The following is a 72,089-nucleotide window of genomic DNA, read 5'->3' as shown; positions in this document are numbered from 1 at the left end:
TAAAAGGCACTTCCGGTAGTCAAAATTACAACACCATGAATCAGACATGGCTTCAAGTATACTGTATATTTAAGCATGGCAGGCAAAACTGCAAAATGTACTAAGAGGTTATGATTAAAGAGCAGCTACTCAAAGAGGCCCATACGTCAGCGAAACTTGGTAGATATTCTAATCCGTTAATGCAGAATCGAGTTACACTGGAGAAATAGTTCCAGTTTTGGCCACCAGGTGCAAAGGGCGGACTGTGAATGTAAGGAAGACGTAATGGATTAGGAACGGGACTTGCTCAGAAAAGGTCAAAAATGAGAAAGGCATAATGTTTATTTTATTATTAACTATCACTTACATAATTAGTGCCATATGAGCACCGGAGACGTCGACGAGATGCTGCACCCGTAAAACGAGCTTATCAAAAGTTGCTCGCAGCAGTTTCGGTGGAGTCTGAGTGTTCGAAGAACGTTGTTTTATACAGATGTGGGTGAACGACATAAAGTGTTGGCCCATCTTTCATGAAAGCAGAGGTTTTCGAACAGCTGCGTTCTTACAAAACAGGTATCACATGCATGCAAGGAGGCATCGAAAATGCGCAGACGTCACCATACATCTGGCAGAGCCTTTGAGTGTATTATCTTCTGAGAAGAACGTATCGAGAATAAAGGTTAGTCTACATCACACAGCTGACGTACGGCGCCGGCAATGGCTCTTCATGCACAACACGCAGTTTAACAGTACCTCGAATTCGGGAGTTCTGTGCATTCACTGCACTCTGTAGCGTAAAATGGGCTTCGCCACTCCGTGGAGTACTGCCGGGCTACATGTCAGCAACTTCGATCCGTGCCAGAAACCGAAGAGGAAAGTCAGAACCCTGCAGCGAATCATGAGGTTCCAGTTGCTGAATCGTCTGGAACTTGTACGTCTACAATGTGAAATAGACCGATAGACTTTCTGTAATGTTGACCGCGGGATGGACAATTCTCGTGACACTGCAAGAGTACAAACACTACCCGAGTTCAATTGCTGCATGATCTCTTGAAACCTTGTCAACACCTTTTCCTTCAAGATTAGTCTTGTTTGCGAACTTATTTAATATCAATATGCGTTTCTCCCTTTTGGGGCATCACCAGATAGTGCAAATGTAGCTGGATATAAGATCCATTCGTCGTAAAGCAATGACAAATGGCACTTTATATCCAGCTACATTTAAAGTATGTGATGATGCCCGAAAAGGGTAACATGCGCCATTGCCATTAAATAATTACGCAACCAAGCCTATTTATATCCTCAAATACACTGCCGTTTGTGAAAAGTGCAACACCGAGAATGAATTAAACGAATAGCCCCACACTTCGTGGAAGTGACGACGGGTGTGAAAGCAATACGTGATACGTTTAAGAGATGGGGGTACACGTAGGCCGAGCAGAGGCTTCTCGTGTCGGTCCCACAGGATCGCTGTTGTGCCCAGTTTAGTCGGTGCAGAGCTGTCACACAAGGTGGAAACAATACAGTGAGTATGCCTCGTCGACGTCAGAGGGAGCCAAATCGGCATTATCGGCATGTGAGCGACCTCGAACGGGGCAGATTGATCGGTCTCCGGGAAAAGGGGATGTCATACCGTGACAGGGCATGCTGCTACGACAGTGATGCGTATGTGGAAGCAGTGGATAGAGAAAGGTCGTACGCAGCGACGAGCGGGAACTGGACCACGGAACATTACCACCGCGGGGGATGACCGTCATCTTGTCCGCATGGCCATTACGGACCATACACCGTCATCTAGAGTGTTGGGTAGTCGCAGGAGCACTGCAACAGGTGTGAACTTGTCTGCATCGACGGTTCGGCGCCGTCTGCTGCAAGTTGGACTGGTTGCACGCATGCCATTACGTCGGCTTCCATTGTCCAGAAACCACAAGTTCCTGAGATTGCAATGGGCACGTGAATAATGTCACTGGCATACTGAGTGGCAACATGTAATCTTTTCGGATGAGTTCCGCTTCATCGTGTCCTCCAGTGATGGCCGCATACGGGTCCGGCGGTACCGTGGTGAGCACAACCAGGAGGGCAGCATTGTGGAACGGCATAGTGGACAAACACCAAGTGTGATGGTTTGGGGCGACATTGGTTACAACAACTGATCTCGTCTCGTACGTACTGCGGGCACTTTGAACAGCAACCGGTACCTAACGGAGGTTATGCAGCCTGAGGTACTCCTCCTGCGTCAGGCATCTCCACAGGCCAAATTTCAACAGGACAATGCCCGGCCTCGTATTGCGAGGAATTTGCAGGCCGTCTTCGAAGAGCGACGGGTACCATTTGTTCCCAGGTCTGCACGTTCGCCAGACATATCGCCCATAGAACATGTCTGGGATATGGTTGGTCGGCACCTGGTGCGTCACGGTCCTCCATTACTCGGTCACGGATTTGTGGGCTCGGATACAAATTGCGTGGAGGGAAATCCCTCAGGAACGTATTCAGAACCTAGTTGATTCAATGCCACAGAGTGTAGCAGCTCTAATTGCAGCGCATGGGGGCCACACGACATACTGAATAGTAGGGCTCAAAGGACATGTTCAGATTTGAAAAGGTAATCACTTGTTACTTGTCATGTACCTAACCTTTGGTATTAAAATAATTGCATTCATGGGTTTCTTTCTTGGTGTTGCGATTTCCACAAACTGAAGTGCATTTAGAAACTATTTGCTGTAGCACCCTGCCACAGTGGAATGGAGTCATTTTTACTCGTCAATAACTTCCACCGAGATAGGACGTCTTCCGGTTCCAAAAACCACACCAAGCTCACCTGTGTGTTCGGATTTCGTTATCCTACGCGTACAGGAATCTACGCTTGATAAGGGGCTGCATGCACCAAAAGAACTGACAACACAGTTAGCATTTGGCACTCGAAAAGGAACTACGATTGGATGCCGGCTGGCCCCCAGCACTCGACTCGGAGGAACTTCAATGTCCATCGAAGTATAAATTATTTATGCATGGAAAGATTACCTAGCCAATTTGTCATGTAGACACTTCATTCTAAGGTTTTATTTTGTTAGATGATTATATTCAGCCTCGTGTGAGGAGGATAAACGCCTACCAGCAAGTAGACTATCGACACTGCGGCTTATCGAAGAGCGATATTGCTAATCGCATTTGTCGGGAAGACACGAATATGAAATAGACAGGTACAGAAGGATCATAATTCCAGGCACGACTTAATAGGTCCCCTACGTCTAGCGCTCAACAGAACCGGTAAATTCTTCACTTGAGTCGGAAAAGGTGGTTAAATGGTTCAAATGGCTCTAAGCACTATGGGACTTAACATCTGAGGTCATCAGAACCCTAGACTTAGAACTACTTAAACCCGACTAACCTAAGGACATCCCACACATTCATGCCAAAGGCAGAATTCGAACCTGCAACCATAGCAGCAGCGCGGTTCCGGACTGAAGGGCCTAGAACCGCTCGGCCATAGCGGCCGGAAAAGGTGTTTATTTGCACAAAGTATGTGGAGAGTGTGATGTGATCTGCACGACAATAGTTACCACAGCGACCATTGCTAGCGGCTTTTCCTATTTGCAAGGTAGCAGAGAGAGGCGCACCAATAACACCTCTCGACCCATGAGTGCTCCTAGCAACCGTTAGGTGACATGTTAAGCCGTAATACAATACCCCATATTATAGATATTGGCAACGTTACCCCTAAACAAGATATCACAAGACCGCTTATTATTTCTGCTGTCTTGATATTCCCTGATAAGGAGCGTGTTCGACTGCTTCGCATGTTAACACGATCCTCAGATCCCTCACTTAGTGAAAACGTCTCGCTATGGGTTGCCGGTTGATGAACGCTGATATAGATTATCCGCATCTGTGTGATCTAAGTTCATTTCATTTCGCTGCTCCTGTCTGTTAGAGTCGTTGTTACCGTATTTCGAAGTTCTATGGACTAAATTTCGCTTATTTTAATCGTCCCAAGTCACCTACAAATTTAATCAAGTAAATTTTTGTCAGTGCTTTATGCATACACACAATAAGTAATACGGGGTGGCACAAATTGCAGGACACATTCCTCACACATAGACGAAGAAATTATGTTACATGAACATGGGTCTGGAAACGCTTTGTTTCGATATTACAGCACATTTTCTCAAACGAATTTCAACGAGATGGGATTGTAATATGGGCAAGCACCAGTCCTCACACAACTGTTGAAACAACTCATAAACAACGATCGTCGGCCAACGTTTGGGCCGGCATTGTTGGTGGTTGTTTGGTAGGACCTCACTTCCACCCAGGCTGTATGACCTACCTGATGTGTTAGCAGAAGTGCCTTCAGCTATGCGACAAAACATGTACTTCAGGCACGATGGAGCAGATCTTCTTTTTACTGCTATAGTCCGTCTCTTCTAAATAACAGATTCGGTGAAAGGTGTATTGGTAAGGAAGCACCAGTTGTCTGGCCTCCACGGTCTCCGGACATAAACAACGACTTTTATTTATGGGGACATTTGAAAGCTCTTGTATATGTAATCCCAGTACAAGACGTTCAGTCTCCGTGCCCGTATTGTGGACGGCCGCGAGCCGATACGCAGTACTCCAGGCAAACATCAGCGCATCCGAGATACACAACGACGGCGAGTTGATGCCTGTAACAATGCCCACGGCGGGTGTATAGAATATCTTCTGTGAGAAATAGTTTCTTGTGGTACGTTGGTGCGTTCTCTTCGTGTGTGTTTCCGGTTATTAATGAGTTTGAGAAAATGAACTGTAACATGGAAACGAAATGTTTCCAGACCAATATTCGTATAACGTAATTACTTAGTCTGTTTGTGAGGATTGTATCCTGCAGTTTCTGCTGTATATTTTTGTTACATCCTGTATATTGTTATCTGGTACTTTTACTGATGTTTCAGTTTTATTGGCCAGCAGTGTACCTGTCGTAACCACGGGAGGGAGCTGTAGGATGATTCCCCTGTTCGGAAGAAAAGCGACGTATCACAGTTCGTGCAGACGTCTGCGCTGGCGCGTAATTGCCGCGAGCGCTGTCATCCGCCGCGCTGGAAGCCTCTTGTTTGTGTTTGCATCTGTGTGTTTGTGTTTGCGCAGCGCAGGAGCCCCGCGTCCGGCCTGGACACGGTCCGGGCCGTCGCCATGTTTCCTGGCGCCGAGCCCCCCCGTCGCCGCGCCGCTCCAGCCGGGGCGGACGTCCGCCGCGGTCACAGCTGGCGGCTAGCGCGCGACACTCTTACCACCCCGCAGGGCAAAGGCTTTCCGCAGCAGCCAGAGCAAGACTGGACGTAGAAGTCTAAAGTTAATACTATGTCCAACATCTCATTCGCGGAAGATCTCAATGAAATCAGCTCTCACAAATATCTCAGTACAAGCTAATAACTTGCCGGCCGGGATGGCCGAGCGGTTCTAGGCGCTACACTCTGGAACTGCGCTGCTGCTACGATCGCAGGTTCGAATCCTGCCTCTGGCATGGATGTGTGTGATGTCCTTAGGTTAGTTAGGTTACAGTAGTTCTAAGTTCTAGGGGACTGATGACCTCAGAAGTTAAGTCCCATAGTGCTCAGAGCCATCTGAACCCGGCTAATAACTTACCTCCGTATCTTGTATAAGGGATTATCTAGCACTGAGTGGATATCTTGAATAATAACTGCGTGACTCCTCTTGTAAATAACCAATTTGACGACAGGTTTCGTAGCCTAGAAGCCACATCATCAGGTTAAATACGGTGGTGATGATGATGGTAAAGTCCCATACTCCTTGACAGAGCGTAGGGGGACGGTGCGGGATACCCGAACTGCAGTACTGGGCAAGGTCCTAGCGGAGTTGGTTTGCCATTGCCCTCCTCCGACCGTAATGGGTATGAATGATGATGATGAAGACAACAACACCCAATCATCTCGAGGCAGGTGAAATATCATGACAATGTTACAACATGGACGGGACCGAAAATTCCTTGCCTATGGATAAAGGACTCAATTAGTGGAAGATACGGAAAGAAGGAAGTATGCGTCCACGGTTCTCCAAACGTGGCATAAATCAAAACTGACGATCCCCTGGAAGAACGGTGGACCCACACTTCCCGCTACGTCTCACTAATTCCGTCATTTACTCATGGACAAGAAATGTTCGGTGCCGTCGATGTTGCAACTTCAGTGTCAAAAAAATGGTTCAAATGGCTCTGAGCACTATGGGACTCAACTGCTGAGGTCATAAGTCCCCTAGAACTTAGAACTACTTAAACCTAACTAACCTAAGGACAACACACACATCCATGCCCGAGGCAGGATTCGAACCTGCGACCGTAGCGGTCGCGCGGTTCCAGACTGTAGCGCCAGAACCGCTCGGCCACCAGCGGCCGGCTTCAGTGTCACAAGCACCAAATTTACTCTCACTAAGTATTTTCTAGGCTAAGAAACCTTCTGGGCTACGAAAGCAGTCATTAAATAAGTTATTTACAAGAGCAGCCAAACGGTTATTATTGAAGACGTGTAATATAATTTGGGAGCTGTCCTATTACTCCTATCAGACAAAACAATATCTAAAAGTCACTCCACGGACCACTCCTTGTAATGAAACGAATTGTCCACAGCGCCCAAATAATCATCCATCGTTGTTCCAGTTCCAAATATTCTTGATGTACTGAAACGGGTTCCAGAAATTTTCAGTTGAGTGTCATTTACCTAATTTAAGAGGATAGCTTCTTCTCTGATACGTAGCAAGCTGGACTAGGGCAAAACTGTATGTCTCCAAATTGAATGTTATGAAATCAAACGTATAATGGTCCAATCTCATCAAAAGTTCCCACTTTGTTTATTTGGGTGATGACTGAGTCTAGGAGTTTACCTTTGGAAGTCGTAAACAGAGTTCTCTCTATTGAAAAGGGTAAACAATGATGTCCAGTTATGACTGTATGAGGCCAGCATAGTGTGCCCGATTATTATTAAGGCTATAGCACAACTGTACTTTCCAGTACACGTTCCCTCAACCTCCATCTATAACTTCTGTTTCATGTCATCAATAAGGTGATGTTCAAAATATCTTGGATGAAGTATAATCTCATGCTCCAAGGGGATGTGCTGAAACATTTTTCAGGAGTGTGTAAAACGTTTTTGCTCTGTATTTCTGTTAGCTGGACTCAAGGGTTTATTACACTGCGTTACATATATTTCCGAAATGCATCACCGCACTCAGGACTTTAACAAACAACACAGAAAATCGTAGATTACATTTTTCTTTCCTTTTTCTAAGAACTTGTTAAAGCCTTGTCGACAGTTTTGCGCGTCCTCTTTTCAAATGACCTCGGCCTTACCATACATCTCCTTCAATCCTTCTCCCTTACAGTAATAAAATTAATTTAGACTTATTGAGATGCTCGGGAAAACTGCCGGGTGTGCAACGTAAATGACACAAATGAAAATCCGGCATATTTTAAGAAGAATGTAACAATTCCTAATCCACAAAAGGCAGTTCATTTTAAGCGGGAATACTACTAGACGATCAGTTTAATGAGTCATGGTTGCAAAATACTGGCGCCACTTCTTTACACAAGAATAAAAAAAAATGACTAGAAGTCGACGACATGGAAGATCAGTTTGGGTCCTGGGGAATTATACAAACATACTAGTCCATATTAAACCTAAAACATATCCTGGAAACAAAAATGCTAAAGAGAGGCGAACCTACCTTCATAACATTTCAACATTAAGAGAAAGCTTTCTACAAAATTGATTGGACTACGTCCTTTGAAACGGTGAAGATAGGAGAGGTAAAGTATATGGAGCGACGGGATTTTCAGAAGTTGTACTGCAACTAGACTGCAGGAAATAAAGTGAAAGCAGGGACTGAGAAAAGCTTTTAGCCTACTCCAGATATCGTTCAATCTGTGCGTTGAGCAGGCTGTGGAGGAATTCAACGCGATATTTGAGTTCAAATGGTTCAAATGGCTCTGAGCACTATGGGACTTAACATCTATGGTCATCAGTCCCCTAGAACTTAGAACTACTTAAACCTAACTAACCTAAGGACATCACACAACACCCAGTCAGCACGAGGCAGAGAAAATCCCTGATCCCGCCGGGAATCGAACCCGGGAACCCGATATTTGAGAAGTGATTTATAGTTCACAGAGAAGAAAGGAATCACTGACGTTTGCTGACTACATTTTATTTCTGTCAGAGCGGCAAAGAAGTTGTAAGACTTGCTAAATGGCATGGATACTGTAAAAAGGTAATAAGACGAACATCGTTAAAAGTACAACAACAAAAATGTAAAGTAATCGATTTAAATCAAACGATGCTGATGTAATTAGATGAGACGTTAAAATTCGTAGATGAGTTTCAAAATCTCGACAGGAAAACAACTAAAGATGACTGAAACAGAGACGTAACGACCTGGAGAATACGAAGAAAAAATTACGAAAAATAGAAATTGGTTAGCACGTAACTAAATTTCAATGTTAAGTAGTCATTTCTGGAGTTTAGCCTTGTGTGGAAGTGAAATTTGGATGATGAGAACTTCATTCCACAAGAGAATAGAAGCTTTTGAAAATTGGTGCTACAGAAGAATAATGAAGATTAGATGGATGGATCAAAAACGTAAGGAGGAGATACTGAACAAAAGAGAGGAAAATATTAATTCGTGTCACAACTTGACTAAAAGAAGGTATCGGACGACAGGACACATCCTGAGACACCGAATAAATTTTGTATGAACACCACGCATTCATATAACTGATCCGCCTCGATGGACAATGTATCCACAACTTTCAGTGCAGAAAAGCCTAGTCTTCATTAGTTATTACACATGAGCAGAATGGGGCAAAATCACAGCCAGGGTGAATATGGGAGTGCCTTATCCCAGAGAAAAGAAAAAGACTACGAGGTGACTGGTTGTTGTTGTTACGTTCGATTCGCAATGAGAATCTAAAATTAACGATCACGGAGAACATTGACAAGGATTGCAGACAGATTAGATTAGATTAGATTAGATTAATCCTAGTTCCATGGATCATGAATACGATATTTCGTAATGATGTGGAACGAGTCAAATTTTCCAATACATGAGATAATTAAGTTATTTTAACAACATACTTAAGTTAATATAACAACTTTTTATTTTTTGTGTTTTTTATTTTTTTATTTTTTATTTTTTAAATATTTTTTGTTTTTTTTTTCCTTAATTTATATCTAAAAATTCCTCTATGGAGTAGAAGGAGTTGTCATTCAGAAATTCTTTTAATTTCTTCTTAAATACTTGTTGGTTATCTGTCAGACTTTTGATACTATTTGGTAAGTGACCGAAGACTTTAGTGCCAGTATGATTCACCCCTTTCTGTGCCAAAGTTAGATTTAATCTTGAATAGTGAAGATCATCCTTTCTCCTAGTATTGTAGTTATGCACACTGCTATTACTTTTGAATTGGGTTTGGTTGTTAATAACAAATTTCATAAGAGAGTATATATACTGAGAAGCTACTGTGAATATCCCTAGATCCTTAAATAAATGTCTGCAGGATGATCTTGGGTGGACTCCAGTTATTATTCTGATTACACGCTTTTGTGCAATAAATACTTTATTCCTCAGTGATGAATTACCCCAAAATATGATGTCATATGAAAGCAATGAGTGGAAATAGGCGTAGTAAGCTAATTTACTGAGATGTTTATCACCAAAATTTGTAATGACCCTTATTGAATAAGTAGCTGAACTCAAACGTTTCAGCAGATCATTAATGTGTTTCTTCCAATTTAATCTCTCATCAATGGACACACCTAAAAATTTGGAATATTCTACCTTAGCTATATGCTTCTGATTAAGGTCTATATTTATTTATGGCGTCATACCATTCACTGTACGGAACTGTATGTACTGTGTCTTATCAAAATTCAGTGAGAGTCCATTTACAAGGAATGAATATAGAATTGCAAGTCATTAATATATATTAAGAACAACAAAGGACCCAAGACTGACCCTTGTGGAACCCCATTCTTGATAGGAATGTACTGATCTTTGCATGTTATGAGAACTACATACTTCAACTGTCTGCACTCTTCCAGTTAGGGACGAATTAAACCATTTGTGCACTATCCCACTCATGCCACAATACTTGAGCTTGTCTAGCAGAATTTCATGATTTACACAATCAAGACAGAGCCTGGTAACGTATCGAGATAGTCCGCGCATTTGCGATGCCCCTTGTGTGTGGAGGGCATAGTGGTAAACGCCACTGCTAATAAGGAGGAGATTCCTGCTTCCATTCCGCGACCCTCGTCGTCGCTGATTCTGCATAAAGTCCCGATGCAGCTGATCCCATTATTTTCTTCGCTTTCCTTTGCTTTCTCCCCCCCCCCTCCCCCCCTCCCCCCCTCCCCCCCTCCCACCAACGACCTTCAATTGACACACAGTAATCTTTAATTTCGTTATGTAATGAAGAATGAAGGGAAAGATTGTAGAGAGAGACCAAGGCATACAATAAGAAAGATCAAATGTGTGCGAGATGAAGCAGATATTGAGATATGAAGAGGTTCATTCTGGGTAGACTAGAGGGTAGAGCTTCATGAAATCAGTCTTCGGAAAGGAGACCGAAACAACAACAGGCTCTGCCAGTCGTCTCGTAGTCTCTTTCTTTTCTCTTGGATCAGGCATTCCCATATTTTCCCTGGCTATGACCTTGCCCCATTCTCCTCACGTGTAAATACTAATAAGGGCTACGCTTTTCTGTTTTTTCGGGTTGATCTTTTTTTAACCCCATCATACTTCATACTTCATTCTAATCTTCCATTTTACTTGTAATTGTGAGAACTGTTTGTGTGACATTGTGCCCCCTGCGTTGTGCTGTGCTGCTGTTGGCAGGGTAACATCTGATTTCATCTCATTTTTGCTGCGCTGGAGGAGCTCCCATTGGCTACATGGCAACCGAAGTGACTGAGGGAATAAATTACTGGTTCATGCAGAGTGCGAAAATGCATTCCAAAATATTTTAATTTAATAATGAGGTTATTTTGTAATCTTTTTTAGAAGTTTATACGCTTTGGAACTCTGCTTGGCAAAGTTTTCATTCATAGATCGCAGTTTTAATGTGTAGGATTCTCATAATTATAAGACCACATACATCTTTTGTAATCCTACCATGTTAAGACGAGTGTATGTTATACTAAATTTTATGATTCTCGTATGTGGGTATCACTATAAAGCAGATATAATGAATGTCTGTCAAATTTTTCTGACCTCCCCGTCAACTAATTGCCATCATCTGAAAAGTTATTTTCATTAGCAGGCAACTAATTATTTATTCGTTTTCTATAATTCTAGGTTCGTAATGTAAAGAAACTGTTCCATTTCAGAAGTATGATTTTTGTGTTAGAATTTGCGTGAAAACACATTGTACAGAACTTCAATTATTGTCACGCCAGTGTTGTGTTGTGTTGTGGTCTTCAGTCCGAACACTGGTTAGGTGTAGCTCTCCTAGCTAGTCTGTCTCCTGAAAGCCTCATCATTACTGCATTACTAATGCAGATTTGAAGAAGCTTACTACATTTATTCCTTGATCTCCGTCTATATTTTTTACCACTAAGCTTCCCTCCATTACCAAACTGAGAATCCTTGATGTATTCTGTCAGCCGATACATTTTCTCACTCTAGTTCCGTCACAAATTTTTTGTTTCCTCAATTCGATCCAGTTATTCGATCTGCCCACCTTACCTTCAGCATTCTTCTACAGCATCAGATTTCAAAAGTGAGTACTCTCTTCTTATCTGAACTGTTCACCGTTTACGCCTCAATTTCACAACTCTCTAAATACCTCCAGAAAAGCCTTTGCAACACATAATTCGTATTTCTTCAGACATGCTTTTCTTACGGTAGCCAGTCTGCATTTTACATCCTCTGCATTTCAGCCATCAGTTATTTTGCTGCCCTAAATTTAACTCATTTACTACTTCTAGTGTCATTCCTAGTCAAAATATATTCTATTGCCCTTGCTTTATTTTTGTTGGTGTTAATATTATAATCTTTTCCTTCCATTTTCAGTAACTTGCCAGCAACCATTAAAAGCTTGGTTTCAGATGAAACACTGCTTAAACAGAGTTGGAAAGTATTTTCAATAGGTAACTCTTTTTACTCTATAGATCAATATCTGGAAAGGGACTGTTACACCAGCTTAAAAAAAGTCTGTTTTATTTCAGTTTTGACAGCACTTGGTCATAACAGCCAAGATTAGGAATTTTCTGTGTGGTACATTTATTAAACGTGTATAGCTATGTTTCATTCTGACAGTACATTAACTCTGTAAATGTTAGCAGTTCCAGTTTAGCGTAATGTATTCACTTATTTTGTCAGTCTCCTCACAAATGATCAGGATTGTGAGTATTGTATACAAATGATTTATGTTTTTTATGCTATACTTTATGACCCACGAGGATCATCTCATTTCCGGGTCCATGGAACGAAAACTAAAACTAATATAATCCAATCTAGAAACTGACCATTCCGATCAACTGCTCTTCCAAGTCGCTGTCCCTGACAGAACTAGCATCTCATCGGCAAACAACCAACTTTTAGTTTCTTCTCCTAGTATTTAAATTCTCTCTCCCAAATTCTCCTTTACTCTTTTGCTGCTTGCTCAGTATACATATTGATTAATATCGGCGAAAAGCTACACCCCTGTCTCAATCCCTTCTCAATCACATCTTCCCTTTCATATTCTTCAATAGCTGTAGCATTGTATCTGTGCAAGTTGTAAATAACCTTCCGGCCCCTGCATTTTATCACTGGAACCTTCAGAATTTCGTATTCCCGCCAACAATGGCAAGCTTTCTCTAAATCTACAAATTCTACAAATGTAGATTCAGCTTCCATTAATCTAAGATAAGTCGTAAGTTCAATATTGCCTCGCTTTAGTATTCGTTACTTTCTTGACAAAGTCACTATTTTCAGTATCGATAGTGTCCAACCAAAGACTGGTTGGTTAGTTTACTTTGCGATAATGTCAAGCTCAGGCTAGTTTTCACTATTTTTTATTTGGAAATATATTTTCGACTGTGAGCTAATGTGAAGGAATTTGTGATAAATGTCAAGGGTGTCGATAAATTAGAAAATTAATGGTACCGTATGTTTAACGGGGTTGCGCAGTCATGAAGTTCAGTTTCATTAATGAGATTGTTTTGATTAATACTGGTTCTAAGCTGCTACTCAGCTAATATTGTGGGTATTAGCAATGCTATCTGAGTTCTTCTAAATCTATATTTTCCAATTATGTAAACCATAGGCTTATTTTTTCTACCTCTCGATCGGTGTTCTTTATTTCAGAATTACCAATTCCGGGCAACGTCTTCACATGAGAGTAATGTTTCGTAATAGAGTTATTAGCTCACTCAGTCTTAGATGGTAAACTGACAATTCCATTGCGACAGGGTGCTATGAAACTAAGATGACATTGACCGAAATCGGTAATTTCCAAATAAAAAAAAAAAAAAAACAGAGATAGACAGACAGAAAAATAAACCTAATTTGTAATTTTGTATAAACTGAAGCCATGGATAATAAGAACCACCTAGGCTTTTTTTTCTTTGAGGTCATTGGTCTTCTAACTGGTTTGATGCGGCCCACCACGAATTCCTCTCCTGTGCCAATCTCTTCATGTCAGACTAGCGCTTGCAACCTACGTCCTCAATTATTTGCTGGATGTATTCATATCTCTGTCTTCCTCTACAGTTTTTGTCCCCTGCAGCTCCCTCTGGTACCATGGAAGTGATTCCCTGATGCCTTAACAGATGCCCTATCATCCTGTCCCTTTTCCTTCACAGTGTTTTCCAAATGTTTCTTTCCTCTCCGATTCTGCGCAGGACGACCTCTTCCCTTACCTTGTCAGTCCAACTAATTTTCAACATTCGACTGTAGCACAACATCTCAAATGTTTCGATTGTCTTCGGTTCCAGTTTTCCCACAGTCCATGTTTCACTACCATGCAATGCTGTGCTCCAGACGTACATTCTCAGAAGTTTCTTCCTCAAATTAAAGCCTTGGTTTGATACTGGTAGACTTGTATTTTCATGGAATGTCCTTTTTGCCAGTCCTGATGTTAAGTTCTTCGCTGTTCTCATTCGTGCTACTTCTCATTACTTTCGTCTTTCTGCGATTTACTCTCAATTCGTATTGTGTACTCATTCCATTCAGCAGATCATGTAATTGTTTTTGACTTTCAGTCAGGATAGCAACGTCATCAGCGAATCGTATCATTGATATCCTTTCACCTTGAATTTTAATTCCACTCCTGAAGCTTCCTCTTATATTCAGTATTGCTTCTTCGATCTAAAACTACATCCGGGTCTACAGCCTTTTTAATCCGAATATTTCGTTCTTCGTCGTCCACTCTTATTATTCCCTCTTGCTGTTCTGCATATTGTAACTACCCGCCTCTCCCTATAGCTTACCCCATTTTCCTCAGAACTTTGAATGTCTTGCACCATTTTACATTGTCGAATGCTTTTTCCAGGTCGACAAATCCTATCAATGTGTGTTGATTTTTCTTTAGTCCTGCTTCCATTATCAACCGCAAATTCAGAATTGCCTCTCGTGTGCCTTTACCTTTTCTAAAGCGTAACTGATCGTCGTTTAACATATCCTCAATTTTATTTTCCATTCTTTTGTATATTATCCTTGTTAGCTACTAGGATGCATGAGCTGTAGGCTGTAAGCTGATTGTGCCATAATTCTCGCACTTGTCAGCGCTTGCAGTCTTCGGAATTGTGTGGATGATATTTTTCCGAAAGTCAGATGAAGTGTCGCCAATTCATACATCCTACACACCAACATGAAGAGTCGTTTTGTTGCCACTTCCCCCAATGATTTTAGAAATTCTGATGGATTATCAACCCCTAACGCCTTATTTGATCTCAAGTCCTCCAAAGCTCTCTTAAAGTCTGATTTAATTCTGGATCTCCTACCTCTTCTAAATCGACTCCTGTTTCAGACAAATCTTCCCCTTCATCGAGTCCTTTAATATACTCTCTCCACCTATCCGCCCTGTCCTCTGCATTTAATAGTGGAATTACCGTGCAGTCTTTATGCTACAACCCTTGCTTTTTATGTCACTGAAGGTTGTTTTGCCTTTGCTATATGCTGAGTCAGTCCTTCCGACAATATTTATTTTCCGATTTCGTAACATTATTTGTCTTAACCTCCCTGCACTTCCTATTTATGTCATCACCCGGTCTTTTCCAAGTATACCGCCTCCTCTTGTGAGTTTTCAACGAGTGTTCGCAATTACTAGCTGAAATTTATTACAGAACTCAGTCTTTCCGCTCCCTCATTCCTTGTCACAAGCCCATATTCTCCTCTAACCTTGTCTTCTGCTCTTCCCCTACAATTATTATTCCAGTCCCCCTTGACTATTAGATTTTCATCTCATTTTATATACTGTATTACCCTCTCAATATCCTCATGTATTTTCCTTTCCTCTTCATCTTCAGCTTCATTAAGGTACACAAATATGCCATGAGCGGTATCGCTCAGCAAGTATTATCAGGTGACTGAAAACTACACAAATTTTGCTAAAAGCTATGTTACCTTTCACGTGCTATACAGCTCACACTGCCAAGAGTCTTCGTAACAAATTTTCACATAAATGTAGGGATACCATGACCCATTGAGCCTAATCGTCTGCATAACGTTTACGGGAGAGTCTGGAACAAGAGGCACACACGAACTCCACTAATGGCCTGGCAGAAGTACAGCGAGCAATGCGTGCACGTAACATGGCATACTGTGCTCACCAGGCTGTCCAGTCAGATCCGACCGAAGGTACAGGTTGACACGTACATATTCTGCTTGGAACGTGTCGATGCGGTATACGGACTATACTGTATTCCTTATGAATGAAAATGGTGCACTCAGTTACAGAAATGACATTCGAGTGTAATAGATAGCATAAAGTTAATCAAAAAATGAAGAAAATGAATTCAAACAGCACGAATACTTACGTACAATTATAAAGGAATAAGATTCCAGTAAAACGAAATTCGGTCTCAGGTAGAACAGTAAATTACTAATTAGCAAAAAACGGTTCTCATAGGTGGATGTAAAAAAAAATAGCATTACATATGTAAGACATCTGAATTACCTGATCTGAGCGAAACATAATTTAGTAAAATGAGATGGTTTTTATTAACACTAAAATGAATCAGTTGTGGTGCACAAGATTTTCAAAATTGTCCTCTCACAAAACTGGTGGCTGTATCAAACACAGCGTACGAATATTTACAGCAGTGGAATAGCTTTAAGGACTGCCCAATTACACGTTCGTGTCACACGTAGTTACGGACTTGTCAGCCACACTGAACAGAGCTTTTGTCCATGTTTATGTATAAACTAAAATTAACCACATAGTAACTTCGAAATACGACTTAATAATTTGCTCTATGGAGCCGGGTCCATGTTGCAGTGTACCCCCTCAGCCCCTGGGTAGGACTGCCTCTGGGTACGAGATAAGGAAATGCTACGTTGTATACTGGAACAGCGATGTTGTGAAAGACGGGGGCGCATTTGTTCTCACCTATCTTTGTAAACACCGTTAGGCACGCTACGAGAAGTTCCGCTCGCTCTCTGTTAGCATACAAACTCAACTTTTGCTGCTAAAGGAGTGTCCTAGCGGTAGACATTTACACCTGTAACTCGGCCGATACGTACCGTTCGTTTAATTTGTTCCTCAAAACATGCTCTACAGCTTCTAAAAGTTTGACACTATCATAATGTAAAAAAAGGAAAAAAAAGTCTTCCAAGTTAGAGACAAAGTAAGAACAAGAAATGGAAAAAAAATCTTACAAGTTAGATACAAAATAAGAACAGGAAGTGGATGTATAAGTGGATGATCCCGTTTTGTAGTGTTCAGTACCTCTCCGGAATGGATGTACTATGTTCTCAAGAGTTGATAACACCCCCATTAACACGAAACAGTCTTACTTTCCCGTAGTGTCACAGTCCTCTTCCCCAAGAATATGCCATTGTCCAGCAGTCATTGTCTACTATTAGCTTCCATCGCTTTCTGGATGTTGTGCCTACCATGTGCTCTCACATCCAAGGTGAGTAAGGGCCTTCCATTCTGCATGTGGTGTAATCAATTTGCCTTAGGAAGTATACGTAGACTGAAACTGACTGTATATGCAAACATTAATATTGAAGGAAATGTTCAAACTGTTGTGACAAATTAGCTTAGTGTGGACAGAATTTTTGGTATCTTTGAACAATTCAGTCAAGAAGTACAAAAAATTCTTAAAGAACAAAAAAATTATAAGGCATGTTTTTGTTGAAATGTGGAAATATGCAAGTGACACAGTCAAGACCTCCTTACACATGGCTCTAACAAAACTTTGGGTAACAGAACGATTCCCCGAACATTGGACCACAGCTATCATCCAACCACTACACAAAAATGGAGATCAGAGCAACCCAGACAACTACAGAGGTATCTCTCTCCTGCACTGCACATACAAAATTCTGTCCAAGATCCTATATGAAAGAATCAAGGAGCAATTAGAACAGGAATTAGGGGAATATCAGGGTGGTTTCAGACCATGGCATACTACAAGAAACAGAACAAATCTCTGGCAATAACATTTGTAGATTTTAAGAAGGCATATGACTGTCTCCACACACCTTCAGTACTAAAAATTTTAAGAAATCTAGGACTCCATCCAAAACTAATTAAAATAATACAACTCACTCTAACCAACACCAAATTAAAAGTGAAGTTTAGAGGAGGAATTTCGGAACCATTCCTCACAAAAACAGGCTTAAGACAAGGTGACGCCTATCACCATTACTGTTCAACTGTGCACTGGAATACATAATGAGAGAATGGTACAAGGACAATCCAAAGATGATAAGAATTGGAAGTGCAAAAGATGATATTAGCTTGGACTGCTTGGGATTCGCTGACGATCTTGCTCTCCTAGCCAACACCGTTCAAGAAGCCAGGCAACAATTGAAATCACTACAAGAAATAGAAGAGAAAGCAGGCCTTAGAATATCATTTGAAAAAACGGAGATTATGCTAACTGATCCACCACTTGCAAACAGAATTACAATAGGAGAACAGGAAATCAAAATTGTTGATAAATTTAAATATTTAGGCGAAATAATAACATACAATCTAAATGAGAAGCCATCATGGCAGAATAGAATAAAAAAACTGAACTACGCAAATTACATTACCAAAACTAGATACAACAAAAAAGCCTATCTATAGATGCTAAATTAAAACACTATAAAACTGTTACACAACCAGAAATAACGTATGCAGCTGAAACTATCTTCAAAACAACTAATTTAGCAGTAATAGACAGAATACTAAAAATAGAAAGAAAAATAATTCGGACATGTGTAAATAAACAGTATAAAATAAATGGACATTGGAGAATAGCATCAAATGAAACAGTATATAAGAAAATAGAATCAGTCATGAGCACGATCAGGAAGAAACGCATCTCATTCTTTGGACATCTGATGAGAACTCCAGAAAACAGAATTAGTAAAAAAATAATACAAGAATTGTGGAATAGCAAGAGCGACATTAAATGGATCACAGAAATTAAGGAAGATATAAAAGAACTCCAAATTACAGTAGATGACCTAAAAATGCACCTAAAAATAAGACAGAGAAAATCAGAATACTGCAAGACTCGCAGACCAGACTACAAATGAAAATCAATAAAAGGAGTACAGGAAGAGTGGTCTCAGAGGAAGAAAGGAAGAAAATATCTGTAAGAATGAAGAAATATTGGGCAGACAGAAGAGCAAAACACCTTTCATATAAGATTAGACTTTAATAATTATACTACCTAAATATCATATTAAGTTATTGTTGAGCCAAATTGTATCCCGGTGTAACAACTTGTTTATAACTTTGTATTTTTGACTAGAGTGGTCCAATGAAGGCCATAAAATAAATAATACTAATGCACATCTAGTGCATACAGCTACTTGCTGAAGCTGGCATCAAAGTCATAGCGCTGTCGATATTTCTACCCCAGGAATAAAATTAGTGATGGCACTTTTTGGATGGGACGTGTGGCCCTAACAAACCACTCGGTTGTCCGTATACTATATTTATTTCTATTATTCCGCATTCAGTTTGCATTTTAAATTTTACTAGGAGCAAATAGAGAAGATGTGCCAATATTTTGGAGAAAATTACCAAATGGCATCATTATTTTGACTCTAATGCAGTTTTTCTTTGTCGTAGTTATGCATACCATTGTCACCTATGAATTAATGAATGTTAACTAACGTCTTTGAAAGTCATTGATGTTAGTTGATGGTGATATAATTATCTTGGCACATTTAGTTTCCGGGATTCCTGTCACATACATTTTCTCTTCAAATCCAGATTGGTCAGAGCTGAAAACATATTCCTTACTGAACAATGGGATAAGTTTGTTTATCTTATCTACAAATTTTCAGGTGGATTCCGCAGTTTACTTTGCATCGTCGAGTTAATGCTTTGCTTGAAATTTCCTTACTTTCCGTCTTCACATTCCGTAAAACTGTTTGAAGTTATGAAGCCATATACTCCCTCCATTGAAATCTCTGTAATCTATGGTGCGCGCAATTTGATGTGCATATCGTAGTAGGTCACTACCATGCACATCCTATAAATTGTATCAAGCCTCAGTGAAACATGGAAAAATCAGTTTTTGTAACAAGTCCGCATTGTCCTCCCTTCAATATCGGTAATTTCTCTTATGCGCTACACGATCTTATCGCTGCTGACTTATTCGAAACCGGTTCATAATGTTTTTCTTACTATGCTGCGGATGATCTCCCATGGACGTAATTATGTTTAGTACCGGCTCCTTGGACAACGGTTATCCTTTACTAATCTTCACTGGAGATGGCATATGTGGATGGCCCGGATGATTAACTACGTGGCTCTAAAACTGTTCAAATATCACTTTCACTTCTTAAGAACGTATCGTCGTCGTTTTACTCCTCTTGTACACTGTCCGCTCAGTCGAGCTTATACGACACCACACATTCCACTGACTCATCCTGCAGAAACGCAAATATCTCTTCTGGCCTTCTTTCTCACTCTGCGAAATTCCTTGGGTTCCTTTGTGACGAAATGTCAACGCCGGACAATGTTATTGAAAATACAATGCAATGTATGTATTTTTTTTTATCGTTCCCATTGGTCTCCTTTGTATCAACACCACCATCACTGTAATACTGTTGGGGGTTATTTGTCGACTACGCAGTTCAACTACGCTCCGTTGCCTCAGGCTGCGCTCACCATTGGATACTCCAGTCCTGCCCCTGTTGCTATTTTTCTTTCCTATCCTTTTTTTTTTTTTTTTTTTTTTTGAGTCATCATTCTTCTGACTGGTTTGATGCGGCCCGCCACGAATTCCTCTCCTGTGCCAACCTTTTCATCTCACAGTAGCAATTGCACAACCTACGCCCCCCATCATTTTCTGGATGTTTTCCAAACTCTGTTTTCCTCTACAGTTTTTCCGTGTACAGCTCCCTCTAAGACCATGGAAGCCATTGCATGGTGTCTCAACAGATGTGCTATCAACCTGTCCCTTTTCCCCATGTTCCTTTACTCTCCGATTCTGCGCAGAACCTCTTCATTCCTTACCTTATCAGCTCAACTAATTTTCAACATTCGTCTGTAGTACCACATCTCAAATGCTCCGATTCCCTTCTGTTCCGGTTTTCCCACAGTCCGTGTTTCACTACCATACAATGTTGTGCTCTGGAAATTTCTTCCTCAAATTAAGGCCTATGTTTGATACTAGTAGACTTCTATTGACCAGGAATGCCTTTTTTGCCAGTGCTAGTCCGCTTTTAATGTCCTCCTTGCTCCGACCATCATTCGTCAATTTCCTGTCTCGGCAGTAGAATTCCTTAACTTCATCTACTTTGTGACCACCAATCCTGATGTTATGTTTCTCGCTGTTCTCGTCTCTACTATACTTATTAGATAGTTCATTCCATTCAGCAGATCATCTAGTATTTCTTCACTTTCACTCCATTCAGCAGATCATGTAGTACTTCTTCACTTTCACTCAGGATAGCAATGTCATCAGCGAATCGTTTCATTGACATCATTTCACCTTGAATTTGAACCCTACTCCTGAACCTTTCTTTTATTTCCATCACTGCTTCTTCGATGTACAGATAGAATACCAAGCGTTAATGATTACATCTCTATCTCACACCCTTTTGAAACCGAAGCACTTCTTTCTTGGTCGTCCACTCTTATTATTCCCTCTTGCCTCTTGTGCATATTGTATATTACCCATCTCTCCCTATAGCTTAGCCCCATTTTCCTCAGAATTTCGAGTACCTCACACAATTTTACATTGTCGAACGCTTTTTCCAGGTCGGAAGGTCCTATGAATGTTTCTTGATTTTTCTTTGGTGTTGCTTCCTTTATCAACCACAACCTCAGAATTGAATCTCTGGTGCCTTTGCCTTTCCTGAGCCCAAACAGATTTTCATCTAACATATCTTCAGTTTTCGTTTTTATTCTTCTGTGTATCACTGTTGTCTGCAACTTGGAATCATGAGCTGTTAAGCTGATTGTGCGATAATTCTCGCTCCTGCAGTCTTCGGAGTTGTTAGGATCATATTTTTCCGAAAGTCAGATCGTATGTCGCCAGACTCAGACATTCCACACACCAATTTGAATAGTCGTCTTGTGGGCCACTTCCCCCTAATGAGTTTAGAAATTCTGATGAAATGTTACCTTTCCCTTCTGCCTCATTTGATCTTCAGTCCTCCAAAGCTCTTTTAAATTCTGATTCTAATACTTGATCCCCCATCTCTTCTAAATCGACTCCAATTTCTTCTTTTATCACATCAGAGAAATCTTCCCTCTTATCGAAGCCTTCACTGTACTCTTTCCACTTATCCGCTCTGCGTTTGACAGTGGAATTCCTATGGCACTCTTAATGTTACCACCCTTGTTTTTAATTTCACCGAAGGTTGTTTGGACTTTCTATCTGCTGAGATAGTCCTTTCGGCAATCGTTTCTTTCTCGATTTTTTCACATTTTTCATGCAGTCATTTCGCCTTAGTTCCCCTCCACTTTCTGTTTATTTCATTCCTCAGTGATTTGTATTTCCGTATTCCTGAATCCCCCTGGACGTTTTGGCACCTCCTTCTTTCATTGATCAACTGAAATATTTCTTCTGTTACCCACTCTTTCTTCCCAGTTACCTTCCTTGCACATATGTTTTTCTTTCCAACTGCTGTGATTTTAGAGACGTCAATTCAACTGTACTGCTACTGAGCTATTCCTTATTGCTGTATATATTGCTGGGTACGCCTTACAATCCGATATCTGGTTTCGGAATCTATAGGAAAAGAAATCCACTACTGTACAGCTACATTATTGATGGTAAACAGCTGGAGATAGGGTCTGCCGTAAAAACTTTTGACGTAACTATCCAGAGCGATCTTAGATGGAAAGACCAGATTCATCGGAAGAATCTTACCGAAATGTAACTCATCCACGATGGAAGTGGCTAACAAGGGCTTGTTCGTCCGATTCTTGAGTGTTGTTCATCTATCTTGGATCACCAACAGATAGGACTGATAGAGGAGACAGAGAAGATCCAACGAAGAGGGGCGCGTTTCGTCACGGGATCGCCTAGTTGACGAGAGAGTGTTACGGAGATGCTAAACAAACTCCACTGGCTGACGTTCCAAGAGAGGCGTTGTGAATAACGAAGAGATTTACTATTGACATTTAGGGACAGCACTTTTCAGGAGTCGGACAACATATTACCTTCCCTCCCCCCCCCCCCCCCCCCACACACACACACACACATAAATCTCGCGTATTGACCATTAGAAGAAAAATCGAGAAATTAGATCCAATACAGAGGGTTACCGAAAAAAATTCTTCCCACTCGGCATTCGAGAGTGGAACAGGACTGGAGGGATGAGATAATGGTAACGAAAATACCCTTCGCCATACACCGTTAGGTGACTTGTGAAGTATGATGTAGATGTAGAAGTCTGATCGTGAGGTAATCTAACTGAAATCTTCTAGTAAAACCCGGCCTTTTCTAAGTATACCTGCTCCTCTTGTGGTTCTTGAACTGTGTTAGCAATTACCAGCTGAAATTTATTACAGAACTCCATTAGTCTTTTTCCTCTCTCACTCCTTGTTCCAAGTCCATATTGTCCTGTAACCATTTCTCCTGCTCCTCGTCCTACAATTGCAGTCGAGTCCCCCGCGACTATTACATTCTCCCCTCCCTTTACGTACTGTATTACCCCTTCAGTATCTTCATATACTTTCTCTATCTCTTCATTTTCAGCTTGCCACGCCGCCATGTATAACTGAACTGTCGTTTCCTGTCGATTCTGATAAGAACAACCCTATCACTGAACTGCTCACAATAACACACTCTCGGTCCTGTCTTCCTATTCATAACGAGTCCTAATCCCGTTATACCATTTTCAGCTGCTGTTGATATTACCCTATACCTATCCGACCATACATCCTTGGCTACTTTCCATTTCACTTCATTGAGTGCTACTACATCGAGACTGAGTCTCTGCATTTTCCTTTTCAGATTTTCTAGCTTGCCTACGACGTTCGAGCTCCGACTCGTACAACATCCTTTCACTGATTATTTTGTCTTTTTCTCATGGTCACCTCCCCCACGGCAGTCCCCTCTTGGAGATCCGAAGGAGGGACTATTCGGGAATCTTTTGCCAATGGAGAGATCATCATGACACTTTTTCAACTACAGGCCACATGTCCTGTGGATACACGTTATGTGTTTCCCATTGACTTTTGCCTCCTCATGCCTTTGATCATTGCTGATCTCTCCGCCGTTAGAGGCAGTTTCCCACTCCAAGGACAAGATAGTACCCTATATCTCGGTCAGATGCTCCACTTCGTTTGACAAGGCCGTTGGTGTAATGGGGTGACTTCTCATTCCGGAAGTCTTCGACCGCCAACGCTGATTATTAATCAAAATTTAAGCAGTGGCGGGTTTAGAACCCGCGACCGAGGACGTTTTCATTACTAATCAAAGACGCTAAAACCCTACCCTCTTTTTCTGCGTATCAGGTGGGTTTATTTGTCATCACGTATTACAAAACTTTGAAGACCACGGGTGGCACTAGCATCCAAAGTTGTGGTTTCATGCTACACAATATGAGGGGCGTCAAATGCTGTAAACATCATCGGCTCTTTACGACCTCATACTCAAGGGGTTCCTTATGATAGATGACTTGCTTATCATATGCTGCGTTGAAGAAAAGGTTGTAATATTCTAATCGATTTATGTGAGTCATTCTCTCAATGTAATTTAATAACGTACATTCAAATGTTGGAAGCGATAGAGCTTTATTTCTCTGCAAGGAAATCCTTATGACGAACGGCTGTAACAATGTAAGACTATGTAGCGGACAGTATCACAAAGACAGAAACTACTGGTTGATTAAGTCGTCCGTTGAGATATGAGATGTTATTAGATACGATAGTGTCTGCCTAAGACATGGTTCGAAGTTCGATTATCACCATGTCAGGAGGAAATGATTTTATATCATCTCGTGCCTTCAGATGTAAATATGCGGCGATCGTATCGATTCACATTTCTACACTAATACACACTGCACAGTAATTTGGTGGGGAGTATTTAGTTTCACTAAAGACTCTATGCTGTTGCAGGATCATTCGTTGTAGCTTTCACGTGGAAGAATTAGTGTACAATGGAACAACTTCAATGTGAGAATAACGTAGAATGGGTAACGATTCATGTAAGAGATTTCACTTCTTACGCTAAGTATAGGGAGCTATATAACGCATTGTTAAACAGGCTAATTACGTAGCACATAATATATGCCAAAATTTTTGGAAGTAAAATGAAAGTGAGAGGGAGTGACAGAAATCGGGATATCCACTTGCTGAGAACGAAAGTACAGCATGAATGCGACATGACATTTCTTCTAGTCAGGAAGCAAATGTTACATCTATGAATGGAAGGTGGAAGCATATTTGACGCTGGTAACAGTACCCTTTTTAAACGAATGTTGCCTAAAGATATGAAATAATGGAATAGAACTTAAAAATCTGGCCTGAGTGCATCGTACCAAGCTGAAATGCGCATTTATTATAATCCGAAGAAAGACACGTGAAAGGGGTGCTACGACAGAATATTTAAAATTAAGCTAACAGTACACGAAACTGTTACGAAAATTAGTAGGCTAGGCTTAACATGTATGACGGGATCGCTGTAGAATAATTGACAGTTGTATGGTACAGCCGCAATGGCAGAGAAAAATATGCTGTAGTATTAAGCAATTTTTAAGCATCGTATCTTATAGGAAACGAAAAAATTAACCAATTACGAACTTGTTGGAGAAGACAGTCAATAAATTGATGAAACACTTGAAATCTACAGGAGTTGATCACGCTCTTATCCCCAATTTACATACCGTTTGCTGAAGGCTTGTCACGAGGATTAAATAGCAAAATTTACTGTAATCGTAAAGGGCTGAATGATGAGCAAGCAGTGATGGTGTTTTATGTTTTGCTACGGTTTCAACTAGCTGGTGTGCGTGCTACATCAGGAGCTTCTACATTCGTCGTTCTCTTCTTTAAAATAATAACTCAATACGTTCCCTTAGATAATAACTCAATTATCGTCATAATTTCCTTTTCTCTGAAAAGATGAGCACCTTGCGAAAATCGAACTTCCTTATGTGCTGCTGTTATCATCATCATCATCATCATCATCATCATCATCATCATTTAAGACTGATTATACCTTTCAGCGCTCAGTCTGGAGCATAGCCCCCTTATAAAATTCCTCCATGATCCCCTATTCAGTGCTAACATTGGTGCCTCTTCTGATGTTATACCTATTACTTCAAAATCATTCTTAACCGAATCCAGGTATCTTCTCCTTGGTCTGCCCCGACTCCTCCTACCCTCTACTGCTGAATCCATGAGTCTCTTGGGTAACCTTGCTTCTCCCATGCGTGTAACATGACCCCACCATCTAAGCATGTTCGCCCTGACTGTTACATCTATAGAGTTCATTCCCAGTTTTTCTTTGATTTCCTCATTGTGGACACCCTCCTGCCATTGTTCCCAACTACTAGTACCTGCAATCATCCTAGCTACTTTCATATCCGTAACCTCAACCTTGTTGATAAGGTAACCTGAATCCACCCAGCTTTCGCTCCCATACAACAAAGTTGGTCGAAAGATTGAACGGTGCACAGACAACTTAGTCTTGGTACTGACTTCCTTCTTGCAGAAGAGCGTAGATCGTAGCTGAGCGATCACTGCATTAGCTTTGCTACACCTCGCTCCCAGTTCTTTCACTATGTTGCCATCCTGTGAGAATATGCATCCTAAGTACTTGAAACCGTCCACCTGTTCTTTGTTCCTCCTATTTGGCACTCAATCCGTTTATATTTCTTTCCCACTGACATTACTTTCGTTTTGGAGATGCTAATCTTCATACCATAGTCCTTAAATTTCTGATCTAGCTCTGAAATATTACTTTGCAAACTTTCAATCGAATCTGCCATCACAACTAAGTCATCCGCATATGCAAGACTGCTTATTTTTTCACGTATCTTAATCTCACCCAGCCAGTCTATTGTTTTCAACATATGATCCTGTGTTTGCATAATTTTTCATGGGATAAGAAAACAGACTCGTCAAGTAATGGTGCTACGATCACATTACATACTTAAATTTTTTAAATATTGAAAAAATCGGTACAGGGTTGGATGTACTATATAGGATGAAAGAGACACTCTTCATTTATGACGATATGCGGTTTAGCATTGGTTACAATGTGTGATAAACAACAAGAATACCAATGGTAAAAGTGAGCAGCTCAAGCAGCTCGACCCCCAGAAAAGTATAACCGAAGAATTGAATAGTTATTCTATTAAGGCCGACTTCAGTCTACAGTTGTTTAGCTGAAGTAAGAAATATACATATAAGTGAGGAAAACATATTCGATGGATTCATTGTTCGACTGCTCAAAAATGTAAATACACTCCTGGAAATTGAAATAAGAACACCGTGAATTCATTGTCCCAGGAAGGGGAAACTTTATTGACACATTCCTGGGGTCAGATACATCACATGATCACACTGACAGAACCAAGGCAAATAGACACAGGCAACAGAGCATGCACAATGTCGGCACTATTACAGTGTATATCCACCTTTCGCAGCAATGCAGGCTGCTATTCTCCCATGGAGACGATCGTAGAGATGCTGGATGTAGTCCTGTGGAACGGCTTGCCATGCCATTTCCACCTGGCGCCTCAGTTGGACCAGCGTTCGTGCTGGACGTGCAGACCGCGTGAGACGACGCTTCATCCAGTCCCAAACATGCTCAATGGGGGACAGATCCGGAGATCTTGCTGGCCAGGGTAGCTGACTTACACCTTCTAGAGCACGTTGGGTGGCACGGGATACATGCGGACGTGCATTGTCCTGTTGGAACAGCAAGTTCCCTTGCCGGTCTAGGAATGGTAGAACGATGGGTTCGATGACGGTTTGGATGTACCGTGCACTATTCAGTGTCCCCTCGACGATCACCAGTGGTGTACGGCCAGTGTAGGAGATCGCTCCCCACACCATGATGCCGGGTGTTGGCCCTGTGTGCCTCGGTCGTATGCAGTCCTGATTGTGGCGCTCACCTGCACGGCGCCAAACACGCATACGACCATCATTGGCACCAAGGCAGAAGCGACTCTCATCGCTGAAGACGACACGTCTCCATTCGTCCCTCCATTCACGCCTGTCGCGACACCACTGGAGGCGGGTTGCACGATGTTGGGGCGTGAGCGGAAGACGGCCTAACGGTGTGCGGGACCGTAGCCCAGCTTCATGGAGACGGTTGCGAATGGTCCTCGCCGATACCCCAGGAGCAACAGTGTCCCTAGTTTGCTGGGAAGTGGCGGTGCGGTACCCTACGGCACTGCGTAGGATCCTACGGTCTTGGCGTGCATCCGTGCGTCGCTGCGGTCCGGTCCCAGGTCGACGGGCACGTGCACCTTCCGCCGACCACTGGCGACAACATCGATGTACTGTGGAGACCTCACGCCCCACGTGTTGAGCAATTCGGCGGTACGTCCACCCGGCCTCCCGCATGCCCACTATACGCCCTCGCTCAAAGTCCGTCAACTGCACATACGGTTCACGTCCACGCTGTCGCGGCATGCTACCAGTGTTAAAGGCTGCGATGGAGCTCCGTATGCCACGGCAAACTGGCTGACACTGACGGCGGCGGTGCACAAATGCTGCGCAGCTAGCGCCATTCGACGGCCAACACCGCGGTTCCTGGTGTGTCCGCTGTGCCGTGCGTGTGATCATTGCTTGTACAGCCCTCTCGCAGTGTCCGGAGCAAGTATGGTGGGTCTGACACACCGGTGTCAATGTGTTCTTTTTTCCATTTCCAGGAGTGTATCTCTTGAGATTATTCCGTTACTGAAATAGTGAGACCAATTTCGATTTTCTGCACTGCTTTTTAAGTTAGCTGAACTAATTTAAGGAAGACAACTGAAACGTATACCTTTCTTCATTATCATTACAGCTGTTTGCACAGTTTTCTGTGAAGCAGCTGGAAGGAGTTCCTTTGCTTCAAACATCTGTAATTACGCGCTGCTGACGGCGCAGCCAGTGACAAGTAGACACGATGGTCTGGTTGGGACACTGTCTGCCACAAATGAGCTGCGGGACCTGCTGTATTAGCAGCGTGGGCGTCGGGTCGAGATCTTGCAGGCGTTGCCGTGGCAACTGCACTTAGCGGGATACCGGCCCGGCTGGTTAGCCAGGTAAACTTGCAGGACGCTTGCTGTGCACGCCCTCTGTGTCACGACGGTGTACAGACGCCGTTGGCCCGACACAAGACACAACACATCTAACTGCGTAGGGCTGCAGCTGCAGCACTGCTAGCTACTAATGTACGGCTGGGAAGTACGAAAGGGCTTCAGTCGACAAGAAATGTAGAAAGCAGAATCAAGGTAGCACCGCAGAGTTGTTAATTGTGTGACACAGTAACCGTATTAATTGTCCAATTCCGTTTATAATGTATCCATGGACGCCATAAGAGTAGTAGAAGAATATTTGTCTAAGAATCATTTTATACTGATATTGAATACCAAGTTTTTGCCAGCAACTGGATCTGCGTCCGCACATGTCACTTATATTTCCCACATATACAGGGAGACTTTTATGGACATTTTAAAAAAAAGTAACCTAAGCGGCGTGGATAATGCTGAGGCAAGCAATTTCATATAAGACACATGTGGTAGCAAATCTCGGCGCAGCGGTTGGGCTTGTCAATACTACCCTTGCTGATAGGGGGGAGTGCTGCACATCTCTCCACCAGTGTACTCTATTTATGTGGTAAATGTGATCTCTTGCAAACGTAAAAGTTACAAAATTATTGTCCTCGCTGAAGCCAAGTAAAAGCTGTTCTTATTTTGGGTTTCTTCACTTTTGTCCCCCACCTTCTTTTTCTTTTTGTTTACGGCCTTTATTTTGTAAGTAAAATTTAGTAATTTACTGGTAACGATGCCATTCGATAACTTATACTCATTTAACGTTTACTTTTCACGCAAAACACTAGGTTTTTGTTGTACCGTACTTTGCATTAAACCATTGGAGATTGGGAGAACGTCAAATAAAATAATAAAGCTTACCCCATGATTTTCTAGCGCTGTGAGAAAGAATAGTGCCTGCCACAAGCAGGACTCGATCAGTCGTAAACTTTTTACTTTGATTGGGATGACCGATAGGTTCAACCGCTACACATGAGGCGAGGCACGTCATCTAGTGACGTCACACGTATCAGTCGAGATTATTCCATTAGTCTAATACTGAGACCAATTTCGATTTGTCATCCACTTTTTGGGTAGTACCACAAATTTGTGACCACACGTGTCTTGTATTAAATTCCTTGTCCCAGACTCGTACATCGCTTCCAGAGTATTTAAACGTTAATAAGAATAACTCTGTATATATTTTACGTACATTAAACGTGTTTCACACACATTCGTACAAATATTTCATCCGTATCTGTAGCGATTTTCGCCCTTGCATTTCATTTGAAATGTGAGGAAACTTTTTATTCTGCCTGGGCACAGACAATACAAAATGTCGTGGAAAATGGTTCATCTTTTATGTCTGAAGATGCAGCCACCTTTTAAATTTGTAATACGGTACGCATTTCACATTCAAAGTCACTCTGAGTGCGCCTCATAACTTTTAAATTATTCCCAGTTAACTAATTACAGTAAATAATTACTGAAAAGTCATTTTAGAATACTCCTAATGTCACAGCTTCTAATTCCCTTCTCCATCCCTAGCGACAGTAGGGATATATTCCGTCTACAGTACTTTTGTAGTTCAAAGGGTCATGTATACACAACATTTTGCTGAACTTCCTCCAGTTTATCCTGAGTCATGCCTATATGTCATCCTCTGCCTCATCTATAGAGATTATAATGGTGTCTTACGCCACACTATGTTTTTCTTCGTAGCAACTGATGCGTGTGCGAAGTTTGTTAGATATTGCGTCATGCGTTATAAAGATTGGTTCAAATGGCTCTGAGCACTATGGGACTTAACATCTGTGGTCATCAGTCCCCTAGAACTTAGAACTACTTAAACCTAACTAACCTAAGAACATCACACACATCCATGCCCGAGGCAGGATTCGAACCTGCGACCGTAGCAGTTGCGCGGTTCCAGACTGAGCGCCTAGAACCGTTAGACCACCGCGGCCGGCGTTATAAAGATTTCCAGACATGTTACATTCTTCGCATCTCCACGATTTCTTACCCGCCCCTCGGGGTGAAAAGTAATTGTGATTATCACCAGTGACAATATTCACCACGAAAACTATGGTTCCGATCAATTTTTTTTTTTTTTTTTTTTTTTTACGTGTTACCGGCTACCAGGTCGGGAGGCATGTGTAGTAAATTTGGCGGAAGTCGATCCAGTCGTTTAGAGGGAGGTAAGGAATGTACACATGTAAATTTATTTATTTGCTTAAGACGTAAGTATTCTGACTGGTTTGACGCAGCCCGCCATGAACTCCCTGTCTCAACCTTTTCATATAAGAGTGGCAGTTTGCAGCCTACGTGCTCAATTATTTGCTGAATCACGTTACGTTCCGTTATGAACGTGGGTGCATTCATCGACTGTGATCTGATTTAGAAATTATAGAGCGCAGCAGTCAGTCGTCATTTCTTTGGCAGGTTTTATTTGGCAAATTCAATGCACTGTTTTCTAATCCCAATGCATCTCACTTCCCTGTTGTTCAGGCGCCCGATTCAGTACTGCACAAATTACAAATTTATGAAGTTACCATGAACTAAAGTAGGAAACTCTGGACGATAAGACAATTAGAAAAATTATTTATCTTGTAGATTAGAATAATTTCTATTATGCAACATCAATTACAATTTTTCAGAACCTGAAAATATGAATGTGACATTTCTTGCGAAATGTGTCATTCAATGTTAAGACTAATTTTTGGGTTAAGTTTCATGGAAAAATTTAAAAAGTTATGGAATCTGATAAATAAATCATTAAAAACGATGAATATATTTTTCAAAATTTCAAAATATAAAATATCAGACTAGATTAAGATACAATACTGGCCATTAAAATGGCTACACCATGAAGATGACGTACTATATATTGGCCACGATATCTTGGTAGATGATTGGTGCAGAGTCTGTGTGTTTATGGGTTGCATTTTTTCATATGACTTGTCAAACCAATGGCAGCATGGCGTCTCTTGCCGCAATTGTCACAAGTGTATCTGGCTGCTGAGGTAGGAGCAGTGGTAGCACTGCGAAGCTTTTTCTGCTTTAATCTGTCTAACAAGCCTTCACCATGCTTCGACATTCCAGATGATATATCATCACGCCACTCTGGTCTCATGCTATCCCGTGCCTTCCATCTGTTTGTGTCGATTCCAAAGCTCTCCATATCTCGTTTACAGGAGTCCTTGAACCCCAATACAGGACGTCCTACACGTCTTTTGGCTATAGAGATCTCTCCAAATATCACCTCACGTGGTAATCTGTCAGGATCCACACAGTGGACGTCTCCCAGCCAGAGGAGTCGTTTCTGCTTCAAGGTAGCTGAAATATTGTTGCAGACGCGAAATTTAACCGACAGGAGGAAGATGCTGTGATACGCAAATCATTAGCTTTTCAGAGCATTCACACAAGGTTGGCGCCGGTGGCGACACCTACAACGTGCTAACATGAGGAAAGTTTCCAACCGATTTCTCATACACAAACAGCAGTTGGCCAACGTTACCTAGTGAAACTTTGTTGTGAGGCCTCATGTAAGGAGGAGAAATGCGTACCATCACGTTTCCGACTTTGATATAGGTCGGACTGTAGCCTATTGTGATTGCGGTTTATCGTATGGCAACATTGCTGCTCGCGTTGGTCGAGATCCAATGACTGTTAGCAGAATATGGAATCGGTGGGTTCAGGAGGGTAATACGGAACGACGTGCTGGATCCCAACGGCCTCGTATCACTAGCAGTCGAGATGACAGGCATCTTATCCGCATGGCTGTAATGGATCGTGCAGCCACGTCTCGATCCCTGAGTCAACAGATGGGGACGTTTTCAAGACAACAACCATCTGCACGAACAATTCGAAGACGTTTGCAGCAGCATTGACTATCAGCTCGGAGACCATGGCTGCGGTTACCCTTGATGCTGCATCACAGACAGGAGCGCCTGCGATGGTGTACTCAACGACGAACATGGGTGCACGAATGGCAAAACGTCATTTTTTCGGATGAATCCAGGTTCTGTTTACAGCATCATGATGGTCGCATCCGTGTTTGGCGACATCGTGGTGAACGCACATTGTAAGCGTGTATTCGTCATCGCCATACTGATGTATCACCCGGCGTGATGGTATGGGGTGCTGCTATTGGTTACACGTCTCGGTCACCTCTTGTTCGCATTGACTGCACTTTGAACAGTGGACGTTACATTTCATATGTGTTACGACCCGTGGCTCTACCCTTCATTCGATCCCTGCGAAACCCTACATTTCAGCAGGATAATGCACGACCGCATATTGCAGGTCCTGTACGGGATACAGGATACAGAAAATATTCGACTGCTGCCCTCGCCAGCACATTCTCCAGATCTCTCACCAACTGAAAACGTCTGGTCAATGGTGGCCGAGCAACTGGATCGTCACAATACGCGTCACTACTCTTGATGAACTGTGGTATCGTGTTGAAGCTGCATGGGCAGCTGTACCTGTACACGCCATCCTAGCTCTGTTTGACTCAATGCGCAGGCGTATCAAGGCCGTTATTACTGCTAGAGGTGGTTGTTCTGGGTACTGATTTCTCAGGATCTATGCACCCAAATTGCGTGAAAATGTAATCACATGACAGTTCTAGTATAATATATTTGTCCAATGAATACCCGTTTATCATCTGCATTTAATCTTGGTGTAGGAATTTTAATGGACAGGTGGGCACAAAAACCCTCTGCCCCCTTTTGTACTGCGAGGATTGAACGTATTTAATTAAGGGGCTCCGGAAAGGCTCAAAATCATGAAAAGTTCAATTTTTACTTTTTTGCGTTTTCTGAATCTGCAGACTATTACCTTTTAATACATATATAATTTATTCAATTCCGAAGACTACAACTATTTTTTAACTTTTTTTGAAATGTGTTTTACATGGGCGTGACCCACTGTGGCGCTGTTAAACTGCTGTCAAATGGTGTTATTATTAACGTCCGTGTTCATCAGGTACATTTTAGTGATGTGAGATAAAGTATGTGTTGTGGCTAACCTGTGATGGTTCAATATATATCGCTGGTGTGATTGTCGATTGTTTCATGTTTATTTACTCTGTCGTTATCTCGAAAATATTCGTAATTAATTCTGTTTCTTGAGTCTCTGTTTTGTTGAAGTATAATAATGAGTAAAAGTAAAGTTATTAGAAATCCTCTGAAGGCTTTTAAGAAAAGGAGAAATGTTGGAAAGCCAAAGGTATGTGTTATTACTGTAAACAATAAAGACGATAACCAAGTGAGTGAACCTAACCTCTCAAGTACACCTGCCCATAGCAGTCAAAGTGGGAAAGAAAATACTTCACAGAAGAAGCTTGGTTCAATGAGTGAAAACTATAAATGTTTTATGGGCGAATCGGATGTGAATGAAATATTTGGTATGTCGGTTCTCAAAGGAATTTTTTCAAACTGTGTAAGATGTATTCATTGTAGTGAAGTTGGTCTGGAACTCTCCATAATAAAAGCGTAGGACTTGCTAGTGAAATACAACTGAAATGTGATAAGTGTTCATACATGACCACCTTTTGGAACAGTGTTGCAGTAACTGCAACTGAAGAAAATGGTACCAAAATCTACGAACACAACATTAGATTTGTTTATTCCTTGGGTTCAGTTGGTAAGGGTGCTACTGCAGGTGCAATTTTCTGTGGCATCATGAATCTTCCAAATCCCCCAACCAAGTTTACGACCTATAATAAATTAATAGGGTCTAAAGTAGAAGATGTCTGTATAGAATCTATGAAGAACGCTGTGGAAGAGGCAGTAATGGAAAATAATGGTAACAGAGATTTGACTGCGGCGTTCGATGGTACCTGGCATAAACGGGGACACACATCTCTTCATGGTGTAGTATCCGTCACCAGTATGTATACAGGGAAAGTTTTAGATGTAGCAGTAATATCAAAGTATTGTAGATGTCCACAAAAATATAAAGGTACACATGAAAATAATTGCAAAGCTAACTATAGTGGCAGTAGTGGAGGAATGGAAGTGGCTGGTGTTGCCAGTATATTCCAGCGTTCTGAGGCGTGTGATAAAGTGCGATATTTTAATTACCTTGGTGACGGTGATTCTAAAAGTTTCAAACATGTTCAAGGACTGAAGCCCTATGGTGATGATGTTGTAGTGCAGAAATTTGAGTGTATTGGACACGTACAGAAGCGAATGGGAACAAGACTTCGGCGACTGAAAGCTTCGTACAAAAAACAAAAACTCAGTGATGGTAAAGGGTTGGATGGGAAGGGAAGGTTAACTGACAGTGTAATTGACAAAATACAGAACTATTATGGAATGGCTACTAGGCAAAATACACAAAGTGTCGACGAAATGAATAAGGCTGTTTGGGCTCTTTTTTTTCATACTTCTTCAACCGATGAAAATCCCCAACATAGCTTGTGTCCCAAAGATGAAGACAGTTGGTGTAAATATAACAAAGGATTGCTAACTGGTGAAGTGTACACTCATAAGCATAGTCTGTCTCATGCAATAATGGAGGTGATAAAACCTATTTTCAGAGACTTAGCAGCACCTGAACTGTTGAAAAAGTGTATTCACGGAAAAACTCAAAACCCCAATGAAGGTGTAAATAGTGTTATATGGTCGAGAATCCCCAAGACTGTATTTGTTGGAATAGAAACACTTCACTTTGGTGTGTATGATGCTGTTGCGACTTTCAATGATGGCAACATTGTAAGGTGCAAGGTATTTAGAAATATGGGAATGAAGATAGGTTCTAACATGGTACGAGCGATGCTTGCTTTAGACAAGGAACGCCTTCGGGCTGCAGACAGGGCTGTAAAGAGTCTAGAAATACAAGCAAGGATAAACAGGGGGAGGAACAAGAGGAAGCTGGAGGAGGACTTTGCAGAGGATGAAGATAATCCATCCTATGGACCTGGAATGCAGTAAAAAGTTAATCCAATCTTTGTCGCTCGATTCCAAAAACTTTTATTTTCTCATACTAATTACATGTTTTCTAAGGATCTTCCAAACATATTTGTTTCAAACTTTCAGTAAATGTTACACATTACCTTCTGCATAATTTAACACAGCCTTTTTCCAAAAAACTGTATATTTTTGAATATATAAATAAAAAATTGCAAAAAAATGTTGTGAATTTTCATTACATTTGAAAAAAAATCATCTTTAATAACTGAACTAAAATTTTGTAAAATCCCTGTTTTAAGTTGTAGCCCATATTCCAATAAATAATCTGTAAAAAGTTCAACTTCCTACCTCAAATACTTTGTGAGGAAAGATGTAATTTATAAGCGTTATTTTAACATTGCAAGTATAGGGCGTTCCGGAGCCCCTTAAAGAGTTTTAGGCATTCGAGAAGGAATTATTGTTGTAATAATTGTTTAAAAGTACGGTATATCGGATTTAAAGATACAGCAACACTTTTATGTTAACACACCGTTAGTTGGAGTGTTAAAGCGTCCCGTCGGAGAATGAAACCCAGTGGCTTTGCTGCAATAACCTATCTGCCTAGTAAGCAAGAAACCCTGGTTCGAGTCTCGACCGCGGCACAAACTTTAATTCATTTCTTCAGCTTCCATTTTTATCGCAATCTAAGATTTTGTTGTATTTTTTGGAACCAGCTGTAAAGCTTGTTATTCTGTTGGTGAAAATGTTACAATATACATGTCAAACGGTCCCGTGGTTCAAGCAATACTAGTCTTACGCAATACAGACCTCCGTTACCTGTGACGCAATGGATTAATATATTTCGTCTAGGTCATTGTAAAAAGCGTTACACGAGTAATTTAGAAGTTCATGCTGGTAAATAGCCTATACGGCGTTACTAAAAGAACAATAAAAGCGTTGATGTTCTTCAATAAATTATTTTAATGTATAAACTGCTCAACGGTATTCTTGCACCATATCAGAAAACATTGACGTTCATTTGTGAGACTTAGGTCGATCATCTCAACTGGACAAAATGTGCTGCCGCTACATACAGAAAAACTTCCGCATTCCTCTATGCCCACAAACATTTTCGTAAGATGCAACCATAGCAAGCCGTACAGTCGGATCTCCACCTGAGCGATGTAACCCAGTACGGTGCAACGAGTGAAAAAAATTATACATTTAGAACAAACCATGCGAGCTTTATATTGACAACACATTTCTTTTTGATCATATTAGTGATCCTTCTGTCATATTAGTGATCCTTCTGTCCAGTTTGGCTGTTTGAGGCCAGAAAATTACTTGACTACCATACGTTGCATCTTCGACTACTCACATCAAACATTAAGTATCTTTCATATCACAATAATCGAATCAGTAGGTCTCACATATCTAGTATCACAGCTACACTTATTCCCAAAACGAAAACATTGATACACTCCTTCTCTGTAGCAGCCATGGGGTGAGGTAGCGCATTGGTCAGAACACTGAGGTCGCGTTCGGGAGGACGACACTTCAGACCCGCGTCAGCCAACAAGATTCAGATTTCAACTCTAGGCAAATACCGGGATGCTTCCTTTGAAACGGCCCTGCCGGATTTCTCCCCTATGCTTTTGTAATCCGATCCTGTGCTCCGTCGATAATGATCACCCTGCCGAAGGAACGTTAAATTCTACCATTCTTTCCTTCCTTACTCTCTTCCTTCCTTGTTTCAGCAGTTGCTGCCCGCCACTGAAACGTGCCACCCTGCACAATCACCACCCAGTTTAATTAAGAAAAAAAGAGGACGCGCTTGTGTCTGCCATATTCATCATATTTCCCCAAAACTGACGTACATCGCCAGATTTCCCTCTGCAAAATAATAAAGTCAAAGGTCCCATCATTTCACAGTAATACTTGAAACTCTTTCTGCTTCTCAGTCACTCACGTCATACTATTTTAGCTTATCGTCTTTAATTCTATTTTGTCATGTACCTCTTTTTCTCCCTCTTCGGTTAATTCTCTCACGTCCATTTCTCCTAGCGCTCATAGTTTAAATCTACCTTCCTCTAATTTCAGTTTATTGTTTTAAGTCTCGTGAACGAAAATAAACTGTGTTTTTTTTCTGTTTCACAGTAACATATAAATATTATGTTCCATATCATATGTAAAGAATAACATGGTTATAGTAAAACATGTAATCAAAAATATGTAGAAAGTCTGGTCGCATGTGAGCTGGGCCTGATGACCGTAATCTTACCAGATAAAATCCGTACATATTATAAAGATGGATGGATGTGGGTGGTCAGAAACAGTTTGAAAAGCTTGTAAGGGAGTATAAGGGCAGGTTATGGTGATAAATATTTGTTAAGTACAAAATTCCATACGTTACACCGTTTCCGAGTTAATTACAGTCGAAGTTAGCCTGTTAGGCCGTTGCGCGCGTTGTTCAAGCGGCTAATTAGTGTCAGTTGTTGACGTACCATAGATAGCACACGAGACTTCTCAGCTTCTGACTCATGTTCGATCCTTACAACTGTCCCGTGACCAATTTTCTGTATTGCTATCTTGTTCGGTTTTAAGGAACCAAACGCAAGCGCTACGGCCAGATACGTCAAATTCAGTGCTAATTAACTCAGGAACGGTTCAACGTATCGAAGTTTCTTCTTAGCAGTGACAAGGGCGTTCTGTAAGTAATGCTACACATTTTTTTCTAAAGCAGTTTGATTTTATTAGGATTCCATTTCATCATATTCTTTCCCACTATTTAGGCTACAAAGCCCTATTTTTCAACATAATCTCTGCTCAATGTAACGGCCTTACGCCACCTTACTGAAAGTGTCTGTATGCCCAAATGGTACCACTCTTCTGGTCAAAGTCGAAGCCAACACCTTCCTGCATCAACATCCCCATCATTCACGCAATGCCTTTCCGCAGAGGCAATCCTTCATTGGGGAAAATAGATGGAAGTTGGAAGGTGCGGTATCTGTGGTATGGATGAGGAAGAACAGTCAAATGAAGTTTTGTAAGGTCCTCTCGATTGCACGTACTTGTATGAGGTCTTGCGTTGTCATGAGGAGATGGAAGTCCGTTTACATTTTTGTGGCAAACGATCACGCTGAAGTCGTTCATTAAATTTCCTGATGGCAGCACAATGTAGTTTGGAGTTGATCATTGCACCATGGGAACATCGAACAGAGCAACCCCTTGAAAGTCCCAGAACATCGTCCCCATGACTTTACAGGGTGAGGGTGTGCCTTTGAACAATTTTTTCGGATGAGAGATAGTGTGGTGCCACTTCATAGATGGTCTTATTGTTTCCTGCTCGAAGTCATGTAGCCATCTTTCATCGCCTTGACGATGTTCGACAAAAAATTGGCACGATCAGCCTCGTAAGGCGCAAGTAACTCCGCACAGATGGCCAGTTGTTGCTCTTTATGGTCTTCTGTTTGGCACCGAGAAACCGAGTGGCATTGAGTATCCCAACTGGTGGACAAGTGTGTCGGAATTACCAAGAGAGACGTCAGTGGAGCATGGAAGTCTTTGACCGTGACCCGTGCATGACCTCAAATAAGAGTGACCACACGTTCCAGCATTACAGGAGTATGGCTGGTAGGCTCGCGGGGATCTGGCAGGCTTGCGTGACCTTGTTGCGAAGATGACAGACGCCTCGTCCAACAATTTTTGACTGCCAGATTTCCGTGCAAATTCTGGAAGTGCTTATGAGGTCTGCGATACTCTGGTTTTGCGTATAAAGAAATTCAATGACAATTCTCTGCTTGGAACGCACCTTCATTACAGAAGCCATTTTCAATGCTACGAATAGCACCCTTACCTATCGGAACATCATAAAGCATAGCTGGCTGAAGTGATAATATTCTGCAGTGTCCCACAACAAAATCCACATCTTTTCAACCGAAACTGACAAAGAAAAATGAGTTGCATTACTTACTGAGCGCCTGTTATAGATGAGTTAAATGGAAGGGGAGAATAACGTAATTGACTCCATAACGCTTTGGATTGAATGATCAGAACACGATCCTTTAACCAGCTGCTGACCCGATGAAAGCACGAAGTCTCCGAACTATTCTGTTACCACGTTCCTGAATATCAGCTCGCCTTCACAATACGCCGTAAGTTAAACAATCCAAATTAATCAAAAGTGCAAGTTGTGGGTTACCAGCAGGACACGAGTGATTTAACAGCAAAATTTTCGGTACCAGAAGCCACTTCGGATAAATGAACGATCTCAGTAACACTGCCGAACCGCTGCTGTGGCGTCTGACATGCGTCCAGCCACAGGTCTGCCGGAACGAGTGTCCTGTTCAAAGCTGCCGGCCGCGGTGGCCGAGCGGTTCTAGGCGCTTCAGTCCGGAACCGCGTGACTGCTACGGTCGCAGGTTCGAATCCTGCCTCGGGCATGGATGTGTGTGCTGTCCTTAGGTTAGTCGGGTTTAAGTAGTTCTAAGTTTTAGGGGTCTGATGACCTTAAAAGTTAAGTCCTATACTGCTCAGAGCCATTTGAACCATTTTTGTTCAAAGCTGTCCGCCAGCGTGCACGCTTAACCACCACTGGGGTGACTGGCTTAAAGCTCCCCGTAAGTGGTCAAATGTGACCACGTCTTCGCCAAGACAGCTAAAGGGAACTTCACTTGTATACAACGACACTACCTACATACCGTCTGTGCATCTAATCAGCAAAGAAAAATTCTAGAGCATAGCTACTGAAGAACTGAAATGGCCGTTTAACACGAAACTTACAACATGCAGGCCGTTTTAAAGTGGATCTGAAAGCATCGTCACAGTATATTGTTCTGATTCATTAGAAAAGGCCGAAATGTCTCTTGGACTCAAATAAAAAAAACCTGTTAGCAATTCGCGTGGCTGTTCAGTAATTAACTTCCACTTATGACGGGAGGTCGGTCGTGATTTTACGTGTATGTATAAGCGATGACTACCAGCGACATTTCTAGATGATGCCGCCTGTCTCGCTACAGCTAAAAGACACCCACCACCTGCCGCCTGCAAATAGCCAATCAAGATGTCTTCGCAGACTGCCACCTGGAACTAGCCAATGCTGCCGAAAGTCTTGTTAACAAAATCCATTTGAAAACTGGTACGCTGCACATATTAAGAAAATCGCTGAGATTACTTTCTTTGCGCATAAACGAGAAAAAGGTTGCCATGCAGTACACTTTCAGTTTATTGTCTCGGCCGTATTTCCCATGAACTATATTAAAAGTAGTTCTACGCCGATTTTGAGCACGGTTTTCGGAAGATTTCCCATGGTTTTATGGCTAATGGTAGAACTGGAAATTCTCTTCCAAATAATCACAATTGGTACTCCCTTTCCCCCTCTACACGCTCGTTTTATATTTGGCTGAAAAGTCGCTGACAGTAAAATGCCTCCTTTCACCAACTGCGACATAATCGCATGTACAAACAGTGATCCGATACTGTAAAATGCTTTTTTGGTTCAAATGGTTCAAATGGGTCTGAGTACTATGCGACTTAACTGTTGTGGTCATCAGTCCCCTAGAACTTAGAACTACTTAAACCTAACTAACTTAAGGACATCACACACATCCATGCCCGAGGCAGGATTCGAACCTGCGACCGTAGCGGGCACGCGGTTCCAGACTGAAGCGCCTAGAACCGCACGGCCACTTCGGCCGGCAAAATGCTTTTTTATTCTAGTCTCTGATCACAAATGAATTCTTTAGACGAAGACCGGTTTCAGTCTGTAATGCCCATCTTCAGATCTTTAGGACATGGTGTAAAAAAGATCTGAACATGGTCATTACAGACTGAAACCGGTCATGGTCTATAGAATTCATTTGTGATCAGAGAGTGGCATAAAAATGCCTCCTTATTCCAACAGCTCAAACCACCTAGAGAACGGAAAACAAAATAATGTACGTAACCGAGCACGCCATAGATAGTCCAGTTGCCAATATCTCACCTGTCTCAGTGTAAATACATCTAAAACCGATGAAAAGTAACTGCAGAATTTTCATTAAGATAATGGGCGTAACAATTTGTTATCATGGTAACGGATTCTATCAAAATTATTTTAACCGTCCTGTGCGAAACGTAACTCAATTCAGATTGGCGTAATCCAAAACAAAAAATTACAAAAATGGTTCAAATGGTTCTGAGCACTATGGGACTTAACATCTGAGGTCATCAGTCCCTTAGAACTTAGAATTACGTAAACCTAACTAACCTACGGATAATACACACATCCATGCCCGAGGCAGGATTCGAACCTGCGACCGTAGCAGCAGCGCGGTTCCGGACTGAAGCACCTGGAATAACTCAGCCATAACGGCCGGCCAAAAGATTACACAGAGAAACATATTTGAACTTAGTATCTTGCCGCGAGGTGGAAGTATTTGTTCTATACTAAATCGCACACGGTGACGGCGAAAATGAAATCAGAACTATTCCATCACGTATCAGTTTTTCTGGAAAAGATAGGCTGCATATACTTGTAAATGGCTCAGTAACAATACAGGAGGAGTCTGTAATTGAGTAATATACAGATTATATAACAAAAATAACTGCACATAAAATAATAGCTGTTCATAAAATAAAATAAAAATGGTGCGAGAAAGCTCAATAAAGCTTGGAATGTACTTCCTAGTTACAAAACTTGTCCTGGAAGCTTTCCGTTTGTGGATGGATGATGAAACTTCCTGTAGGAGTGTCCAACAGGAATCCGCCAAACGGTTTGGTGATGATCTTCCCTTGTATCGTCTTTCCATGGCAGCAACGTCTTGGTGAAATCGCTCACCGTGTTCGTCACTCCCAACTCTAAGATAAGGTGGAAGGAAATCCAAATGGGAATGAAGGAAATGTAATTTCAGAGACATGTTGCACCCCATAGCCTTTTAACAGACCAGCATGTGTTGCGTCAGTTCCCTGTAATTCTCAGATATTACGTTTCCCAAGAAGTTGTAGTACACATCTTTGAAAGCAAGCCATGCTGACTCTCATTATCTCTCAGCAACTGTTCAAAGGTAATATGTTTCTTCAAGTATCGAATCTGAAGCCCAATGAAATTTCCTTCTTTAATTTTTGCAGTGGTAACAGCAGGAAATTTAGATAGTAAAAATTGAAAACCATGGCCATCTTTGTTCATTGCTCTCTCAAAATTCTTCGTAAAGCCCGGAGTATTGGTAACAGCACACTGTCTTTGTCAGCAATGGGTTCATGAGACACCTTTTTTTCTACCTGGGTTGAAAATATCTCTCAACGACCAGTCTTTGTCTACGTGATGCTCTTTCCTTGCACTACTATCTCAGTGACACAAGAAACAGCAATTTTTTGTGTAAGAAGTCTGCATTCCCAGAAGAAGTCCTAGAACTTTGAGAGCACCACGAATTTTCCATTTGTTATTCGAATACCCAGTAGACTTCAGGGGTAGCCTCATTTTCTCGTAGGTTTCTTTTAACTGAACGGAATGGGCAACTGGACTGAATGTTTCTCGTTTTCGTTATGTAAGAGAACAGCAGTGAGACTATTCTTTACGGAATCTATAAATAGGTATTATTTTTCCGCATGGTAAACCCTCCCAAAATTTGTATGCAGCTCGTTTATGTCATTACAATATATCATAAAAATGTGGAAGGACCAAACTGTCGTTTACGGAATCTAATACTAGAGTTTGGATGTAACAGGTTCTTTTATTGAAGACGAGACGCAAGTAATCTGCTTGACCCTTTGAAAGATTTAGATATCTTATAAGTTCATTCGATTTTGCCTCTGCCGATGACTGTGGCTGTGGTCGTACTGCAGATGGCGTGTACTCGAGATCTTCAAGATCTCCATGGTCTGTTGATTTGTCACTACCATCGTCTGATCTTCCCGTGTGCACCCCGTTAGTGGTTCTGGAACTGGGAGAGAATCAAAATGCGGAATTGGGAGAATTGTAGATTCCAAATTTTGATAAGAAACTGTGTGTTTTGATTTACTTGAGATTTCTTTTACTTTCCTTAAACAAAAGTAGTCATTTGTAACATGGTCTCTAGGTTCCCTCCAGAACTGTGGTACGGCAGATGGCATATATGGGTGGATTTCACGCCTCTTAAGTAGTGAGAGTAACGTGAATAACGAATCTGTGATGCCCAGTACTTACACTCATGTAACTTTAATTAAAAATACAACTCGTATGCCTTTTTCACTATCGGTGAAATGGGATATTTTTTAAAGTTAGTCGTAATCGCACCACACATATAAAAGTTCTGGTGAATTAACAAACTTCCTAGACATCCCTGAGCATGAGACACTCGCGAAGACGTAAAAACGATAATATTCACGTTAGTGGACGAACAAAAGTCAAAAATCAGCGCTGTGTGATCTCATTTTGAGACAGTCGATAGTCGATTTACAATTAATTAGTGCCACTATAACTTCCCTTTATGTACCCCAAGTTACTATCTCCGATTCCTCTGTCTATTTCCAACACCGGTCAATAATATTCCTAAAATGACTGTGATAAGCGCCGCAACAACGTAAATAACCCAACCGCGTGCAGATAAAACTGGGATTCCAGAAGAAGGCTTAGCTGGTAGTGGACAATGGTTTTCACCACTGCTATCGGGTCACTGAACGACATCACAATCACATCTTTGTTGTTCTGTAGCAAATTCTACTGTTACACTGTGTTATAGGCGCCGGCCGCTGGTGGCCGAGCGGTTCTGGCGCTACAGTCTGGAACCGCGCGACCGCTACGGTGGCAGGTTCGAATCCTGCCTCGGGCATGGATGTGTGTGTTTTCCTTAGGTTAGTTAGGTTTAAGTAGTTCTAAGTTCTAGGGGACTTATGACCTCAGCAGTTGAGTCCCATAGTGCTCAGAGCCATTTTTTTTGTGTTATAGGCAAATAGAGTGATTGTAGTGTAATTAATTTACTGTACTGCAGCTGGCGCACATAGAACCTGTATTTATGAACGTAATTGGTAATTCTAATTGTTCGTGTGTACCGTGTGCAAGTAATTGCCATTTAACTGCACTGCATACAATAAGTGATATTACAGTCACTTTACTTTATTACAGTTTTATAATCGTAATTGAAATCATGTTGTATTTTGCGTATGATGAGCTTTATTTATGCATTGTTGGTGATATTCTTGCGTAAAGAATTATGAACGTAGTGAGGAAATATGTGAAGAAAGCCGTAGCTTCTGAATCTATAGATGATTATGAATGCTCTTCGAACAATTCATTTCATTGTTTGGCTAACGAATCTGAAATCGTGCCTGTGAAAGAATGGACAAATTAATGTTACGTAATCGTTGCGGTAGTCGTTACTTCGGCGCAGCACTAAGAGTATGCTGTCTAAAGGTAATACGGAGTTTGAGTTCTGGGTGGAGTATCACCTAGTAGACAGCAATTTCATGTACAATTGGAGGGAACAGTGCCATCCATAATGGGTGGAGGAATGACATTGGCCCAGTGACAGTCGAGGCAATCTCCGCCGTTCAGCAGAACGGCCGGAGTCAACGAGGGAGCTGTCACACGGAGAGGCTTAAATGCGCAAGCTCGTGCAGAGTGTGACGCAGTTAATTATGCAGTACCGCCTGTTACTGTCAAACGTGACAGTAATCATATTATAGGTGGGAGGGAACCAGAAATACGTGCGCTAAACAGCTTACAAACAACATTTGGTCCCACCAGAGAACAGCATTAGTATATGCTGTATCTAAATTCCGCAGAGCGTAAATGGCAACGCTGGAATGGAAAATTACGTACTGATGTAACCTGTTACAACACAGTTACAACATTACACAGTGACACGAAATTTATGAAATTCCGTGTCACTGTGGAAATAAGTATATCGGTCAAACTATTCGAACTATTCAGGACCGGTGCGTGGAACATCATAGGCACACTTGGTTGTTCCAGCCTGAGAAGTCGGCAGTGGCGGAACATTGCCTTAACGAAGGACACAGGATAATGTATGACAAGACACATTGATTTCCCCTGCTTCTCGCTATTTGGAATGTGTTCTTAAAGAATCCATTGAAATTAGATTATCCAGTAATATTATTAACAGGGATAAAGGTTTTCCGCTAAGTAAGATATGGAATCCGATTTTGTCCGACATTAAAGAACAACGAACGGTCTTCTTTTCGTTCATTGGATTCTTCCAACTAGTTCTGATGCGATTTATCATTTCTGCCGTCTTCTCCCACCGACGCGCTGCGTGTCTACTTGCCGCAAGGAGGCGCTGCCCATCATCTGCCGCACGTGCGGTACTCTGTTCGTAGCGTATAAAGGTTTCCTTCGTTGTGGCTGGAATTCCTTCTCCTTTTCCTTCAACACATCCACACACTATATATTGTCCGCCGCCTTGATCCCCCTCACCCCCTGGTGTCTCCCTTACTCTCCACCCACAACCAGTTGCCGCGCCTTTACCGTTGTGTCCCACCCTCTCTCCATCTCCACACCCTCCACCTCATTTCCCAACACAACGTCCACTGTCTACCCCTCCCGGATGATGAGCTTCACCCTGACATCTGCCCTTCCTACCACCTCTAACCCCATCTTCTTGCCTCCTCCTCAGGGCTCCCTCTCTTCCCCCTCCCTCCTTCGGAGCGGCTTCCCCCTCCTACTCCCCCTCCATCTCTTGTGCCTCCATTCAGTGTCTCTGCGCTCCCTCCTGCCCTGTCGTCCCTCTTCCTCTCCCACCCCACGTGTCTCCTGCCTCTTCGTGAACCCACTGATGCCCCTCCTCTCTTCCTCCCGCCGCTTCCCCAGCTGCCCCATGCTCTCCCCTCCTTTTCCATCCTCTCTGACGTTTCCCTCGGCAGGTCCCACCTGGCAGTTTTATTCTTCCTTGTGTGTGCTCCAAGTGGGTTTTAAGTGTGTTGTTTCAAAGTGTTTTTAATACTGTGGCCGACCTTTAACCTATGCATGCGCATTCAGTGTCTTCTCTGTGTTTTAAGAATCGCCAACTGTGTTTTTTAACTTTCTGGTGACTTTTTTAACTGTCCCCCATGTCCGTGTATTTTTACCTCCATTTTCTCCCCTTACTCTGTTTTATGTTCCCCTTTTTTATCTCCTTATGTATGTATCATTTTATTCTTGTTTTAGTTGTCTTGTCACTCAGCTGAAGAGCGAGGGATTGTGCCACTGACAGCCCTCCCGTGCCCATATGGGGAAGGGGAGTGAAATCACAATAAAGAAAAAAATAGCTGGAATTCAGTTCCGGCGAGGCAGTGCACTAGCATTAACTCACCTGAAGATGGCGGCCGGTCGGTCCACCGAAATATTGTGTCTGGACGACGACATGATCCAGCTGCAAACCCGTGAAGAGTATCAGAAGTTATTATGCTGGGAAAGTCTACGAAATCAAGATTTATTATGAACTATATCATCAAATGTAATAAAAAAGATATTGAGCTATACTCTGAATTTATAGAGAGCTAAATATAAATCTAAGTAATACGCGGAAATATAAAATATTTTTATCGACAACCTCATGTCGAAAAAGAGATGTTAAGTCCCATAGTGCTCAGAGCCATTTTGTTTCTATCTTACAGAATCTAAAAAACTGTTTAATACTTTCTGAATATTAAAATCAATGATCCACAATTTTTTATCCACACATTTAACGAGCCATAAGTGTTCCTTGTGGTCCAACAACGTGGTTTTAATCAAGAGAAACATACGTTTTTTATATTCATTTACATCTTATACACAAATAAATCATTATATACAAAGCAGGATGCTACTGATGTACTTAAAACATTTGTGTTTATCGTACTGCAATCAACTTCTTACTGGATGAGTATGTCGCTCGGTGTCGAAGTGGAATTAACAGAACACAAGTATTGAAAAGTATAAGTATGTATCATGTGTATAAGGTCGAGAAAATGTATTACCGATTGCCTGGCACGTTATATAGTAGATAGGTATCTATCGTAAGACATACTGTGAAGATGGATACAGTCTGTCCTGATTTCGAAGTGAGTCATCGACCATGGGGGCCACTCAGTGACAAACCCGCAAATGAGAGATAAGGAACGAACACATCCTGCACATCTGCCCTGTATGCGAACTGCCAGCTGATGCGAATACACAATGCGACATTGTTAAGTCACCATAGGTAAGACATTAAGTCGCCCAACATCTAGGTGAGAGGGAGAAGGAGGACTTCACCCAGCAACAATTCTATAATAATGCTGAGAACGGAAATCACAACATCTCTGGAGTCCACATGAGGAAGCAGTTGACACGAAGCACCCTGTATGGAACCGCTACCACACAGAACACTAAGGGATAGAAACTAGAAAAAAATTGTAGACGTCACTCACATTTCCACAGGAAACGCAAGTAATGCCAGAGACAGAGGCATAAGTAGGAAGCGAGCCAGTATGTCGCAAGTGGGTCAGGCCGCCTAGCGTCGATGACGCATCACTGTTTCCCAACAGTTGTCTTGACTTCACGTAGAGATGTCTCTGCTCTGCCCTCCGTAAATTGGTGCCAGAAGCATGCACTCCGACTCTGTCATCAGAGAATTCGTCATCGGAAGTGTTCGACTACAACGCCGAGATTTTGCGAGACAGTTGACCGCATCTGTGACGATCGCACATCGCACATTGCGGTAAGCGCAAAGGACATTTCTCTCTTTCTTTGATTGAGACACGGCAGAGTTTAGAATTATCGATGGATGTTGTACCTCCGATGTATTTTTTGGAAGCTACGGAACCTGTTGATTTATCAGAGTTCAGAGGAAATTTTAAAACGACATATTTGGTACCAGTGAGATGTTCTGCTTGAAATTTAGCGGGTCATAGAGAATGAAATGTTGTATTTTCACAACGCCAAATCTCGTCACATAAGACACTGATTTCAGCAACGAAAGAGGCCCAGAGCCATTTTTTTGTCATTGTATAATAATTAACTACGCATTTGAATGATGTATTTTGACGATTTACAAGGAGAAATGAATTCAGCGCCACTGACGCGCCTAAGAAACTATAGACTAATTCAGCGTACATGTGAAAACATCGATATCAAAGACAGACACTGAGGACATTTGAATATTAAAAAAAAGGAAAAAAACAAGCGCTAAACCCATCGTCCACTACAGGACGATATCACTCTCTTTTAATCTCCTGTATGATACGGACGCACCATTACATAGGCATCATTATAAGATTTTTAATTTGTTTAAATCTATTGATAAATACTGTTATTTTGTTGCGTGTGAGGCTAGTATGTGTGAAAAACACAGAGTGGTTAATGAATGGACATTTCTACGTGATTTCTAAACTTTTCAGACCACTCAAGCTCTGTCATTGTTATCGACGTAAGTGTTAACATGTTGTACGTACGTCCAAGTTCGTAATTATAGTGCCAAATACTCTAAATTTGTGTTTGCTTAATCATTTACTTTATATGTGCCTAGGTTTTTTTAAAGAGCCAACCGTGTCCGACGTGTGCGGACAGAACAGTCGTGGTCGACGTTAACATACTACTTATGTCCCCCCGTCCCCCCAATTGTAATATTCGTCAAACTCAGTTTTAAATTGGCCCTTAGGTATATTTTCAGTGCGAGTGACGTACTCGAATTTCTTAGCAAACCTTACTTGTCCAAACGCACATCGCTCGCACAAAGCCTCATTGTTCCACAATGGTACGAGGCACTTTGTAAACGGGAAAGGCAGCCACGCAAATATATATAGTGCTTCCCCTTCTCAATCTGATGCTTAAATAATAATAATATTTCCTTACATCAGACGAACCATGTACTAAGTCCGCAGCGGCAACTGGTTCTACATATAGACGGGCTGGTGATGCAGAAAATGAGTGTAGTAAATGTCATTGGGCATTGATAAGGAAAAAGAAGTAGTTGGGTCTAGTTTCGTACAATGCAAATTGTGTTTCTTTGTTGTTTGGTATATGTTGCTCTGCTGGAAGAACGTTTTCCAGTAAAAGATAATGGTAAATTGCACAAAAATGCTGCGCAGAAAGTCAGCTACTGCTAGTGATACTACAGCCGCCCTGACGGACCATATGACAATTGTTAGAGGAAAATGTTCAATAAAAGTTATGCCATAATCAACTGATGGTTCAAACAGAACCTTTGCGGGCTGCGCAAGAGTCACAGTCGGGATCGAGAGAATTTGAATCGCCAGTTGCAATGCCGCTCATTAAAGTACATTACTGGCCATTAAAATTGCTACACCAAGAAGAAATACAGATGATAAACGGGTATTCATTGGACAAATATATTACACTAGAACTGACATGTGATTACATTTTCACGCAATTTGAGTGCATAGATCCGGAGAAATCAGAACCCAGAACAACCACCTCTGGCCGTAATAACGACCTTGATACGCCTGGGCATTGAGTCAAACAGAGCTTGGACGGCGTGTACAGGTACAGTTGCCCATGAAGCTTCAACACGACACCACAGTTCATCAAGAGTAGTTACTGGTGTATTGTGACGAGCCAGTTGCTTGGCCACCATTGACCAGACGTTTTGAATAGGTGAGAGATCTGGAGAATGTGCTGGCCAGGGCAGCAGTCGAAAATTTTCTGTATCCTGAAAGGCCCGTACAGGACCTGCAACATGCGGTCGTGCATTATCCTGCTGAAATGTAGGGTTTCACAGGGATCGAATGAAGGGCAGAGCCACGGGTCGTAACACATATGTAATGTAGCGTCCACTGTGAAAAGTGCTGTCAATGCGAGCAAGAGCTGACCGAGACGTGTAACCAATGGCATTCCGTACTATCACGCCGGCTGATACGCCAGTATGGCGATGACGAATACACGCTTCCAATGTGCGTTCACCGCGATGTCGCCAAACACGGATGCGACCATCATGATGCTATAAACAGAACCTGGATTCATCCAAAAAAATGACGTTTTGCCATTCGTGCACCCAGGTTCGTCGTTGATTACACCATCGCCGGCGCTCTTGTCTGTGATGCAGCGTCAAGGATAACCGCAACCATGGTCTCCAAGCTTTTAGTCCATGCTGGTCGTGCAGATGGTTGTTGTGGTTGCAAACGTCCCCATCTGTTGACTCAGGGATCGAGACGTGGCTGCACAATCCGTTACAGCCATGCGGATAAGATGCCTGTCATCTGGACTGCTGGTGATACGAGGCCGTTGGGATCCAGCACAGCGTTCAGTATTACCCTCCTGAACCCACCGATTCCATATTCTTTAGCAAAGTCGGAAACGTGATGGTACGCATTTCTCCTCCTTACACGGGGCATCACAACAACGTTTCACTAGGCAAAGCCGGTCAACTGCTGTTTGTATATGAGAAATCGGTTGGCAACTATCCTCATGTCATCACGTTGTGGATGTCGCCACCGGCGCCTACTTTGTGTGAATGCTCTGAAAAGCTAATCGTTTGCATATCACAGCAACTTCTTCCTGTCGGTTAAATTTCGCGTCTGTAGCACGTCATCTTCATGGTGTAGCATTTTTAATGGACAATAGTGTAGATCCTTCAGTTGCTAACCTAATCTCAACCTTCTCCGGCAAAACGGCATGGGACATAACGATATTCCTCAATAATGTACTGGCTTCAGCCAGAATGAGTTATTGGTCAAATGAAACTATTCTGCAGATGACTAGTTTATGCATCATGGGCGAAGCCAAGACGTACGTGGAGTATCACGGAACGCTGAGCAAGGTAAATACATTTGAACAATGAGCGGAAACCGTGCTTCAGAGATACCGTAAGCAGAATTGTCCTAGGGTGTTTAGAGAAAAGTTGAGTGGGTTGACGCAGAAGATAAAATGAGATGTGGAGACTTCTTCCAACAGAAACCGTAAAGTAAATGGTGAAACATATCAATTGACAGAAGATCTAGAAGCGGATCGCGTCATGCTCAGGGAGGCAAAAATAGAGCCCTCACTGTGATTTTGCGAGAAATTCCTGCGAAGCTTCCGCGAAGAGTGCGAATGGAAAATCCAGAGAATTTGGGTACAGCGCTATGCGTTGCCACGCCTTGTCATGATATATATACTACTACACGAGTACGGAGCTATAAGCGATTTTTTTTCTTAGGAATAGAACTGTTATCGTTGTGGGAAGAAAGGGCATTTGAAGGCGCAGTGCAGTCAACCACAATGGTACAAAATTTTAGACGACAAAACTTACATGTTACACAGGCTCTGGGCTACAATATTTGCATCTAAACGACTTCATTATATGCAATGACGAATATTTGAAGACGAACGTTTATATTTGCCTATTGGTGTAATGTCTCTGTATATTTACGTTCATCGCTTGACGTCTAAATAAGTTTACTTGTAAGGAGCATTTTAATTTTTAAAAGCAGATATGTTAATACGCACATTAAAAAAATTTTTTCATCACCCCGGTTCCCAGAACTCCTGAAAATAAACGTTGACTGTGGATATTGTATCAAAGACACAGTCCCTTTGAATGTCCCGAGATGTCACTAACCCCCCCCCCCCCCACCGCCAAAATGTAAACAATCATGCATGAGGCTATCAGACGGAGAGTGTCTGAAGGTCGATCAGTTCCAGTCATTCCACAAGGAAGGAGGTACACAGCTCGTATTGTCTGTGTAGTTCAACCATGCCTAGACGGTGAATACCGCGGTTCGATCACGTCCGCATTGTTACTTTGTGCCAGGAATCCCTCTCAACAAAGCGATGTTTTTCGGACATGGCGGAGATACAGAGAGACAGGACCTGTCGATGACATGCCCCGCTCAGGCCGCCCAAGGACTACTACTGCAGTGTATGACCGCTAGCAACGGATTATGTCTCGGAGGAACCCTGACAGCAACGCCACCATGTTGAATAATGCTTTTCGCGCAGCCACAGGATGTCATGTTACGACTCAAACTGTGCGCAATAGGCTGCATAATGCGCAACTTCACTCCCGACGTCCATGGCGAGGTCCATCTTTGCAACCACGACACCATGTAGCGCGGTACAGATGGGCCCAACAACATGCCGAATGGACCACTCGGGATTGGCATCACGTTGTCTTCACCGATGAGTGTCGCATATGTATTCAACCAGACAATCCCCGAAGACGTGTTTGGAGGCAGTCCTGTCAGGCTGAACGCCTTACACACACTGTCCAGCGAATGCAGCAAGGTGGAGGTTCCCTGCTGCTTTGGGGTGGCATTATGTAGGGCCGACGTAGGCCGCTGGTGGTCATGGAAGGCGCCGTAACGGCTGTACGGTACATGAATACCATTCTCCGACCGATAGCGCAACCATATCGGCAGCATATTGGCTAGGCGTTCGTCTTCATGGCCGACATTTCATGTCCCCATCGTGCATATCTTGTGAATAACTTCCTTCAGGATAACGACAGCGGTCGACCAGAGTGGCCAGCATGTTACCCAGATATGAACCCTATAGAACATGCTTGGGATAGATTGAAAAGAGCTGTTTACGGACGACATGACGCATCAACCACTCTGAGGCATCTTTCCCAAATCGCCGTTGAGGAGTAGGACAATCCGGACCAACAGTGCGTTGATGAACTTGATAGTATGCCACGACGAATACAGGCATGCATCAGTGCAAGAGGATGTGCTGCTGATTATTAAAGTAACCGGCGTGTACAGCAATCTGGATGGCTCTGAGCACAATGGGACTCAACTGCTGTGGTCATAAGTCCCCTAGAACTTAGAACTACTTAAACCTAACTAACCTAAGGACATCACACACATCCATGCCCGAGGCAGGATTCGAACCTGCGACCGTAGCGGTCGTGCGGTTCCAGACTGTAGCGCCTTTAACCGCTCGGCCACTCCGGCCGGCTAGCAATCTGGACCACAACTTCATCTCTACTCCAGTTTTCTGTACAGGTTCCGGAACTATCGGAACCGAGGTAATGCGAAACGTTTTTTTTGACGTGTGTATATCAATGAATAATCCAAAACAACAGTCCAGATACTGTCCTTCATTTTTCAAAAATTCTATGTTAATACATACGTCACATACCATTTAATATCAAAACCATATAAATGTTGCCTTCCATCTCATATAAAACGTAAAATATCATGCGCAAAGAAGGATATTGCTCTTGTATACTGAACACCTGTGTTTCCTGGGTAAGAAATTTTTCGGTGTGTAAACATGGCGTTGGACGTCTAGATGAAATCAATGGAATACGGGTATTAAAAAGCAACTTATGCATGATTCGTACAGGACAAGAGTACAGAACTAACGACAGCACAGTGCGTCGTGTAAAAATCGAGTCTCATCACAATATGTACACTCCAGATATGCGGTCTACGACCAGCTGTCGAAGCAATTCTCATGTAAATATACATTGGCTGTAAGGCCAGTTCACTGACGTAACCTCACATATGAGTGCTACACGAACGGATACCTATAGCATATAGCACCTATGCGATTCATAAGTAGTTAGCAGAAGTGAATGTACGTAGTATAATGCTGCTAGTTACCATAAAAATATTTGCATGTTTCACAGATCTACGTGAAAAGTGGGGGGCGGGGGCCTTACTCACAATTCATTCCTTACCTCGACTTCAGTTATAGAGGAGTATTAGCATACAGTACATAGCTCGATGTCTCAAGGTCTACAGTAACGAAAAAATGAAAATCACTAAGGGGTGGGCTGGGATGAGGGGAGATGAGGCTGGGACATTAGGGCTTATTGCGTTACACTTGATTTTAAGTCTGGTTTATTCGAAACTGAAATAATGAGCATTTATAATAACTTCAACGGTAAATAGCAATAATTGTGCCTTCTGTTTTTTACCGCCTTTGAAGTGGGTTACCTTTCTTTCAGACTTAGTGATATGCTCGAACATAAAAGTCTTACGAATTTGTTTCCCGGGAATCACTGCAGTTATCAGTCTTCTCCTGCTGTTCTATCGTTTTTCAATTTCATGATTTACCTCCTGATGTCCAAGGTATAGGTCCGCCATGTTATAGTTTCGGAAAACCGCGCCTGTTCTTTTTAACTGACCATTTACATACTCTCTTCTGACACCCGTGACGTCCGTTGCTTTTCGGTTTGTAGACTCTACTTACGTCGCCATATTAACATCCCTTTTGTCGCTTTCCGACTTGTTGTATGCTATTTTGTCTGTTTTCATGTGTTTTACTGCAAGTGACACTCCACCGTGGTGTCTCATCTTTTTGATTACACGAATTTTCTCATGCCTTTTCTCTTAATCCTTCCCATTTTGTGGCTGTCTCTTCCTCCCAAACCTCTTTCATCCTTGATGACTGTAATTTTGTCATACTGAACTTTCGTATTACCGTGGTAGTCTTGTTCAGTCTATTTGCTGTCTGTCTGATTTTGATTCTGGTGAAATAATGATCAGAGTACAAGTTTGCCTCTCATCTGACTTCAACATTCATGATATTCTGTGGTTATTGTGTCTTCACGTTATTCTCATATTGTGATGATAACATATATCGATCAGTCTCTGGTATGTCACATCGTTCCTTTAAACCTCTTTTTTTTTCTTTGCATAGTTGTGAGTTTAAAACACATAATAAATTAAACATAACCTTTACGCATGTTTCTCAACATTTCTTCTACATCATTCCCGTACTTATCGATTCTTTCTTTGTCTACTTTGTTGTCTTGGCTAACTGGCGCGTGTGCGTTATGATGTAAAAAGTATTATCACATATGAGCCTTGTTGTCATCAGTCTCTTGTTTTTGGTTTCACTTCTTTTACTGATCTTAGGATCCTCTTCTTGACTGCCAAAACCATTGCCAGAAGCATAGTTCCTTTGCGTGTTTCCCTATCTTTTTTGTTCTTTAACAATTGATTGTACCTGAACTAAATAATATTATGATGATTTCTTGAATTGCCCATATTGGGATCTGTTGTTGTTCCAGCACCTTTCCTGATTCAATGTTCTGATTAATGTGCTTATGTTTAGTGCTCCTATGTGTGTCTTCACTTTGGTGGAACGTTAGCCAAAAGTCTCCGAGTCTCTCTGTTTTTGTGGCAGGCCTCACACCCCATAATCCAAAAGAGCGGTTGAGGAGATACGGTGATACATCACTGTACTGGTTACCATCTGTGGTATCGATAGTATTTCTCTCACGATTCATGTCTACGGTAAACAGAACTGAAATGGTTAGTTCCAGAGCTTCGTTTGCAGCCACACCATGTAGTTGAACTGTCGCTTACCTTTAGCCGCTTGCTCCGAGCATTCGCGAAAAGCGTTTCTCTGAGTTGTTCTTGCGTCCTCTCCGCCGTTGGTAACTGATACTCCTCTTGGCCAGGTTTCACGTGTAAGGGGTACTCACAAGATGCTACCATCCTGAACCAGATGGACCAAGATTTTATAAAGAGGAGTTACTCGATCGCTTCCTCCTTCCTCATCGCTTGCGTGACCCGAGGTGGGGGCTGGGAATGGGGGCGCTTCGGTAGTTATTACTATTAAGAGTGAAAAACCACGATGGAAGTTTAATATTGCGAAAGGCCACGGCTAATACACGTCTGGTGGCTTTGAACATAGATCATAATGAAATGTTTCGTGATACGCAGTGTTCCAGGAATGATGCGACCAAGTCTGAGGGGTTGTAGAGGCTGTCTTGAGGAACAACTTGAGGACAGAAGTAGGGAAACTCATTCAACAACTCTCCACAGCCTTGAAGATATAGAGGCTGGCACCTACCACCAGGTCACCCTTCGGCAGTTCGGGAGACAACATGACTTTATACGCTCACGCTCTCGCTATGTTGTTCGTTATTCAGTGATGGCGACTGTTTGCCAGTGGAGAGGATGGAGCTAGCTACTGCGTAGAAGCGCCTTGTCTCCTATCAATGCGATGCTCGTTTACCTCCATGGGTGACGACTTCGAACTATGAAATCACATAACTATTTCTTTTCAAAATCATGTATTTAAGAGTCCGCATAAAACTTTTGACACATCAATTAAACGTTCACATTTAAGCTCTTAATAACCAAACGTGTTGCCAGACAGATCGTCAGTATCACAAAGTCAAGAAGTAAGAAAATAATTAATTACGAAATTAATTAATTACATAATTATTTGAGTAATTCTATAAAACTAATTACTTCCATACAATCTATTTTTTTTTCTTTTTGTTGTTTGAACAGCGGTCATCCTTGTCTCAAACTTTTCTTCTTTGGCGTCCATGGCACCCCCACGTCACAACGTCGAAGTGTAAATGGATCCTTCAAAACTGTAAAATACTCGCCCTCCGTCGCAACTTGTGGCTATACTGTGCTTTCATTTGCATTTTCCGCATATAAACAAAAACTGCGCGCACAGCTCGCGGTCTTTCCTTTGCCACTGCTACCATAATTTAAAGTTTCTACACGACCATATTTAATTTGCGCAGAAGAATGGAGGTGGGACGTGAAGCTACAGCAACATGTACCACTACGGACCCCCCGACGAAGATAAAAGACATCGTGTAGAATATTTTAAATAACTAGTTATAATAATGTATAGCTTTGACTTCCCATAAATTACTATTAGTTTTACATCAAGAACTTCTTAAGGCGTAGCGTTATTCCCATTCTTGCCGCAACAAACTGCACTCATTCACGTACTCATTTTTCTATTTGTAAACCCATGGTTCATCGCATATAAGTGTTAGTCTCTCTATATCAGTGTATGACAAGTATTTCATAATTTATGGTAATTCCTTACACGGTATGCCCTCTTTGGTAAGTATTTATTCTTCCACCATATGTAACACTCGGCATGTCAGTCAACGTTGTTTTAAACAGAAATTGCCACCGATTAGTGAACGACTTTAAAGAAAATTCTTAAGACAGTCGATCATTTTGCTTTAAAAGACAATCCTAGTCGTAAAAGGCAATGAGAACCGTTTCCCTGGACATTAGGCTCTTTTTCTTACATGTCTGTTTATGTGGGTAATCCTTGTGATTGCTTTGCAACAATATTATTCCCCAAATTTGTTCGATACATAACGTTCCAACCTTTCAGTTGCCACGAGGAGTCACATGTTTGCATTATGTATAGAGATATTTTATGAATTTTCCCTATGCATTTCAATGGTAATGAAGGAAACGGTATAGAATATTCAAGGACAGTAAAAACTAATGTTGCTGGTGGACACTGCGCTTCAACGAGTTCGTAGTGAAAAAAGCCTTGTCAGCATTGAAACTGTTAATTTTTTATCACAAAGCAACTAATCTTTGAGCCATGTCAATTAGTGCTGAAAAAAGTTAGGTAATCCGTCTAATGATGGAAGTATAATTTCGAAACTGGAGCCCAGTACACTTTGAAGAATTTGTTAAAATCAAATGTGATTAAAATGTCAGGATTTTTTTTTGTCTGGTTTGAAGCCTTGTATGGTTCTGAAAAATGGACACTAAACAGCTAAGACAAGAGGAGAATCGGAATGGTGCTTGAGAAGGTTGCTGAATAATAAATGATTATAGCAACAACTAACTACTGTTAACAGCTGTAGACACGAAAACTATTTTCATTTCAGTTTCTGGATTAAACTTCCGAACATTTATAAGGTGTGATGGAACAATAAGTTCCTACACTATACTGCTTATAAACTACATCTACATCTACATAGATACTCCAAAAGCCACCGTACGGTGCCTGGCGGAGTGTACCCTGTTCCGTTGCTAGACGTTTCCTTTCCTAGTTCACTCGCAAATAGAGCACTGCCACGGTGATTCCTGTCTTAAAGTACATATTAAGACTGTAATGCTCCTTAACGGTTATTATACTGTAAACCGTTAATATTGCAAGCAAAGAAAAAAAAATATTTAGATACGCTATACGAGCATTCTGTTCCTGGATAAAGAATTATTACAGGACGTTATTTCAAGCGTTTAACGTAATACACGGTTAATTATTCTGTTTTTTGTATAAATAAACGTGTATAAAGCTAAGATAATCTTACGAGGCTGCAGAACACACTCTGCGTCACTGCTGTTGTTTACAACAGGCGCTGGATGGCAGGATCAATGGAACAGCCTATCAATCCTCTTCCCGGAAGGCTAAGTGCTGGCCACGAAGATTTATTGCTTTGAGGAAGGCTTCCGGATAAAACTTCGTTGGAAAATTTTCGAAGGGATTTCCGTTTTCTCAAACACGGCTAAGTTCAGTAACATAAGAGCGACAAAAGTTTCTTCTACGGAGAATGAGGGCAAAATCACTCCTGTTGACACTCGACAATGTAAGATGATTCTCCGTTAAGACAGAATGATAAGGAAAATATGTGACCATTCTACGTTTATATTGAAAACGCTTCGTCATCCATTTTACTGAAATGTATAACCTTAAACTTCTCGGATTAATAAGCTTTGTGCAATTATTGTTCCATAGGGCCATTTTCACAACTTACTAAATCACAAAATACTTCAGTTAAACTCACTGTATACATTCTCCTTTCGTTCTTTGCTTATACGTACTCATACATTACCATTAATAAAGTTTACACAGTGAGAATAAATTCTCTCTCACGAGGTAGAGAAAATCAACAGAACTGATGTTAGCGGCGCACTTCACTGTGTGACATGCACTTGATGTGAGATAATGATTCGGCGAGCTTGAGAGAAGCAACGTTCCCAACACAAACTTACGTTAGTCCACATCTTACCTATTTTGAGAAGACGCGAACCTCATTCTCCAACTGTGTGCCATTGCTTACAAGAAAAACTATCTTCATAATAAAAAGTAACGTCTTACTGAACTAATTTATTCATCGGACGTTTGTGGCACTAATGTTCCTGAAAAGAAAGTACCATTGCAATAAACTTGCTAACATAGTTAACCGGAGCCGTTCCCGTTTGTGTAATCCATAAAATAGGGCATCAAGGAGTCTTATTCTTCTAAAATAATTCTTTTCAAGAGGTTCTCGGGATTTGCTAAGTACATAAACATCTATGCTGTGTTATGTTGTCTCCTTCTTCTCTGTTCACGATGAAGACCCTAAAGTGTTTTAAGATGTTATGCTTTTACAGCTCCACCATCTACAGGTTCGAAAGAAAAACTTCTTACAGCAAAATTGTTAATATAGTAATTTTTCCACCAGAAGCAAGTAGATCCCGAAAATTTTTTTCCTTCAACTGTACTCACCACAATTCTCTAATTTTCTTCTATAGAAACAAATCACTTTGGTATTTCAGGAACCGACTTTACTGCTAAAATATTAGCACTACTTTACTTTAAATTTTTCGTTTGTGCAGTGCAGCGAACATGCCTCCACACCTATTATTATTACTTAAAACAATATAAGTGAGAACACAGAATAGAGAACAGCTGTAGTACACTTTCCAGTCACACTAATGTGACCACTTGCCAAATACCTGAATAAGCACCGTTTGCAGCGCCAATCGTTGCGAGACATGGAGTATACATGGGTTTTTTAGGCTAGGTTGTAGTTTGGGGTACCGGTACTCTGATGCACACCATCCAGCTGATACGCAGATAGGGAAACCAGACTGCGTTCAAAATAATGACATTCCGCCTATTACAAAATGTTATCAGTAAATTGTCGAAATATGAGGAAAAAATTATAGAATTTACTTTCCTCAAGGAAAGTTCTCAAGCTAGAATTATTCTTTGGACCCAGGGATAGCTATGATCCGAATTAGAAAGCTCTGAACTATTTGCTGAGTTACGGAGTGTATATCGGAAAGGCCTATTAGGCGCAACACGAGGGGAAGCGTTCATTGCAGTTCTCAAAACTATTGACCCTGTTTAGATCTAAGTTGGGTATGATACTGAAGTAATCTGGTCTCGTATAGCAGGCGTGAGTGAAACTAAGTTAATTCTGTGAGATTTTTACTGGCCACCCGATAACGCAGTGACAATTCTAGAGTCATTCAAGCAAAATCTTCAGCCAGCAACACGTGAATACCCAGATCATAAAGTACTAGTTAGAGGCGTCTTTAACTTACCGAATACAGACGTGGAAATCAAAGGATTCATATTAGGATGTACAGACTGACAATCTTGCGAAGTACTTTCCACATGTTTCCCGAAAACTTTCTTCAGCATTTAGTCGAGCAACCCACATGCAATAGAAGTATCTTGTTAGATTTTGTAGTTATAAACTGGCTTGGCTTTATGGACGTACTCAGTATAGAGATTGGGATCAATGATCACATTATCATAGCTACTGTGGTTATGAAAGTTTATAGGTCAATCAAATAGGCTAGGAGGGTGTTTCTGTTTCAATCAGTAGATAAGCAGGCGTTAACATCTAACTTGGGCAATGAACTGACACCACTCAAGTAGATGATGTATACTGTTTATCGACAAAATGATCATTTTTTTTTTAATTTTACAATGATTTTAACTTTACTGTATACCCTATTTAAAAAATTTGTCTCTACCAATGAATGAATATTTCAATTAATTAAAAAACGAAAACCTAATACATTTTTCTTTATAAATAAGTAGTACCAAATAGTGTTTATACAGTACCAACGATTAAAACTTTCATTTAAATCTGAAAGGTACTTGTCAACGATAAACGTTTTAATTTTTCAAATCTAATTTTTATATGTTAAAAACAATGTGTTCTGAAGCTGAGTTATATCAAAACTTAGAAGATTATTATAAATAAAAATGTGGATACAGTTATAGTGATGTAGAGGATTATTGCACATAAGAAGGTTATTCAAATGTAACTAGATCAGATCTCTTGGAATTTATTGATTATTTTAATAAGATAGAAAGGAATATGAGAGAACTAAGATATGAAACTATAAAAGAACTTCAAAAAGCCTGTAAAACGATAAATTTAAGAAAATATTCTACACTTACTGAACAACAATTAATCCATCATACTGTAAATCCATTGGTCAACATTAATAAAATTGCAAGTGAACTGGAAAAAAACTTTAAAAGATATTTGTAAAATCGAAAACTTGTTCTTATCTTAATAAACAATAATCAGTCGACCTTTCCTACAGATCTGATGCAAACATTGGCAATAAAACGACTGAAAATATAGAAAAGATCAAAAAATTAAACAAACTGGTTATCAGTAAAATATTTCAGGTTGTAACTTTCTAAATGATGATTTTCTTAAGACTACTAAGTGAATGAAGAGAAAAGCTTTTACTTTTATATCTAGAAGAATAACCTACTAAATTAGTAATACCAATAATATTATACAAGTACAAGACCTTTTTAATCAAAATAAAGAAGAATTGAGCAGTAAATGAAAGAACATTTTAATACAATGAAAATCGATTAAAATTAACATGAAGTTTTATTGTAATTTTAAAAGACAAGGCGAAATATAAGAACTTAATTTTAAACAAGTAAGGAAGTTTTATTAAGAACAAAAGATTTAGAAGGTTATTGTCAATGATCAATGAATAAACTATTAACTGAAATGGAAGAAATGCAAAGGAAAAGATATGGTTGGCTTGTTAATCATTTCGAATTAAGTGTTAACAGACATAAACCTATTTCTGGTCCTTCTTATACAGATTCTGCCAAAAGAAATTAAAAAAAGGTATCATTTCTTTATTCAATAAAATCAGCTTTATATCCAGTAGAAGATGATATGGAAAGGGTTAATAAATATGTAAATATTGGACCAGAATTGGATGAAATTATGGAAAAAGGAAAAATCTGTTCTCCCATTCAGTTAACAGATATTCCAAAATTTGAAAGTAATTGATGTTGACACTTATGACGAAAATTTTATCATACATGCACTCTAGCACACAAAAATTAAAATGGATAAAATGTAAATTTTCTTGTAATTCGAATAATTGTTGGATAAACATTTATCTAGATTAATCAGATCATAATCAACTAAAATGAACATAAATTTTATCCTTGTGACAGATGCTTAATCCTATGGTATGCGCGCTGAAGATAGTTAATCTAGGGAGTGCATCCGGCACTCTTTGCTACCTAATGTCAAATACCACTGAACTGACAATTTTTTTAGTTTTCTGTTAGAATTTATAGAGGGAGTGGAGGTGTTTTGACGTACAAGTAAGATCGTTATAACCGCAGATTTCAGGACTATTAGAGGCCTTTATTAAAGCAATTCTAACAAAAATGTTCAGTGAAGAGAAACGGAAATACTGTACAGTCATTGAGCTGTGGTGTGCTTTGGGGCTTGGGCCAGCTCAGGATATAAGCGAGTGCCGACCGCGAGTAAGGGTAACAAGGCCTTGAGAACAGAAGGTGGTGGTGCGCGAGTCGGCTGGCGGGCAGAAGTGAAGACGGATTGCTTGAGGCCGAGCGGCGGTTATCCCGTGGTTAGGCTGGAAGCGGCGGGAGTTGTCCGGTGCTGTGCATTTTCTGGCAACCTCGTGAGCTGTGGATGTGCTGGCTTCCTTGGAGGAAAACGTTGTTAGCGTCTTGCGAAGAGATGGTCTGACATCTTCGCATAATCGCCCCACCATCAAGAGTTAAGCACTCTAATTATTAAGAGCGCTTAGTTAACTGTGATTGTGATCGCTCTTGGTATAGTAACACGTTGCCGGACGCATGATGTTATGTGTGTTCGATTTCATTTGATGGCTCTTACTAAGCTTGTGCTGTGCTTTCGCATAATATTGATGTATTTGCAGAGTGTTAGTTCATTAGCAAGTGTTTAATTTGCTTACAATATCGGTCAAACATGTGGTTTTAGCCTTGATTTTATAGTAGTAATTTAATGGTCAATCTTGAATGTTAAAGTTAAGAAAAGTTTCTTTGACCTCCTGTTGTCAGGTGGGGTCTGTTTTTTAGTGAGCTGAAGCAGTGGGCTACCGAAGCGGAGATCTTCCCTTGTTTGGCTTACAGACAGTGAACCTCGCCTGAGCTCGTGTGTTCCTCGTCGGTAGCGTTTGCTGGGTTCACATTACGGTGGCATACTCGATGTGGGTTATTACTTCCCTCAGTCGGCTCCTCCTTTCGTGGTTAAGCTTTGGCCTTACAAGCTTGGGCCTTACATTGTTGTTTCAGATTTATGATTGTATAAAGTTGTAACTTTCTATGCCCGAAAAGCCCATCTTCCAATCCAATGCGCATTTGAATAATTTCGTGGTTCGCTCTGGAAGGTTCTCTGGTCTAGTAATTTGCAAGATTGCCAAAGTTACGTTTTAATGAATATGTTCTAAGTAAAATGGAGGCTGTGTGTCCAATATTATTTCACATGTAATGTTCAAATGGCTCTAAGCACTCTGGGACTTAACATCTGAGGTCATCAGTCCCCTAGACTTAGAACTACTTAAACCTAACTAACCTAAGGACATCACACATATCCATGCCCGAGGCAGGATTTGAACCTACGACCGTAGCAGCAGCACGGCTCCAGACAGAAGTGCCTACAACTCCTCACCCACCACGACTGGCTGTAATGTGAAAGTAGTGGAATTGAAAGGGTCTTAATTAACGTGGCCTTACCTAGAGTTGTTTCGTTAAAGTTATGCTGAGATTCAGCCTTAGTGGCGTCTGTCACTTTCTATGTGAGATTGTTTTTGGTAGTTAATAAACTCATTGGAATTCAAATGTTCACTTTATTGGATCAGGTGTTAAGTAAAAACGTTCCAGTCACAATAAAGAATAAGACATCCAAGAATCACATTTTGTTCGTCTAGAGAAGTTCTGCAGTCATTCCAAGTTACAACGTTGTGGCTGTGTTCCTTGCCAATAAATCTTTTGCAACTGTTGCAAGTCACAGCAGTTTTGTTATTTGTTTACCACCCCAAAGATAGCTCCTTCAACTCCTTCTAACAACCTCTTCGAATGATCAATAAAGTGACAGAAATCTGTCACCTTGGATGTCTCTCAGTAAAGTAAAGAGTTGTGCCCTTTGTTTCCACTGGCTCTCCGTTAGAGCGAAGGCCAGGTTTCTGAGATACGTTCTTCTTCTGAACCTTTCATCTGGGTTATTTGTGAAAAACAGCTCTTGGGAATTCAGCAATATCCCGAAACCAGACAAATAAGGTCAAGAGCCATCTTCTTGTTGTCCTGAAGGGTGTAGGATCTACACATGTAATAAACGGTATCCAGGCCACATTTGATTGCATTGTTGTCCAGATTTACAACAGAGCATCCTATAGAAGTGTCTGTATCATCAGTTTCATGCATTGACAACAGAAAGAGCACAGCTTAGTTTCTACTCGTTTGGCACGAAACAAGACAGAAGTGATCTTGAAATTCTGAAAGACAGTTTCCCGTTTCTCACGACCTGTTTGGCAAAAATTTTTGGTTGTAATTACTGAATATTTTTAATTTATTATCTTTGAAATCTTATTAACATTGAGAACTTTTCCCCTAATTTTCGGTTCTAAGATTGAATATCTTTGATTGTTTAAAATTATCCATTGCATTTAAAATTTAACTTTTTTCCAAACATGTCCATTTGATATATTTAAACTTTCATTATAGATGTAGCTACTTGATATCAGTTTCAAGGCAAATAAATATAAATGATCACAAGTGAATTCGTTAAAACTCTGTATTCTCTTGACATTATAATATAAGTCATTATTCCCAAATAATTTACTAATTATTTCAGTATATTACCACCAAACATATCAAAAGCATTTTATTTCTCTGGTTTATTATAATAAATGCAATGAGTATGAATCTGATCACATAATCTAAATTAACTATAAAATATTCTGATTTTTAGGATTATTGGGTAATTTTTCAATCATGAACACACAACAAAAATGATACATATTTGATTGTTTAACTAACATAGCTACATCAAAATTAGGTAAAGGATTATTTTTTGGTTAATATCTATATTTTTTACCATTTCTCAATGCTTTCAATTTATTTTCCATTACTAGATTATGTCATTTTTGTTGTTGTAATTCTTTGTTAGCTTTTTCATTGTTTATTACTGCCTTTGCACTGACTGCTGATCGACCACAGAATGACCCAATACTTCCTACAAATTGTTATGTTGTCAGTTATAGGATAAAAATCCACCTTTGCTTTTTCTCGATCTAGAACCTTGTTCGTTTATCATTAAATATTGAAAAATAGGTTTCACAATGGCAATATCTAATGTAATAAGCAAATCTCCACCACTTTCTTTATCTCTCCTTTTTTGAGTATTGGTTTAAAAATTGGTAATAGTTGTCAATTCTTCACTATTTAAGTTAACTTCCATTGATTTTGAATTTTATTTTAGCCACAATAGAAAAAGTACAATCAATACTACAGTTATTCATTTATAAAGGTTAAAAATTAATAACAAAGTTTATAAACCCAATTCTTTATCATTGATTTCAACAACAATGACAATTCATGAAACCTATAGCGTGAGTCCCATTCCTAATTTTCTTTTTTCACATTTATTCCTATAACTCTAGTTGCAGTCAATTTTCCACAAATCAAAGAATCATTATAATATATTCATTCTTTTGCAGTTGATGAAGTTCTTACTCAGCTGTGTTTTTTCCTAATCTTCATTGTTTCTACAGGCAATGTTGTGTGATGGATTTATTCCTTTATCACCTCTAGCTAATCGTCCCTAACACCTTGTCCCAGGACCACAGTAATTACAACTGTGAATATATAATTTTTCAAAAGCCAGTTTCTTAATTAATGTGTTAACTAAACATTTTCCATATCTTTCAGATTTCCAAAATGTATTAGGGTGTCATTAAAAAATCTAACCAAATAATGAATTCCTTTTGGATTATTAATAATGAAATCACATAATTTATTTGTTAACATCGTTGTTGTTCTAACTTTTTCACTGTGATAATTTTTATTTCCAGATAATTCTTCACCACGAATTACTGATAATCTGTCAATTAACTGATGGTTTTATAGGTTTTGGTGAATAATTTTTAATGAACCCATCACCAACTTTCTCATCTACACTTGAATCAAACTTAAATTTAAATTTACATCTCATTTTTTTGAAAAATAAAGGTTAAATAATTTGTTAAATATTTCTATTTATTATTTTTACTTGATTTTACTTTATTCAGATTATTTTCATTATAAAATGCACCTGAATTAAATAATATCACAGCATAACCTGATAAAACAGTACAGTCAAATTTTTCAGCCATTACATTAATAGTCAATGATTTCTTATTTAATAGATACATTAATCCATTAGTTCTATGTATGATCTTTGTCCAATTGTTATCACTTCCAGATTTTACTGGTTATCTTCAATATCTTTAAAAGGATCATCAGATATTAACCCAAAAACTGTATATGTATAGTTGGTAAACTCTAATGGTCTTTCATTTAGATCCATTCTTTTAACATTCTGTGCAGGCCGGAGTGACCAAGCGGTTCTAGGCGCTACAGTCTGGACCCGCGTGACTGCTATGGCCGCAAGTTCGAATCCTGCCTTGGGCATGGATGTGTGTGATGTCCTTAGGTTAGATAGGTTTAAGTAGTTCTACGTTCTAGGGAATTGATGATCTCAGAAGTTAAGTCCCATAGTGCTCAGAGCCATTTGAACCATTTTTTTACATTCTGTTCTTTTAACTTTTTTCTAACTTTAATTTCTTCTTTATAATTCCACAGAAAACCCCGTAACATTGATCATGTTGTGAACTTGCTTCTTGTTTAGTTGGTGGAGTATCATGAGATTGTTCTACATAGGACTGATGATATGGAACCATTTCTTTTTCAGCTTCTCTGTTTCCTTCAATCGCTTTTAATACATTGTCACCTAATTCATCGATTCCTTGTTTAGCTTCTTGAATTGCATCAGCAACTGGTTGATCTTGTTTTTAAAAGTTTTCATATTTCTCTCTTGGTTGTCTCTTCCTTTTTACATTCTTCTTTTAAATGTTCCTTTATCTTTTTATTTCATCTAGATTTTTTAACAACTTAAGATCATATTTTTTTAAATATTTATTATAGATAAAACAATAATCAGCTATATTTTAGGTTCAGCATTTACATTTATCATAAACCTTCATTGTTTATTTTCAATGTTTACATTCATTGTTTATCTTCAATGTTTACATTAAATGTTTATCCTCAATATTCTTGTTCAATGTTTCAAAAATTCTTAATCTTTTCTCGTTTTTCACCATTATTACACTTTTGTCATATTTATTATCAGAAAATCAAATATGTTATTCTTGCATTTACTACATATTGTCGCAGAAGAAGCTTAGTAGCTCTGTGGTGTAGTGGTTCTGATACTGAACTGTTGCGTGGAAGGTCGTGCTTTCAAGACTCACCTGGACTGTACAATTTTAATTTCTGTATTCAGCTCGAGTACATTCTAAAAGTATCCACAGATGTCAAGAATCATTGTACTAGAATGTACTGTAGCTGCATATATACTGTATGAGTTCTGGCCAAAGGCAATTCGCTCCACGCTCTTGTATGTGCAAGTGCTGAATAAACCTTCGTTAAGTCAATCTAGTGTTCATCATTCATCTAATTACACCTTCTTCTACGTGACATTATTCTGGTGCAGGTGCCTGGTATCGGAACTTGTGATAGCACGCATTATCGACGACATAGTGGCTCCCATCAGGACGTGACAGAGCTGCCGTTTACCTGGAGAGAAACCCGACTTCGAGCCATATTCAACAGATCACAATCTATCGAAGACAGAAGAAGAGGACGTTACGATGACAGCAACTGTGTGCCAGCACATGAGTCATCTGGTGACGATGGACAAAATCCAAACAAGGGGTAGAAGGTATATGAGCGTAAAGCAAAATTTAACAATTGGGATGACACTGTGTGTTTGGCTAACGTATTTTTCTACTTGGGGGGCACTGCAAGCAATACTATGAGCACAACAAGGAGAAGTTTACAAGGTGGGAAGTATTTCAGGCAGAGCTGCGCAACTATTTCTGCGACACACAATGACAGAAGTGCAATGCTGAAAATAAATTAAATTGCAGGGCAGAGCGTCCAGGAGAAACTGCAGCATCATACATTCAAGACGTCTCGGAGCTGTGTAGAATAGTCGATCCTAGAATGAAGGAGAAAGATAAGGTTGCACATATCACGAAGGGTGTTGCTGAGGATATGCATTAAGCCCTACTCCTGAAGGAGGTTTCGACAGCAGACGACTTCATAAAATGGTGCCAGTATATAGAGATAATGGATCAAAAAAGAATTACATGCTAGAAGTTTGAACGGCTTCCAAACGTCGTATCGATGTCTGTGATGAAGGAAGCAACTGATTTCACAATTGTGCTTCGTCAGATAATAAGAGAGGAATTTCAGAAGGCACTTGGATTTCATGGTGGGAAAAGAACCGAGACGATTCAAGAGGTCATAAGGGACGAAGTGGAACAGACATTGAACCCAGTCTCTCATCCTTCATTTCCCTTTAAAACTGTGAAAAAGTCGAGACCGAGGCGGAGTTACGCTCCTACAATGCAGTATGAGGTATCTGTTTGGGCACCAAAAAGAATGACGTCTGGAGGACCCACGATAACCAATCAGTATGTTTCCACTGTGGACGACCGGGACATGTGGTGCGCTATTGTCGAGAAAGGCGGTGGATATTTGATGACGCCCGCACCAGAAGACAGCAGACCGATCTTAGCCGACGCCAACTTTTGGACGACGAAGATGAACAAGAAGATGTGGATGCAGGACGACGTAGGTAACCATCGCCGCAAGCTAGTCGTTGGAGCGGACGCTCCCCAACACGCTGACCAAGGTCTCCATAGGCATTCAGAACCTCCAGCCAATCATCTAGCCGCCGCAACCTGGAAAACTAAATGGTTCGACCTTTCTTGGAGATGAGGCTGCCAAATAGAAAATTCCTCCACCGTCGATCACTACAAATATGATAGAAAACAACGTCGATATCCTCATGGATGGCCGACCAGTCCAGGCTCTTGTGGACTCTGCAGGATACCGTATTCGTCGAGAACAAAACATCTCTGCTGAAGGTGGCTAATGAGAAATATGAGAAACCTCCAGGAAGATGTGCCATTAATGTGGATATAAGTGGCATACACAGTCCTTAGAATTCATCATCATACAAGAGTGTAGTCATGACGTCATTCTCGAATGAGACTTTTTGAAAGCTTCTCAGGCAATTATAGATTGTGGTCACTCGAAGATTATGCTAGATGAGATGAGATACTATGGACAGGATGATGCATATCCGAGCATGTGGAGACTACGTGTGCTGGATGAAGTGATCATTTCTGTAGCAGCACTAGGAAGGTAACTGTCACGTGTCATGCCATGCATCAACCCACGGATCTTGTAGTGGAATGTAAGAGAAGCATACCACTGAAGAAGAACTTCGTCACCGCAGGCTCTGTCGTCTCGTTTAAGAACGGATTCGGTGAATTGTGGATAGTTAATTGTCGTCAAGAACCGCAGATCCATCCAAGACACTTGTGCATAGCAAACGCTGAGCCGTTAACTGAAGAGCAGCTAAGTGTCATAGAAACCTCCCATGCCGAGTCTGTGGGCGGAAAATCTTCTAGCTCGACTATCACCAGATCTCACTAAGGGACAACAGAAGAAATGTCGAGAGAGCACTACACACAAATGCCAGCGGGTATGGAGACTGATATCATTCAGCCTTTGCAAGCCCTTGGTCGTCACCAGTGGTCCTCTCCAGGAAGAAAGATGACGGTTGGCGCTTTTGTGTTCATTATAGGAAGGTTAATGAGATAGCTAAAAAGGACGTTTACCCTCTTCCACGGATTGACGATATTATATATTGTCTGAAGCTAGCTAAGTTTTTCTCAACCATGGACATGTACTCGGGATACTGGCAAATTGAAGTAGATGAGGCTGATCGTGAGAAAACAGCATTCATCACCCCTGAGGGCCTGTATGAATTTAACGTAATGCCATTTGGTTTGTGTACTGCACCAGCAACTTTTAAACGGATGATGGACAATCTTCTGAGGCACCTGAAGTGGTCGATGTGTCTTTGTCATTTAGATGACATTATAGTGTTCCTAGAGAAATTTGATGAAAATATAAAAAGACGTGGGACCGTTCTTAAGTGTCTCCAACAAGGCAGACTGAAACTTAATCCAAGAAAGTGACTGTTTGGAGCAAAAAAAATGAAAATACTTGATGTGAAACGAAGTTGTGAGGCCAGACCCAGAAAAGGTGAGATCTATAACGGAATTTTCTATTGTTAAAAGTATTAGAGATGGGAGAAGCTTTCTGGGATTATGTTCTTATAACCGGCGTTTTATCAAAGACTTTTGTATCAAAGCAAGGCCACCCCTAGACTTGTTAAAAGTTGATTCTAAATTTATCTGGGGTGGTGCTCAACAAGATTCTTTCGATGTGCCGCCAAAAGCTCTGACGACTGACCCTGTACTTGGCCTGTATGATGAGAGAGCACTAGACACAGATGCCAGCTGGTATGGGCTCGGTGCTGTTCTGGTGCAAATTTCGGATGGAAAAGAGAAGGTTATACCCTATGCTTCTAGGACACTTACAAACGTCGACAGAAACTACTCAACTACAAAAAGAGAATGTCTTGGTGTGATCTGGGCCATGTGCAAATTTCGACAGTATCTCTATGGAAGGCCATTAACATTTGTTACAGACCATCATTCACTCTATTGGTAGACAGGTCTTAAAGATCCGACAGGACGACTCACCAGGTGGGCACTACATCTTTTCTGTTGATCTAAGGTAGTGTACAAAAGTGGAAGAAAACACCAAGATTCCAACTGTCTCTCAAGAAACCCTGTGCAAGACCATCAAGACTCTGATGAAGATAATGACTGTCTCGCTGCACTCCAGGATCTCTCTGCTGAGCGGAAGAAAGATGTCTAGATATTTCAAATTATGCTTGCCTTGAATGGTTCAGAGGATGTGAAAGGACAATTTAAGGTAATTAATGGATTAATTTGCAAGGAAAACTTTGATCCGTTTGGGAAGAGGTGGCTACCAGTGATCCTGAACAAATGCGCTTAGATGTTCTACAGAAATTTCATGACACACCTAAGGACAGACATTTAGAATTTATAACGACATACGATAGAATCGCCAAGAGATTTTTCTGGACAGGTTTATTTAGGAGTTTCCGTCACTAAGTGTTGCACTGTCGAGAGTGCCAGAGGAAAAAGGCAGTTTCTAAGAAACCACATGGCCGACTAATACCAATTCCTCCAGCCGAAACGCCTTTTCAGAGTGTAGAGATTGATCTCCCCGGACAATTTCCAACGGCTGCTAATGGCAATAGATGGATTATTGTTTGCAATGATTATCTGACACGCTACGCCATTACAAAAGCTGTGAAAACAGCCGAAGCATCCGAGGTAGCCAATTTCATCGTGGAAAACATTGTATTAAAATACGGTGCCCCAATTTCGTTAATTACGAATCTAGGGAAAGATTTCAACCGAATCTTGTGACAGAGATAAACCGTAGGTGCAACATCACGCATCACATGACGACTGTCTACCATCTGCAAACTAACTGGCTCACTGAACGCCTTAATA

The sequence above is a fragment of the Schistocerca nitens genome, chromosome 4, assembly GCF_023898315.1.
Source record: "Schistocerca nitens isolate TAMUIC-IGC-003100 chromosome 4, iqSchNite1.1, whole genome shotgun sequence".
NCBI lineage: Eukaryota > Metazoa > Arthropoda > Insecta > Orthoptera > Acrididae > Schistocerca > Schistocerca nitens.
This window is presented reverse-complemented; position numbering follows the sequence as displayed.